Source organism: Gymnogyps californianus, chromosome 3 (genome assembly GCF_018139145.2).
Source record: "Gymnogyps californianus isolate 813 chromosome 3, ASM1813914v2, whole genome shotgun sequence".
In the NCBI taxonomy this organism is placed as follows: Eukaryota; Metazoa; Chordata; class Aves; order Accipitriformes; family Cathartidae; genus Gymnogyps; species Gymnogyps californianus.
The window spans coordinates 17,760,279-17,832,367 of NC_059473.1; the positions used below are offsets into that span (position 1 = coordinate 17,760,279).

The window sequence follows — 72,089 nt, forward strand, 5'->3', positions numbered from 1 at the left end:
TATGCTGCTGACAATATTTTAAGTTGTAGTGAAACTTGGAAAACCATGTATCCGGAAACAGCCCTTCCCTTTGAAAGGACATTTAAAACTGAGTAACACCATCTGGAGTTAATCACCTTCTGCCTCTAATAAACTATGCTAAAGAAAAAATGCTTGAAAATGAATGGGTTGTGACAACCGAGGCACAGTATCAGCTGTGCCTGATGTTTTGTGCTTGCATTCCCACATTGCCTTCACACCAGCAGAGGCAGGAGCTCTGAGCTACAACTCCTGCAGGCCCCCTCTCTGCCCAAAATCATGGTTAGGCGTGTGGTTCACCAAATCACTCTCAATTTAGTGGCAGGGCAGTTGGGAGTCTGGCAGTGACTTCAGTTTCTCTCTGCATACAGATGAGGTTTATTAGAATCTGGAAAACAAAGGCACTAACCGGGACTGCAACTAGCAGTTGGGCAGACTTCTACCCAAAATGGGATTGGTTTCTTCTCCCTTCCCCTTCCCTCCAGTGACACTGGTCCACCTGGCTTGGTCGCACGAATCTCCAGAGGTCCCACACCTCGCTCCTGCTTTTTTTGCTTTGCAGGGATGATGCGGGGCTGTCAAATCAGGCTCAGCTGCAGATGCCAAAACATGACTCTTGTCTGAGCCCCCTGAAGATGCAGTAAACAGGAATCAGTTGCAATAGCCATGGAGAAGACTTGGCACCGGGTAAAACTCTTGCTTTCTCTCTTCTTCTTGTAGTCTTCATTAAAACCACAAGACTTCAGAGGCTTTCAAGGTGTTCAATGGTTGAAGAACAAAGAGGCTGTGGTTCCTGCTATGGCACCAGGGCAGTGCCACTGCTGAGGCTGCTCCTGGCACGACAGCAGGGCAAGACCATGCTGCGGTGGGGCTGCCAGACCACCCCAGTGCTGACCCACTGGAAACAAGGCAGCAGGAGATGCCAAGGCCCCACTCAGGTTTTGGAGACTGTCCTTCCCTCAGCTCTTTGAGAGACATGGCTCGCACCTTGCAGCGCTGAGCTCTGTGGAGACGCTGATATGAAGCGCGCAGAGTGAAGAAGGATGGCTTGTGACCTCTCCCACCACATTTCATAGTCAGCTTGCACAGATGTAAATGGCTAAACAGCACCAAATTATTTTTCTCTCTAATGCTAGGGCTGGGTTTATTTCTGTCATGACATGCTGTTTGTAAAATGTACTGCACTACAACTGTATTTGTAGCAGATTGCCGGAGCTTTGAATGGCATAACATTTTATAAAAGACAGGCCAATAACATACAAATGGCAGAGCAATTTTCTTCTTGCTAAAAAGAAGGGTTGATTTTACTTGTCAGTGCAAAGAATATTGATGTTGTCACTTACAAATACGTCCCTGTCTTCATTTCAAATCTCTGGAAATGGCAAAGAGAGAAAAGCTGGAGATGCAAGATAGACCTGGTGATCAAAGTGGAAAAATATAGTCGTCCCTGATGCATGAGAACATGATGAGGATAGTCTGCATGCTACCAAGTATTTTGAATCCTGTGAGGCTTGGTGTTTTATCCATCGTGAAGAAGGACTGGCCACTGTTTTTCATGTTAAACAGCTGCTGTGCTGCACAGGGCGTATGAGAGATGGAGACAGAAACTAAAACTGAGACTTCCTCTCCTTTTAGCTATGCATGCCAGGTTCCACTGTAGGCAAAGGTAATGGTTATTTAATTATTAGTATTCACTATTAGTAACTAGAACTGTATATAACTTTTCTGTAGGCCAGTCTCACAGTCACCACTGCAGAGACCCGCTTAACGAAGGAGTGAAGACTGCAGAGACAGTAACACTCCTCCTAGTCCTCGTGTTTGCAACAGTGGTTAGACCTTAGATGGGTCCTCTGGACTCCAGTATGGATATGCAGTAAGGGACACCCTCCAAGGAGATTTTATATAAAAAAAACCCAAGCAAAGTACACGATATTATCACCTTGAACCTACAATCTACATAGCCTCACCAGCCAGGAAGGTGTGAACTGCCCTGGCCCGGCAGCTCGCTGCCAGCACCTCGCCTTCTCCTCCCCAACCCTTCCACCCAAGGACTATAAATGAATGTGATGCTTTATCCCTATTTAATGCCCAATTAGACAAGAACAAATGCATCTCCATTAAGAAGTGTTGACTGCTGTTTGATACAGCAGCGTACATCAGCATACACTAAGACTAGTCACTAGACTAAGCCAGGTCCATTTCTCCACCAGAACAAGCTTTACTATACTTCTAACCACAGAGCGTTAACGATGGTTAGTCTTTGGCTGGCTATCACAGAAGCAGCAAAGCTTAAAAACTGTACTAGAGGAGATCCACAAGGTGTGAAATACACTGTATTTTGGTTAATTAGTTAATGTTTGTAAAGCATTTACTGGTGAATAAAAGTGCCAAGTACGATCATTATTATCAACAGTCCTTTCTTAAGTCCTTGCCAATAATGCTTTCAGTTTTGTTTTCAGGGCTAAATTAAGCACTTCTGTAGTTCTGTTAGGCAAGTGTTAAGCACAGCCAAACAACCTTGCTTTTCAGCTCAATCCTTCCAGGTTTGGTTTGATTTTATCTGGGCTTTGTTTTACAGCTGGCTCCATTCTGTTTTAAAAGAGAAGTTGAAGCCTTCTTCGCAGCTAATGACCTTTCCCTGGATTACCCACATTTAAGGTACTGGAAAGAAGTGACTGAGAAAGACATTTAATTAATTGGACTTTAACAACATGCAAGATAGAGAACAAAGCTGGAATGCAAGAATAAGCACAAACCTAGACACAAAGGAAAGAGGGATGAAGTATAGAATAAAGTTACTAAAGATAAACGTGGTCTCTTCCCTAGAGAAGGGATTGGTTTGGGGTTTTTTTCTGAAACATGATGCACAACACCTTATCTTTGTGTGTTTGATGAAGACCTTAATGAAAAAATATTAGTTAAGGCAGAGAAGAGGAGGCTCGGCATGAGACTAGTTGTTAGAGAGGGGACCTACTTAAAGAGTAAATGTTAACAGACTGGGCTAAAGAGGAACTTTCGGGATGGAGAAAGGATCTGCTGAAGTTTCTTACGGCTCAGGCTTAGGAATATTTATTTCATATTTTGTTTTTATGCAATACTGTGGCTCAAAAAAAAAAATGCTGATAAGGAAGAACTTGCTTCAGTGCCTGACAAGAATCAGAATATGCTACAGGAAGAAACAGATAATTTTGAGAAATACGGTCTAAGAAATTAGTTTAATTGTACTGTGCAGCCCAAAGAGGAAGGTAATACACTTAAGAATGGCTAACAAAATTTTCTGCTTTAATTAAAGTTATCATCTGCTGGAACTGATGAAAAAGAGAGACACATGAACATTATGAAAGCATCAATGAGCAAGCATAAGCTACCTTTGTGAAGTTTCTTTTAAGTACATTTCTAGCCTTCAAATTGCTTAGAATGTATGAAAAAGTGACTCTCCAAGGCTTGTAAATCAGCATAACTTTTTTTATATATCTCATTATGTTTTTGGTGCTTCATTCATATGTCACAACCTTTATACGTTGGTTGGGTACTTAATACATCCTTCCCTTTGTGAACTTCAATTTGGAAATTGAGATAAATATACTATTAAGCAACTGAAGGGAGAGAATTAAGAAAAATGGGAAAAGGTGGAAGGAAAAAAAAAGAAAAGAGAGTAGCTAGCAGATCAGGTCTGCATTTTCACTCAGCCTATGTGAATCACATAAGAGTGATTCAAAAGAGTGAATGGCTCAAAAAAGTGCAGGGCACCGCATTGCAATATTATCTTCCTATGAGCTCTGAATGTAAAACTCTTTTGGTTGCTGTGAGCTTGGAGGGTTGAGTGCTCCTCCGAGTTTTGAATTTTGCTTACAGAAGGGATTTGAGTGTATTTATTACATTCCTCAGCAGCTACCTTGTTCTGAGTGTTGCAAAAAAGCAGTACTTGCTGTTCTGGTAAATAAAATGCACTGGAATTTATTTTTAAAGTTGCCCCCACAGCCAGTCAAGTGGCTGTCCAAGTCATAATAAATATGAAGTAATGGAATTGAAGTGCCTGGTATTCCTCTGCCAGATCAATTCTCCAGTATGATACGGGTCCTTCATCTGTTTTTACTGGGTTTGGCAGTTTACGTGAAAGGCAGGCTGGATGCTTTTGGCTGGCTGGGGTCAGTGATACCGGACTAGCAGCAGCCACAAGAGGTGGAAGCAGCACATTTCCCCAAAGCGCAGCTGATGATAGATGCTGGATGATTTTTTACACGTGTGACTCAGAAGAGTGGGAGTGAGAGGCAGACAAGACTCTTTTCGGAGCGGCATTTCATGACTCTGGGCTGAAGGACCCAGACTCAGTTCAGACACAGCAAACATAGCCCTCCTCCCATAAGAAGCTATGGTTAGCCTGCCATTTCTTGCAGGTCACTGCATATTCATCCTACGCTAATGGAGGATGCTGTGGTAGCAAATAAAAACAGCCAGAAAGCTAATCAATAGGAAGAAATTTTATCTGCATTTATTTTGAGGATTGTTTGGGCTCCCATAAAGCACAAGGTTTCTCTACATCTCTGACAGACAGTTATCAAACTGTCTTATGCACAGTCAACACCATCACAGAAGCAAACACACACTATTTAAGAGCCCGTTATATTTGGCTCATAACTTTATTTTTGGAACAAAATTAGAACTTTGTCAGCCTGAAGACAGCACAATAAAAACAAGATCATTACTCTTTCCCTGCTTGGTGAAAGTTTTATGGCTCAAACAGCGTTTCTAATCCTTTATGTCCTGTCTCTATGATGCTTCTAATGAGTAATCTCCCTCTCTCCTCTATAATTCACAACAGCAAAATAATGTCTTTTAAAAATCACCCAATTTTTTAAGCAGTATCTTATCTCCCTCATTCCCATCCTAATTTTGCAGTTAATGCCTCTTCTCCTTTTCTTTACCTTCTTTCCCCGCCAAATACGCCCTTGCCCCCCCAACACTGTCAATCAGCCATCTGTCTGTCTCCACAAAGCACTTTTGCTGGCAGCCTTGCTCCTTGCTCCAGCTTTTGCTCCTGGGGCAGAACATGCCTTCTCCAGAAACGCTGTCTGCAGACAGAGACCTGCAGCCTAATCACATTGAGAAAAAATCATATTCTCGGTCTTCTTCTGCAGCCCAGGTGTTCAGCAGAACTGAATACCTGCAGGGTATAGTGGCCAGGAGTGAAGAGTAGTGCTACAAGTTTAAAACTAGGATATTCAAGTCTTCTCAGAGAACTGACAGTTTTCTTCTAATAAAGGTACCGGAGTAACTAAGAAAAGGGGAATATGCTTGTGTTTTTATGGGCCAGAGAGAAAGATTTCCATGAAGATCGCTTTTAATCAGTCACTTGGCAAAGTGTCCCAAGGACAAGCAAGATTTATTACCTTCACCTTGAGGCTGATACATAGCTGGTATTAGTTACCTACAGCACGCAGATTTGTAACAGTGGAATTAAAAGGTTTATATGACCTACTTCCTATCATCTCCACTAATGAGCTAAAGATCAGCAAGAAAATTCCAAAAACGAGTAAAGACTGAAATATATTGGGGAGGTAGGGGTGTCCTAAATTCATTGAAATAGAGAGAGAAATTACAGAAAGCTGTACCAAAAGCTGCTTCAAGTATAGGGGAGAAGCAATCTTGCCCACAAATTGTCCACGCAAAACTGTACGCACATCAGCTTGGCAAGTTAACAGCAGTATAAGAGAGAACATGATAACTACTTATAAATAATTCTAAATTGTCTAAGATGTAAATTTAAAAAAAGCAGAATTATTCAGGGTAGCTTTTGGTGAGAAAGGAAAGAAGGTAAAAAATAGAGACAAATGGATCAAATTTAGAAAGGAAATCTTTGGCTATTGGGAAGATTTCTTGACATTGAAATATCCAGGTCTGAGGCCTTACTCAGTTTCATATGTATTGAAATGAGCTGATACAGAGCAATTTCAAGCCCTAGCATCCAATACCATTTGCAGATGGAGTAAGGTATCCACTGCGAGCAGAGCTGCAGAGGGTCACAGCTGTGGGACTGTGGATGGAGGGTTACAGCTGACCCCTACTGTCTGTGTAAGCATAGCTTTAGTTGCACTAAACAGTATGTTTATAATGTCTTAAATTAACTTTTTAAATTTTTATTTCCTCTCCAGCTGGAGAGGCAGTCTCTCACTACAACAAATTCAAATAATAGCTTTCTCACAGACTCCTGACAGCACCGAGGCTTTTCTCAAGTGTGTGCGACTTCCAAGGCAAGCATGGGTTCAGCTCTCCGCAAGGTCCTTGGCAAGAGCTTAATGGCCCATCAAACCCATCACGGCCACAAGAGACAGCACTGCCCTGAAGGGAAACGCACCTGAGAGACCCAACAATCCTTCATCCCTTCTAAATGTGATTCAGCAGCACCACCTCAAAAACATATTAGACTGGAGCTGAGGCGAAAGAAGAGAAGGAAAGGAAAATGTATTAGAAATTTACTGTAACACATCTACATTAATATTATTTGTAATATACAAATATATAGCACCCACTTTCACAATCATCAGGTCCATTTAATAAAGCTGTAGAAATTGTTTTTTCAGTTGATGCTCAAAGAGAGGAAGAAATTCATACCCAGCCATCTACAATCCCGGCATGCCATTGGGAGCCTGGGAAGCTTTTCCGCTGTCAGTACAACTGCTGACATGCAATTCCTCTGTCTTGGACTCCAGAACATACACCTGACTCTCCCTATCTTAGCCATAGGCTTGTTGAGCAGAAACAAGACTTTTCATCTTCATTTGTGCTGGAGGAAATCATGTGAGTAGGTTTTCACCATCAACTAATGGCAGCCAAGCTGCTTTGTCCTACTGTGTCATCTTTCCCTCTTTCTATCCATCTGTCTGTCATTCATCGAGCGAGGCTGGGAGAGGTGCGCTGTCAGTAACTGGGAGTGAAGTATAAAGAGTACTTCAACAAATCCTGGAGTTACATGAGTGCCATTGCAATGCTATGAGACCCTATGTCCTGCTATGTCCATTAGACACAGGTGTATGCCAGCAGGCCGAGAAGAAGACTTCCGTGAGCATGTTCAAAGCAAGTGTTACCGATGGCTCCTTACTCCTGAAGGACACATCCATTAAATAAAGATACATGTGCTCCCTTTTTCTTACACTATACCTAGAAGCTAAATCATACAGTTTTATCACAAATGTAGTGAGAGCTGATATTCCTCTTAAGGCCCTATTTTGTTTTCTAAGTACGTTTCAATTTTTTTGTGTCACGGAGAAACATCAGTAAAATGCAATCCCACAATGCTCAGAAAAAGAAGGCAGAGAAAGGAAAGCTTTTTATTCCCCTTAGTGAATCTGGGGGCGCTGACTTACGTTTCTTGAATGTCTGAAGATGGCAAAGATTAATAAGAAAGGGAAAACAAATCAATCATAAGTCTTGTATTTTATAAATAGATGGCAAAGTTTTGAAGAACTTTTCCATTCTTCATTTCAGCAACAAGATTAATTCCCAGCTCCTTCTGCAGGACTGTCCCTCTTGAGTTGCATGGTGATTTTTTTTCTGCAGGGAAGATGGGACAGAAGGAAGAAGGGGAGGAGAGGAGAAAGGAGGAGGGGCTGAAATAAATTGATTCCAGGTTTAATTTCCAAATGATTTTTTAACCTTGACAAAAAAGCTGCAGGATTGAGAAGGTGCTATCAGCAACTTTCTGTTCTGTCCCACTGCTTGAGATGTTTCCCTGAAGCACGAAAAGCCAGTCACTGCTCTGTGAACACATTATGTCCAACAAGGAGGCAGAAGTAGCTCCTACTAATAGCTCCTCAGAGTTGTGGACAAAGGGACATGCCTCCCCACCATGGACCGCACTGCAGAGGTGCCCCCCAAGCCCCAACCCAACCTACTACATCCACCCTGCACAGTGCAGCACCACAAGGTAGTACAGGCTGAGGCCCGGAGGACACATAGCCGTCTTGACCCAAAACAACGTGCCCGGGGGGAGCAGCTACGTGGAGCAGAGTTCCAGGCACCAGCTTGGAGATGGACACCCCAGAGCTGCCTCTGTGCTGCTGCACTGAGCACACCACCGCCTCGGTTTTGCATTGTAGGCAGAGAGCTGGGTCTAAGGTGGGGTTCAAAAAGCCCGTCACACTGAGCACCTAAGGAAACCAGCAAGAACAGCCTTACACCCCTCCATTTCACATCACTTCAGTTATTTCCAAGAATGACAGACCGGGAAAACCACTTTGTTTCCATTTTTAAATTTCAGAGGCTTTTCCTGAGGACAGGTCTCCTTTCCCCTACCGCAACACTCTGCAAGAGAAATATGGAACAGGTCACAGGATGGCACTGGTGAGAAAAGGTGCCTGCTGTGAACCTTGTGAAAACCAGGTTTAGTTAGGTTATTAGCATCCAAAATACTGCAGCCAACATACATTCAGTCTGAAGGTCCCTTCAACGTTCATGCACCCCCCTTGGAGCTGCAATCAGGCACTCTGCTTAAACAGAGCCACACAGAGCTCCCCCCTCTCAGCAAAACTTGACAGAGAGACAGAGTTTCCAAGTATACGAAGTTCCTGCAGGTCTGTGACCATCATCACATGCGCAATAGGAAGAGGGCAACCCACCATCCCCTCCGGGAAACCGCTGCAAGGGGAGCTCCACAACAACCTTTGCTGCTGCACCTCCCAACAAATGCGGTTTCTTTAACAACAATTTTCCTTTTCATTTCTGAATGGCTGCAGGTCACCATGTAAGCTGAGACCAGTTTGCCAGTCTGTGTCCTTTGGTTGGCTCTTGGCCTTCTCCCTCATTTTTCAGCATCTTTTATTCCCTCTTGCAGTTTAACTATCTTACATGTAGCTATTTACATATTGGACAGCGAGGCACGAAACAGTTTCCCTTCTTCTCCACTGTTTCCTTATTTATAAAACGGGCTTTTCTGTGGTTGCAATGTGATTTATACCTCTCTTTTTTTTTTTATTTCCAGTATTTGACACAGCCAGAATGCATTACTGTACCTGCCGCTGGTTTTTAACCAGGATGCAAATCACTGGCAAAACAGATGCTGTAATACTGAAATTCATCTTTCACTCCCTTTCTTGAAGAGGAGACAGGGGGAAAAACATAGGAATGATCTTGCATTTGGAAAACAGGGTCACCTAGAGGATTTTCTAAAGATTTTCTATGCCTCCCTTGTAATCCCTGGTGGCCCCTCTGCTTCCTTCTAAAAACTCTGCTCCAGTTCGAGGTGTGAAGCCAGGTCTGTGCCCCAGCCCTACCGTGGACAGCCTGGCAAGCGTCCGGACAGGGCGTCGGCCAGCACCAAGGATTTTGTGCTTCTGATGTCTCTCCCTGTGCACCTCGTTTCCTCTATTTCACCTCGTTTCCTCTCTTTATTGCTTAGACACAGGTTTAGACTGAACTTGGGAAGAGCTCCTCTCTGCAAATATAAGGCCATAGTATGGTGGACTCCAGCGTGAGATTTAGCTCAAGCAGGCTCAGAACTACTCTAAATACCACGGCAGATATGCTGTCACATTCAAAAGGAAAAAACAAGAAGTGTTTGGATAATAAATGCTTTCACAAAAAGCAAATAGTAAGTATTAAACAAGAAGTCAAATAGTAAGTATGAAACAAGAACTAATGTCTGGAAACTAGAGCCAGGCAAATCCAAATTAGAAACTAGATGCACATTTTTAAACTTCAAGCGTGATTAATCACTGCAACTTACTGAAGTATTGAAATCAAGACTAGACATCTTTCCAAAAGACATGCTTGAGTTAGACAAAATGTCTTGGGCTCCCCAGAAAAATAATGGGATGAAATTCTACTTTGACCTGATGGTCCCCTCTGGTCCTAAGAGACAATGTCTCCATTAATTAAAAGAGTCAGATAGAACAGAGCTTTCATCAAGACAACTTTCACGTTTCATTGTTATATTAAACCATCGGGGATTTTGCTTGCCTTTTCTGTGAGCTCCATGTTGACTTTTTTGGGACCTGGATTCCTATAGCAGGCACTATATCTTCTTTCACAAAGTTGTCCAAATTGTGTTTGAATATCAGTCTTCCTCAGGGCCATGAGTACTGCTCTAAATCAGAAAAAAGTTTTGACTGAGATTCTGAACTTTCAGTCCTTTGGGATGAGAGAAAATCACGTGACTTTTATATTGCATATTGATCATTAGGAAAGTGTTTCCAGTTCATTTTGCCAGCATTGTCTAGCAAAATTCTGTAGTTGCTCAAAACATTTTTGTGGAGCCACTGACATAGGCTTTTTCTTTGCATTTCATGACATTTTTATGGTCTTCTTAAATTGGGGCTTACTCCTCTTTACACTGCACAAAAGGGAGTTTTCACTCAGTAATGACAGTTTTCTTGGTCCCCTCTACAACTAAGTGGAATGAAATCCCCATAGTTTTATTTCCCATGTTCTGTACAAGCAGGTCAGTTTACAACTCAACTGAAGCCAATCTAGTTGCTTAGTTCCACTATCAATGTTTATTAAGAAATTCTTTCCTCTAAAGCAGAATGTGTTTATTCTGCTTCTGAAAGGTCAACACAAGTCTTTTGTCCTTAAAATATTCCCCAAACTAGGCAAGATTCTTAGATGACCAGATCTACAAGGCAGATAAGAACTTCTGTTATTCTTTCCCAAAAAATAATAGCGATGCAAGACTCCATGTTGTGTTCTCAGGTACTGAGAATTCTAGGGTTTTCTGTTAAGCATAAAAACCTGACCATATGTTAGGACTTGGTGCAACAGGCAGACACTCAGCAGCCATTAAAGTCTTCTGTTAACTACCAGATTATCTAAATGATGTCCAGGAAGTCAGATGTGCTCAGTAAAGATGGAGGAGAAAGCTCTGATCCTGCTTACTGTCACATCATTTCACTGATTTTGGTGGAGTTGCTTTTAGTTAATTAAGTGAAAGGAGGCCCTTTAAGGTTCCCACCATAAAGTCTCACTTGATTCCTCATAAGTAATGTCTCTAGAGCTCATTCATAGTAATAAAAATATATAGTGCACTGATTAAAACTGCTGTAATTTATACGCACTAAAACATCAATTTACAGATGTATTATGGGGCATGATTCCTTAACCATGACACTCTAGTTTGCATTTCATGACAAACTAAAAATTCAGGAGCTGAGATTGCAGTGTAGTGGCAAATAACAATAGAACTGAATTAGCTGCAAATTGTTGGGAGCAATCCAATCGTGAACAAATGGTAGTAATAATATTTTCCATAGATCTGGAAAGAAATTGTCAAGGCAAAGTTCAGGAGAGCAAATAATCAGCCTCAGTGTCCGTGATGATGATTCAGATGGCCACCACAGTTGTTTTGAAAATAAAGGGTCACTTTTCTGGTTCGTGTCAGAAGATGGAAGGAGAAGGAAATTGCGAACTCCACAACCAGTCCAATGCCTGGTCCTACATCCCATCAAGCTCCTCCTGTCCTTCTAATAATAATGAGCACAAGGATGCTCAACATCTTATGAGAGGGTACCTGATGTCTTAGAAGAACAAGCCTTTTGCAATGTATCTTTCGAAATGATCACTTTGAATTCATTTGAAGGAGTATTTCACAGTTTTTTGCCTGCTCTGACAGTTCACAAGTACCTCACAGCACGCAGAAACGAAAACCCTGCATTAAAAATATTTGAGCCAAAGGTGGTATTTCGGATGTTAGGGGCTGAAGTGGCCAACTTTCTGAATGGCAAAAGTAGCACAAAATTCTGGGTAAGGCTTTGTGGCTAATTCTCCCCTGGCATTATTTCATTTATCATACTAGTTTATTTAACTGACAGACCTTGACCTGTGGCTTTCATGCTTTCCACGCACACAGGTTAAGGGTATCTTTTCAGTCTGAATGACTCTGGGTTGGACCAAGCAATGCTGAGAAAGAACAGAAGTAAGTTTTCAAAGCAAGAGTTTGGACAAACACAGGACTCCTCTGTTACTCCCTGTAGCTGGGAGCAAAAGGACAGTTGTTTCTGTACACAAGCAGAATCCTCAGAGGCATAAAGGTGCTGCACGCAGAAACCCATTTTTAACGTGTTCAGTAGCTGTAAACACCATTATCTGTTAAGTTTAATCATTAACTATTTCCTTCCCATTTGTTTAAACCAAGACAAATGCAGAAACTGAAACTGCAGAAAGTCTGCTCCGTCAGAGAGCACTTCATACTGCCAGCACTGTAAATGCACTCCACACTAGCTGAAAGCTCACCTCTGGAAGGCCAGTAAAAGCAGCAGTAAGCTCTCATAAAACAAAACAAAACAAAACAAAACAAAACAAAACAAAACAAAACACCGTATTTTAGATTATTACCGAACATTCCTGGTGAGTCACATTCTGAGCTCCTGAACATTCAGGCTTTTACCTGCACAAGCTGATTTCCACCCTACAGTCCCTTATTGTATTCCTACAGCCAGAGGACATCTTTTGCATGCCACCATGTTCACTGGCCTGAAATAAGCTGTCCACCTACCCGCACACTGTCAGTCACCACTTTGTTTGCTGTAAGCAACATCTTGACCTGCCTTCAACTCATCTGAGTCAAGAGTCCTCTTCATGTTAGTAAAGATCAGATGAGTGTGTTCAGTATCTGTTTCACTATCCACAAAGCTATTGGCTTCATGTTTTATAGTGATATTGAAATGAAACTTTTTCCATGCCAGTAACAATTCCTGTCAACACAAGGACATACTATCCATTTATCTCCTGTGCACCTGCCCTCCTAAACTCTCCCTTTCTGCAGAAGAACTGATGCCTACAGGCGATGATCTACTAGGCTTTCTTCCCAAACAGGCATAGAAATGAAAGAAAACATTGCATGGCCAAAGCAGTAGAGAGGGGAAGTTACTAAAATCCAGTTATAATTCAGGACAGAAACATTTCTGTTCAAGAGGATTGATTTTCACTCCTGATGTCAGTCAAGAGCGATGCCATTTGAATGAAGCAAGCTCCATCAGATTAAAAGCACTCAGTGCAGCAGAGTGATGTCTGGGCCAGGTTTTAGTCTGTAGCAGAGGACCCTCCTTCACCGGCACCCACTTACACCTCTGAGGGCTGAGCAATGCTGTGCCATTCCATCCTCCACCTCCACAGTGTTTCACTCACCAGGCAGAGGTCTGCAGTGGACCCACCTCTCCCCTGAAATCAAGCAGAAACCCTCAAAGCCTGTGGGAGCCTGATGTTGTGTTTGGCCTGAACCCACTCCCAGACCAAGGTAACCTCCCAGCTAAGGAAACCAAATCTTTGGGATGAAGCAGAATAGAAATTTTAAGGCATGAAGACGATCCTCCTGTCCGTCCCAAATGCCATTGCCCGCTAGAGATGGTCTCCCCTCCCCTGCCCCACTCACCTCTATGGAACACCACGGTCAACAACTCCTCAGTTACCCTCTATTGACGAACATTTTTTTAAAGTGTTGTGCTCTGAACAACATACAAACAAATCACTCTGGTCCAGGAGGACGTGTGTGCTTAACCGAAGCTGTTGAAGATGACTTACTCTGCAGATGTCACTAGGAACTGTTCATGTGTTTCGAAATTAAGCCCGTGATGAAGGGCTTTGCTGCATAAGGGACTGAGTTCTCGATATTTTCAGGATGAAGCCTGAAATTTGGCAGACTTCTACTGTTGCAAATAAACAATGCCAATAGCAAGAGTAGCTTTTCAAACTCTTTTACTGGGAATTAACTTAAAATAGATTTATTCCTACATTCAGCAGGACTGAGAAAGCACTGCATCATTAGCCATTTGGTGCAATATTGCTTCATAAACACATGTAGGATGATATCAAAGTTCTAATTATTCCACCCTGAAATTTTAGTCCAAAAGGGGGTAAAGTACCATTTTGGGCTACGTTAGAATTTATTTTTTTTTTTAATTCAGCGTTAACTGCCATCATAAAACAGGAACAAGATTTTGCTTTAGAATTCCCCGGGGATCCTTGCCTTTAGCCAGCTGTGCTCAAAAAAGGAGAAGAGAGTACAGGAGTTTTCATTGCATGTGTGGAAACAGGCAGAAATGCATTGTGAAGCAGAAATACAACTCACAGCTGGACAATCCTTAGCCCCAGGTCCCCCAAAAGATGGATCAAAAACTGCTGTGAAAGCAACCCACTTGCCTTTGAGAAATGGCTGAACTGCTAGTGCGCTATGCAAATGCAAGCAGGCAGAATTTCTTCTGAAGGACCTATGGCACCATATATATCCCCTTTTCTTCCACTTTATTTATTTTCTTTCCTAATTATCTGCTTTCCTTTCAGGGTGAAGGGAAAACAATCATTACTTGGTGTCTTTTACATCTGAGATGTTTTCATGGATCCAGGATATTTGCTTCCTTTTGGGCCGCCAAGGGAAAAACCCTTTAACAATTAATGTAAAAGGTGAGGGTTGATTGAGTTTCCAATGTAACAGTATTGTTCTTAATAATATCAACAATGCTGAAGGCCATAATCCATTAGTACCAGTGAATTTAATATCAGAGACAAGGAGGTAGCTTATAGCTATCACACCTCTGTTGGGAAATGATAGTGAAAGGTGCTTTATTGCAGAGGATTTGAGACTTACAGAAGTGATGGAACAGGCTGAATGCAGCACGGTACTGCAAGTGCTGGAGGAAGGACTGAGACACCACAGGGTTATTCATCCTTTTTGCTTTTCTAGCAAAGCTTTGCTGCTACATAGAAGAAGATAGGTTTGTGCATAAATACTAGATAGGAACCTAGGAGATGTGGACGTAGTTTCATGTTACCGGATACGAAGCATAGCAGTAAACATTTCTGTGTCTGTATCTCCTAGCAGCAGCAATTCAAAGGGTAACTAATAAAGACTCAAACTTCTTCCTAGCAGAAATTAATCTTCTAATTACTAGTCATCTTCCCATCAAGAAGATACTGATTGAAGAGGCTGGGAAAAGAGCACAAAAGAGGAGATTGATCTGCAGCGATAAGAAACTAAAGGTCAATATGACTACGTGTAGAAACATCTCTCCTAAAAATGGCAATATGGTTGTTCGGCAAACAGTTATTGCATGTGACCATCATTCCCCCATTTCTGGACTTTCCCATCGTGTTTCACTGAACTAGGTGCAGCCCCATGGACTGAATTTGACAGCTTCCCTACTCGAGAATGTTAGCACTTACCTTCCAGACTTCCAAGCACAGAGGTGCCAGATCTGGCCTATTTTTTTTGCCTTTCTTGTTCAAGAAGGAGCTAGAGTGTTTCATTTAACAAAACCCTATCCAATATCCATTTTTTCTCCTTTGTGTTATTTCTTATGCTTCTTAATCAAGCAGGAAAAAACCCCCTAGTGGGTCTGGAAGACAAATCATCACTTTAAATGTACAGAGCAGCGTCTGCCTTGAAATGAACATTCAAGACAATTGCTGTGTTTTAAAAGATCCCCGGGTTGCAGGCTTAATATGAAGCAGTTCTCAGCAGAATGTATTTTACTGGCTTTCCAAATAACAGTCTAACCATGAGTATAGAACTCCTGAATATTCCCAGTGTAAAAGATCAATTAAAGAACAGGCAGCTTGATGTTTGCAATCTGTCTTTTAGTAAACATTTCTCTTTCTCCTCCTCAGTTGGAAAATTCCTGCTGGGTTCTGAATGGCAGAGACCTTGAGGAGCCTTCGTCTTGGTAAAATATAACAACAGATGCATTTCTTTTTTCTTTTTGTTTCCACTGATAAGGATCTTCTAGCAAAATCATGCTAAGCCTTTCTTCCTAAATGCATTCCCCAGCCAGCCTACAATAGTTATTTGACTTCCAAAAGTCAACATTTATTGCAGTGAAAAGAGCGTAGAAATGGGACATCCATTTTAGCAGTGACCAGGAAGAAATACCATATATGACTGAGGTCTGTATGTTATTCACCGTAAAATATCTGACGATATTTAGGAGCACTTTAGCCATTAAATTCAGTTTTCTGCTATTGCGGACATCACTTCATATAATACACTTCAGACTGTGCCTTACAGGCAGTCCAGCTTTTTGCTCTCATTCTTCCTACTGGAAGACTGTTTGGAAAGTTAATTACTTTAATAGCTAGGAACCTTTTCAAATATTCATTCTCAGTGTATTCATAGGCAATACATACTCATTTGCTCTTGGGCCAATGCTGTTCTTTAGCTTAAATGTACCTCTTCTTTCCCTGATCTTCATCCCTCTGATTCATGTATAGACACCGTCCTAAGGAATCCAGTCTCACCTACTTAAATATGATGCAGCCTAGAGGTAGCGTCCTAAGGTCAGGCAGTCCATGGGATTCATAACTCCCACAGCTGTCAAATAATGAACTCCTGAGCTACATCTCTATCAGCTATACACTTCCAGTGTGTGTGTGAGACCTGGGCGTCCACACTGGCAGCTCGTAATTATTCAATACTCAACTGATAAAATCCAGACACTTATCTCCTTGGTCATTTCCAGCTGATTACCTCTCTATTTATAGATTTGTTTTGTTGTTAGGCTGAAGCCCATGACACAAGTTTCCACATACTGCAGTTAAGGTGACGATTTCTGTTCTGTTTTATTGCATTGACCCCTTTAAGCTTCAGCACTTGATCAGAGATAGGAGAATTTGCTTCATAGGATTAATACACACAGTATCAATGACTGGTGTAGTGCACCATCTTCTTCATAACCAGAAATGCACAGGTTTGGAGACACTCTATACTTGCCAGATGGGAAGTACTCACTCATTTCAATTCAGAGCAAAACGAATGTTTTGTAATCCCGAACCAGGAAAAATTGTGACTGGGCCACCATGAGTCCAACCTCGTGAAGTGCCATCAGAATAACCTGCATTTTGTTTATCTGAATCATGAGTTGAATCAGGAAAGCCAAATCTTAGGAAGACTAAACTTTGACAAATGTAATGTTTCCTTACTTGAGGGTAAGCACAATACAGGTGTGATCCCACAGATATGCCCTACAAAGTGCACAGCGTGCTGCAGGTTCAGCCAGCTGGTTCATCCCGCAGCACAGACCCTGTTCTGGCAAGAGTTCTCACCAGGCTGAGCTCGAATAGCACATCTTGTTATGTCCAAGACCCACTGACAGTTCTCAGGTGATGTTGACAGGTCTTTCCTTCTGCTGGAAAATACTCAAAATCATCCAGGATCATCCCCAGATTGTTCCATTCTCCTGGATAGTGACAAGATGAATGAGTGTTTAAGAAGTGAATTTTGTCTTTTAGTAGTGGGAGGCACAGAGAGACAAATTTAATGGTTGAGATGAAAGTCAGAATAGATGGTTTGTAAGGACAATGAAAGAATAAAATTCACATCGTTTGCTTGGAAAATATGTCTTTTTTTCCCTATTGTCATTCTCAACAGTGGTTGGATCATTTTTATTCATATGTAAGGAAGCAAACCCAGAAAATTTCATCTAGAAAAGTGAACGTTCCTTTTCTAATAATATCTCACACTGGAGAAGTATCTCCCTAACTTAGTGCATACCAATTCTCTAAAGCAAAAAACTCTAAAGGCAGCACACTGAAATCACATAAAATAAATAATAATCTGTGATTTCTTGCCTGAGATTGTTCTGTTACTTTCCCCAACCCAGCCCACAAAAAAAGCAGCTATTTGATTTCTATGTTATACACTGCCTGTTGTTTGTCAGCAGACAAACAGAAGAATTCAGAGCACTAAAAATGCTTATTGCTTTGAAAGCAATAATAAAAAGTGTGCTTGCCTTCAGATTAGCTATCACTGTTTTTTCCTGCAGAGACTGAGAGAAATATAGAGAGGTGAAATTCCATGTTGTTATGTATAAAATAGTCTTTAAGGAAGTGCATGGGGAGTTAGCTGTATTGATATTAATGGGCCTCATGCAGATAGATCCCTGCTCACTACTTATAAAACATAAAAGATATGAAATCTAGAATCCTGATCGTAAAACACAAATTAAATCAACACAGTCTACTTCAGAGAGCATGAATATATTTCATTTCATTAGAAAATAATAAGTCACGCTGGCATTTGGACAGAAATGAAGCCTGCTTGCTAGAACACACATCTTTTTCATAGCAGAGTTTTCTACCCTTATATCATTATCAGCATGACAAGGTCTCCTCAGTACAATGGTTCTCACACCAGCAGGATGGTCTTTATTTCCTTCGTGGATGGTGGGAAGCTTGCCATAATCCCAGTCATGATTTCATTGCATCTTCAATGGAGCTATGATAATGCATTAAAATAAAAGAAAATCTATTCTGCAATATTTCTCAACCTAAGGAGAGAAAAAGGACCAAGGTCAGAAGGGTAAATAAGGCAAATGGAAGATAAATTGTTGGATCAAGGTGATGTAATGTATCAGCACAGAATTGGTGAGAATACCCGTGTTTTCTAAGCCTGAATCAGAGGATCTGGCTGTTAGATTGGGAGTAGGTAGCTGAGAGCATGGTGGCAGCGGATGGCACATGGGCTGAGCCTGACACAGAGGCACTGCAAAATGGGAACGGCTGCGTCTTGAGATGCAGCTGAGAGCCCAAGGGAAGCCAGCAGCCCCTGCCTGCTGGGGGGCACAACACTCAGCTGCCTAGCGGCAGCTTGCTTTCAGGAGGGACAAATCTTGTATCTCCAAAATGTTGTCTACTAACCCACTGAAACTCTGGTTTAGAAAAGGAAAATATAGTTTGGCAAGTGATGCTTGAAAACTTTCCAACCTCTGCACTAGACCATGCTGACTATCATCTCATTTAACTGGAAGCTAACCAACCCGAAGGGCGAGCATGGAGACTGTGCAGCTGGGAGGAAATCTTTCAAGAGGACTGTAAGACTGATGGAGCTTTCAGAAACCTTTTAAGGAAAGTGTGCTCCTTTCTAGTCTCCATCCCTGCCTCTCGCGATTCTCACAGACGCAGAGCTACAGAGGTGATCTCTCAGCCACAGCACGCCCTCACAGTTACCATTATTTACTCCACTTCTGAAGTGTCCACTTTTAGGCATCTTTGGTCCCGCTATTCTTTTACGTTCATCTCATTCCTTACCTAAGGTCTTTCTTACCTGAAGCACACCATGTAGCTAGGTTTCAATATTGTATGTTCTTCATTGTGCTTTTTTATTTTTATGTTTCCATTGATGCATTTTCACTAGATAAGTGCTTGTTAAAGGCTAAATCATACCCTAGTGCTCTAAAACCAAAGTGACAGCATTGGTCACAGTACACCTACAATGGATTAAATCCACTGTAAGAAGTTTAATCGCTTTCCCTTTCCACTGCTTTGACTGCTCATTTGTAAACCAACTGCAAAATGCTGCCAAACAGCTTCATTCAAGTTTCCCCTAGTGCCCAGGTGAATATGGGCAGTGGCCCACTCTAAAAATAGGAAAACTGGGGAGTCTGAAGTTCATTTCCGGGCTAAAGAAGACCAGAGATGAAAATGAATCTGGTCCTGAATGCAGCTTTGTCTGTTTTCCCCGACACATTTTTGCATGCTCAGTGGCACAGCAGTTGTCTTTCTTTCATTACATGCACAAAGAATATATTGGTATTACACATAAAACATCTTTTATGTGTCTATAAATAATGGAAAATCTTAATCTGGAAAGAAAGGTCCTTTAAAACCCTCTGCATAGCAAACTGGAAATCTTTTTTTTGAAAGCTTGATACATTCCCTCGTTTGCTCACCACATTTGAAGCAAGAATGGACAGCTGTAAAAGGGAGCCCTCCTCACCATCATGTTCTTTCTTCACCTTCTGCTTCCTAGCAGAAGTTTAACATTTGTTCAAAGGATGATATGTTGCTTTCCTTGTATGTTCCTCATCCCCCCAGATACAGAATATACCATAATGTCTCTTCACACGCAAATATTCCCAAAGAAAGAAATAATAACTAAGCAGCACAATGGTATGCGCCCTTTTACCATCATTTCTTCCCCTCTAACACAGTGGAACAGTCAAAACTCTCTCTGCTAGATGCAAGGTGAGCCAGTGAGGGGCTGGCCCCCGTTTGCTGCCTTGGGGACCTGCTTGCTAGATCTCAGAGCCTTCCCACACAGCCTGACACCAGGCTACTCATCTGCTGCATGTCAGATGGTGAACAGGAGCAGGGAAGCAACTCGGAAAATGATCCATGCTTCCACTTCTTAGCAATGTTTGACAAAAGCGAGAGGCAGGGATGAAAATGAGACCTTGTGCAAAGCTGGTCACTTAACACAACACTGCCATACATTGGCTGGATACACTGATGATCAACCAACTGTGGGCTCAGCTTTTTTCTTTCATTCAAGGGAAAGTATTACTTTGTTTTGTATCTACGTGCACACACATGCACATGCACACGCACACACACGTCTCAGGTGGGCTTGGTCCAGTGCCTGGGAAACCCGCCAGCCAGTCACTCCCAGGAGCCTTGGGTCAGGCACCATTGTGATAAACGCTAATGCTTCCAAAAACGATCACCAGCAAGCAGTCCTGATGATACCTGCATGGGAACCAGAGCATAGTCTTCAGCCATACGCTTTGACTCCACGTGTCCTCGAGAACAAACCAAATCGTATGAAGTTGCTTAGTCACAAGTGGAACCTGTTTATGAAAAGCTTAGCAGGGTAAATGGCCTCAGAGGACCATCACCCAGCACCTACCTGAATGAAACAAGCGGGACAAATGCAGAGTGGAAGGGACATTTTAACCTGTTTGTTGATAACTGACAGGTGTAATCAGCACAGGATTGCTCTCTGCAGCTTCTCACCCTAGAAAGCAAATCTGGCAGGCCAAAGGGGTTGCCAACATTTTCTTCAGTGCTGTGATCAAATGCTGCCTGTCCTGCAGTTCTGTAAAGCCGCAGCCTGATGGAGTGAGTGTCAGCTTAGCAGGTTTCATTTCAACTCTACCAGCTGGAGAGATTTGTGAGAGATGCAGCCGCAGGGTCTGTAAAATACATACAGTACATCTTCAGATGGCATGAAAAAGGTGTTTGTTTGCCATTTCGTAACTTTGCTTGATAAATTCCTCAAGCTGTCCTTGGCTTTTATGTCAACAGGATAAAGTAGGCTTTCCTGTCTCGAAACTTTGTCTGCCCAGCGGCCCCTTTTCCAGATACATGTGCCTGCTCCTTCCCTTGAGGACGGTGAACCCCTAGGGAGGGTGGGCAGAGTTACCTTTGCCGTGTCCATCAAGCTAGCTAGGTTAAAGCACTCACCTGCCAAATGCAGGATGGGACGTGAAATGGGAGAAGGACCCATTCCCATGAATTGTTTTCTCGGCGGCAGCGCGAGGTTCAGGGCTCCCAGCTCCCAGACAGACATCTCCCCTCCCCCCTCCACCACGCTCTGCTGCAGCAAGGCGAGTGCTTCTGGGAACATGCTGGGGACTGGATCCCAGCTGAAAGTAGCCCTTCAAAAATAGCAGTTTTTAAACTGAATCATTTTCCAAATCACACTCTAAAATTACTTCCCTTCCTGGCAAGCTCCCTGCAGCTCTTCGGTACACAGGCAAGCATGGATTTGGAGGATGCAGGTTTCTCAGGAGCTACACTAATCCCATTCTGCAGGTTCCTGCACCCATCCCTCTGTGCATCTGTCCATCTGTCCCTCCCCTCTGCAGCACTGTGAACCTCAATCCCTCTTTGAATACAGGGGCCACCTCTCTCACCTTAATAGAGAGATTTACAAAAGCTTTTCCTCTTTCCTCCAAATTATTGTCAAGAGAAATGGCAGGCTGCAGAACACTTTTGCTGCCTAATTGGCCATTCAGTCCTTTCAAAAATTCAGCCGTTCAATTGGAGAGCTGAAGGATGCTGATCTCATCTGAAAGGCCTGGTCCTGCTTGTGCTGAACAAGGTGAGATCCGAAAAAAAACCAAGAAGGTGACTGGTTTGTTGCCTAATAGTCTGCATGAACTCAACAGTGGGTTGTGTATTCAGAAATTATCCTTTGTAAGGTCTCAGAAATATTACAGAGCTGCTTCTCCCTGAGTTGTAGAATACTATCTTTCCATTATTAAAATGTATTAAAAATCCTTTGCATGCCGAGGCACTGACTGCGATTTCCCTGTGCGAAGCAATAATAGAAAACAAATTAGCAAAACTAGTGCAGGAAGAACATAACCCACCAGAGTGGAAGGTTTGCCCATAAAATGTGAAGTTTCATACCGCCAAAGACTGAGATGAAAATAAGTCATGTGAATACAGAACAAACTGCACAAGATGCTGGGTGCCTTCAGCTTCCATTGATGTTACCAGCAAGTGAGAACACATTAATGTGCTCAGGATGCTCAGAGCACTATACACAATCAGGCCTTTTGAAACTGGCTATTCATCACATTTAAATTGAATGTAATTGTCAGGGCTGAATAGCTAATTAGATTATTCTCTCTCTCTCAGTGAGAAAAGTGAAAGTGAGAAAGCGTAGTTAGATTATCACCGGGCCTCAGGAAAAATAAAAAAAAGGCCGTTGCATAACTATTCATAAATTAGCAGGAATAATGCAGGAATCTCTTGATTTAAACAGCAATTGTTTTCTGTTTCTCTGAAACCCATGGAAATAGTCTCCTAGTAAAAACCACCTCTTTAGTTAACAGTACTCTTGTTTCAATACAGCTTAGCATCCCCCAGCAGTTAGACCTAGCAAGTCAAAACTTGCACATGGCTGACTCCTACCTCTCACCCTGACTTGATTTTGAGTTTGGGAGTACAAACAAGGGTTCCCAAAGGATTCCCAAGCTTCTTAGCTGATATCATCAGCTTCTTCAGCTCTGCTCTCATGAAAGCCAGAGTGCTACTGACAGAGTAACCAGGGCTTGTACAGCTGTCCCGGTTTCGGCTGGGACAGAGTTAACTCTCTTTAGTAGCTGGTACAGTGCTGTGTTTTGGATTTAGTGTGAGAATGATGTTGATAACACACTGATGTTTTAGTTGTTGCTAAGTAGCGCTTATCTTAAGCCAAGGACTTTTCAGTTTCCCATGCTCTGCCAGCAAGCAGGTGTGCAAGGAGCTGGGAGGGAGCACGGCCAGGGCAGCTGACCTGAACTAGCCAAAGGGGTATTCCATACCATGGAACATCATGCCCAGTATATAAACAGGGGGGAGTTGGCCGGGAGGGGCGGATCGCGACTCGGGAACTAATTGGGCATTGGTCAGCGGGTGGTGAGCAATTGCATTGTGCATCACTGGTTTTTTTTCTTCCCTCCCCCTTCCTTTTTTTGTTATATTCCTTTTCATTACTATTATTATTATTATATTTCATTATTACTATTGTTAGTATTATATTTTACTTTAGTTCTTAAACTGTTCTTATCTCAACCCACGAGTTTTACTTTTTTTTTTCCCTTCCTCCTCCTCACCCCACTGGGAGGGGGGAGGGGGAAGCAGCTGCATGGTGCTGAGTTGCTGACTGGGGTTAAACCACAACAGCCCAGCTACCTGATAACAGTTTCAGCCCAAGACTCAAGATGCATCACCTGCTAGCCAACCCATAAAACAACTTGGTTTTCAACCCAGCTTGCTGCAGTAGGCAACTCGTGGCTTCAAGACCAGCTACAAGCCTGCCTGTTTTCTCTCTCCCCTCCCCAAAAGGTCACCCTGATACAGACAGGAGACAAGAGAGTATAAATGGTCATTTGGGTCACCGGGCTGGTCTTTTGCTTCAAAACCCACAAAAGTACTCTGTGAGGATGAGGAGACATTAGTAACATCTAAGGCTCCATGGAAACACATACTTTTCCCCTAATACTTTGTAGTTAGTATACTTTCCACTGTCTCAATGTGTCGTCGCGCTAAGTAGGGTACCGGGAAGAACTCACCCTCCATCCCAAAGTATCCAGACTTCTAACTTAGAAAACTGGCATATTCACTTATGCTATGCATTATGACCGAAGCTCTTGCTTACAATGCTACCAACGCTCTGATTGCACAGACTACCAATTACCTCATCCATTTCTTTTAATTACAAAGTAATACCAAAGCAGAGACTGTCCCCTTAAATCCAGTAGGAGGTACAAGTGAAGAAGAGGACCATCTCATTGCCTGTGCAGTTTGCTGAGCATCCAGACTAACCATAAGGCCATTCATTGAAAAGTAATTTCTTTGTCACACATTACAGATCAAAAACTAAACCATATTGGGCTGTATAAAGAGCAGCACAAAAACATCTGCACATTAATCCCAGCTGCAGTAACAGTTAGAAATCTATTTGTCTTTGGTCACTGTCAAGGTAGAAAATATGTCCAGCTACTCCAAACCAGCTGTACGTTTCAGGTCAGGGATTGTATGGCATGTTTACATTCAAACTGCGTGAGACATTTCCAAGTAATTACTTGAGACATTTGCATGCCAATATAGTGGTAAAAAGCTCCTAAATTACGTACTTGGGGGGGTTTCTCAGAAGATATTCGCTGCAAAGTCAGTGGAGACATGTACGAGTGAAGCTTGTATTGAAACGAAGAATCCAGCTGTGGAGGTCTTGGTATTCCTGAAGTCAAAAGAAGTGGTCTTGCTAACTTGCTTTTAAGTCACACGGTCAAACCATGGTTGAGAATTTAAGGATTTTACCCACAAAAGAAAAATAAGAACTGTTCCCTTGAAAGGAATAACAGTAACTGGGCTGTTTAAGTTTTAAAATACCATATTAAACTTTATTCTTTAATAATGAGACGTGATGTTCAGTGTTACGACCTATTTTCAGACAATGGTTTAATTAAACATTTAATGAATGCATCTCATTTCTTTGCACGAGCTTCACTCTAAACAACCAAGCTAATAATGTAAACATCACTGTTTGATTATTAAAATAATTGCTTTCACAAACATTGGCCTCCTGGCAAACAAAATGGCTGGTGCTGTGCATATAATGCGCCCACAGTGCAGGGGTCCAATTTTAGCATAAAACCCAATTTACAGTTGACCATCAGCTTTAAAAAAAAATCCTAGTCAAATGGTTTTAAAGACGGTGATATTTTCACCAAATACTTAGAGATTTGATTCAATTAATCAAGCAAATTTACAAAAACATCATTCATTTAACCGAATGACTGCCTTTAGGAGTTTTCCTCAAGCAGAGACGCAGCAGCAGCTTCAGGACGTTTCCTCAAACAAACTTTGGTATCTGGATCGGATTAACCAAAACCATGACCTTCCTTTAAGCCAAAGTCCTATAGCTGTGGAGGATTTGTATCCAGCTAAAGGAGTTTTTCCAGGAGTTAGTTACTTCGGAAAGGACCATACATTTTCAGCAAGACTTTAAGGAAAAAAAATAGATGGACACTTCCCCCCCCAGCTTTATAACCAAAAAAATGGAGTATTTTTGCAAAACGGTGACAAATTTTCAAGACTCTAAGTAAAAAAATCTTAGTGAAGTGAGTTGTCAAAACATTTTGAAAATCTGTCAACAGCTCTAATTCTTAGAAACCATGATTCGGTGATGCTTGAAATACTGTCTTGTCCATGCTTAAGCAGTTAAACCACCATTCCTTGCTGCTTCAGCTTAGCTTTTTTCCTTCGTGGAAAGTTACTGGTATGCTTTCACATCTATTATGTGATTCTTCAAGCTAATCGGCATCCCACCAGCGTCATCCTTTCATAGGCAGGACATCTCCAGAAAGGTCACTGCAGACTCAAGATTCAGTCAGCTTCTACTGCTTGGAAAAGATTCAGTCCTGTCACCCAAGGAAATAGCCAATTTTTCAGTCTCCACCTACAGCCCAGCCATCACCCAAGAGGGGACAATGCATGGCATGGTGAGAATATGAGTTATACAAACTTTTCTAACTGTCTTTGCACTAAAAACATCATTGGCCTTTCACAGTAGGTGAAATTGCTGAGCACTCCAGAAAACTGGACCCTCATTTTTTAATATTTTCAACAGAAAAAAAAAAAAAAGGAACAGTCTTATTTCCCCTGCAAACACAAAAATACCAGGAATCCAAATCCCAATATCCAGCTGCAGAAACATAATTCCCGTGTATTCAGGTAAATTAGCTTATATTTACAGCATCTGACACAGTGGATTGCATGTAATCATTCCTGGATTACCATAGTGGAAATTATTTCTAATTATAGCCATTGGCATTAAATGGTCCCAATCTGACCTATTATATTAGGCCCTTGACTATCCATGGGAGACTTCCCACTCGTTTCGATGGGCTTTTGATTAGGTCTGATATACTTCCCTATTTTTTTTTCTGCTTCTTTTGTCCTTGAGATCTGCTATGACTTGCCACAGCTATTGGGTTTGTGATTTATTGGTTTAATTATTTTATTTTTATTTGGTTTTAGTATTTATAATGGGACACAACTGACACTTTGAAATAGGAGCCACTCTTTTCTTAAGGGTTGCATGTGGTATTGGTTGCCTTGAGCACAACAGGAGATTGGAAATCTTTTATACTTCTGGACACTTTCCTTCCACCTCTACTGAACAAAATGCTTTAGCACAAAAGCAATAATGGCAAAAAGCAAAGTTTAAACGTGTTAGTGGCTATCAAAACATGATATTCGAGTGCTTCGTAAACTAAGTTGTTGTGTTTTATCTGTGGTCTTTTCCTAGGAAGTATAGGTGTAAACCCAAGCCATTTTCTTCACCTGGCGAGTATGAACAGTCTGTTAGAACAGGAGGAAATTGTCCCATTATGGATGTGGCCAGAAGATAACTGCCAGTAACATGAAATCTCAGGGCAGAGCAAAATCTCGCAGATCCAAAATAAGAAATAAATGTGTGAAGAACAGCTATGGAGAAGTCCTAGCGACGGTAAATATCCATTTGCTAAAAGGCATCAAGTAGCTACCTAGAGGCAGCAAGGATTTTCCTGTATAAAAAATATAAAACCTAGGTTAAAAAAACCCCAGCAACCAGGGAACAAACTCCCATCCAGGTGAGATTGACATTGGCAATTGCAAATTGTGGGGAGTATTTGCTCTTCCAAGCCCAGATCTTTCCTACACATGTTACTGTCCCCTGCACACGTTTGCAGGACTGGCATCACTCCCATCCGCTTTGCAATACTTTATCGGTGTGAATTCTCTTTTTTTTAAAAAGAATACGAATGTTATTATTTACTGCAAGTCTCTCAGGAAAGGACTGCAGTTCTTACTGCAGCCTAACAGATAATAAAGGCTATAGTGTTTGTTCCAAGCCAAACAGTGAAGAAAGAATCCACCGGCTTAGGAAAAAAAATCATCTTTCAGACGCTAGCTAAGATTGAATGGGCATTTGGCACCGAAACCAAAATTCATCATTTTCTTGGTCTAACTCGGTGCAGCCCAGAAACTGGAGTCAGATCAGAAACAACAATTCGTGCACCTAGAAAAGGCTGCAATTAATTAATTAGTGCTCCACCGACCACCACCAGCTCCCTCAAAGCCACCTCTCTCGGCACCGGGCAGAGAGAAAAGGTTTTAAAGCTAAAAAACCTCCGCAACGGCAAGACGCTTCGCACACACGACGAGGGGGCAGCCGCGTTTGCCGTGTCCACCCCTCCTCGGGCGTGCCCGGGGGGGGCGGCAGCCGTTCGGTGCCGCGGTGGGGAGCGGAGACCCGGGGAGCGGAGACCCCGGGAGCGGCGGGGAGCGGCAAGCAGCGGCGGGCAGGGCAGGGCAGGGCAGGGCCGCCCCGCCCCGTCCCTCCCCCGGGCCGGGCGCGGCGGCACCCCGGGGGCGCGGCACCGGCGGCGGCGCCCCGGCCCGGGCGGGCGGGCGGCGGCAGCGGGGCCGGGGGAGCCTTCCCGCCGGGGATGCGGCTCCCCGGGGGCCGCGCCGCACGCTCCCGCCCTCCGCCCGCCGTCGACCGGGCGCCGCGCGGAGCCTCCGCCTCCGCCTCCCCGCGGCGGTCTCCCCCGCGGCGGGGCCGCCGCCGCCGCCGCCCCGCATGGCCAGAGCGAGCCGGCCGGGGCGCGCCGGCGAGGCCGCGCCGCAGCAGCCCACGGCCCCGGGGACGCGGGGCGTCGGGCTGAGGGCGGGCGGGCGAGGCCGGCGGCCCCGGGGCGCCGCCGCCAGCCGGGCGGGCAGCCCCGCCGGGGGATGACTCAGAGCCGCGGCTCCTGCAGCGAAGCCGCCGCCGCCGCCGCCGTGCCGGGCTCCGCGCCGCGCCGCGCCGCATGCCCGCGCCCCCCGCCGGGGGCCGCCCGCCGCCCGCCGCGCCCGCCGCGCCGCGCACCGGATGATGCCCCCGCGGGGGGCGGCGGGCTCCTGCCGCCGGCGGCGCCTGGCGCCCCTCAACGAGGACAACGGGCGGTTCCTGCTGCTGGCCGCCCTCATCGCGGCGTACCTGAGCGCCGGCGCCACCGTCTTCTCGGCCCTCGAGAGCCCGTCGGAGGCGGCGGCGCAGCTCCGCTGGAACCGGACCCTCCACAACTTCAGCCGCATCTTCAACATCAGCCTGCCGGAGCTGCGCGCCTTCCTGCGGAGCTACGAGGCGGCCATGGCCGCGGGCATCCGCGTCGACGCCCTGCGGCCCCGCTGGGACTTCCCCGGCGCCTTCTACTTCGTGGGCACCGTCGTCTCCACCATAGGTGAGCGCTGCCCCGACGGCCCCGCAGCGGAGGCGCCCGCCCGGGGGATGCTGCGGCCCCGGCCCCGGCCCCGGGGCGGTCGTTATAGCGACCAAAGTTTGCGGAGAGGCGCCGCCGCGTTGCTGTGGCAACCGGGGGCCTTGCAGCCGGCGGGGGGGGGTGGTGGTGGTGGTGGTGTCCGGGTCCCTGTCCCCCCTCACCTCCCGCCCCGGTGCATGGAGCCGAGGACCGGCGCTGGGCTCCGCTCCGCAGCGCTCCGGCTCCCGCTGGGGTCCCCGGGACCGCTGACCGTCGCGGCAGCCGGTGCCCCGGGCCGGCCGCGGCGGGAGCCCCGTCCCTCCCCAGCAAACTTTTGCTGCCGGCTGTGCGGTTGCATGGTTGGGCTTCCACCGGCCCGACGGAGCGAGCGGGGCTGATCGCCCTCCGAGTAGCCCAGCCCTCCCCTGCCCGCTCCCCTGCCCGCGGCGGGATGCGCCTGGTGGTCGAATGGCTCGTTACCGGGAGAGGCGGCACGGGGGCTGATGGGCAGCGGGCTACCGAAGATGCTGAGCGATAGCCAAGCTTTTGCGGTGCCTGGCCGCTGAACTTGATGCTGTTTTTAACTGCTGGCAAAGTTAAGATGCGTATGTGAATAAAGACATAAGCTACACGAAGCCGTATGTCTTCTAGCTGTACCATAATGTACATTCTCAGTACATCACTGGCTACAGCTGACTGCAGTTATTCATATCTGATAGGTGTTTAGGAAGAGCAGCACTTCATGAGCAAATGGTGAGTTTTGGGGGGAGCAATTTTTTTTACTCTAAAATTACCATTTTTTACTCTAAAATTTTTTACTCTAAAAGCACCATTAAGAACTGTCATGTGGGAGATCTACTTGAAGTAAAGCTGTCGCTATCTGCTGCTCTCGGAGTGTTGCTTGAGAAATCCTGTCCCTGCGGACACAAGATCTTACCGATTTTCTCTCTCTGCCAGTTTTTAAGTTTTGTAACAAGCCAGTTGCCTTGGGGCTTCTGAGCATAAATGTCATGCTTTTCCTCTGTTAAAGAGGAAGAAATGCACAGCTCATTATTGCACTTGCATTCATTAGATTCGGAAAATGTTTTATCAATAGTGACTAATCTGTATAATAGAGTCGTGATGGTGACTACAGCAATGTTGTCAAGTATTGTTACTTTTTGCATTGAATAATTCAGTTAAGTTTTCAAGTACATTCAATAGTCATTAAAACACCGTTTTAATTAAGCGTTAGGCCTTCTTCATCACAAGAGCATATATTTTTAAGAGATCATCATGACTGACCCGAATGGACGGACGAAAAAAGTCAGTATATTAACAAACCCTCTCTTTCCTTACACCTGCTGTAGCAAACAGAGAAATCTTCAGGTGATGTGTAAATGCAGATCCATTCACTTCAACCCTGGCTTCTCCTCTCTGTGGTTATTGAAATGTAAAATGTTTCCTCTTCATTTGCAAGCATTTGTTTGCATCTCCACTTCATTGCCCTGTCTGCAGTCATTTGTACCTGGGTGGAGGGAATAAGAAACTCAGCAGGGTTTTTTGGCAATCTTGACAGGTGTAAATGGCTGAACCAAGAATTGTGTTTCTCATATTCCTGTAGTGCAACCTAGGGCACCGCTCTCTCTTTATAGCCAATAATGTCTACATCTCTCACATGCGAGATGGAGGCTGAAGATTATTTTTCCCGAGCTACCACAAAGGCCAGATTCTGCCAAGCGTTCCCCTGAGTAGTACCTTCTCTTGGCATACTACCTGCTAGTACTTACACTACTTAAAGTACTTTGCGTGAGTTCAGTGAGCCTGCTGTAGAGCAAGGTTTTGCTCTGAGTGAGGAGATGCAGCAGAAGGTAGTTCGAAGCGAAGCTGAGTTATGCCTTTGGGCGCAGCAAAGGCCATGGCAGAGCCGCTGTGCTGGGGGTGCTGAGCTGCACGGCCCTGGCAGGAGTAGTGTCTCCTGGAGTACCGGCGTCCCAAGGCTGTTGCACCCCATCCTGGCATAGCTTTTACCAGCTGTGTGTACAGCTCCTGCAGATGAAGAGGAACTGCTGCCCCCACGTCAGCACTTCTCCTCGCTTGCCTCTTCAAGCTGCTGCAGCTTGTAGAGAGGCAAAGCCCGCAGTGAGCTCAGCTGCTTCTCCATGGGCAAGGTTTCTTCCACCGCAAAGTTGTATTCAGTTATTATTGGAGGCTGTGTTTGCCTAGCAAAAGTAAAAAAACCCAGTGAATTAGTAGTCCTGCTAAAACCCAAAAGCTGTACTGTTAATGAAACGTGCACAAAGCTGTCTCGCTCACAGTCCCAGCATGGGAGAAACCAAATGGTAGGCGTCAAAATGTCACCTGGGGGAGCAGCTCCATAGCCGTTCTTTTGTGGTCCCTTTGTTCCCTCCCAGCCAGCTCATTTATGTACCTACCTACCTAGAGTACCTTTGATTCCACTGTCAGCTCACATACCATGTTATCCTGGTTCAGAGCAATTTCACTTGCCTTCATGTCACACTTAATTGACAAGGAGAATGCTGTCATTACGCAACCTCACCAAGGACTACCAGACATTCAGTCACAACAGCTTGCCTTCCTCAACAACTTAATCAGTTACATGTGTCAAAGCAACTTTGTTACTCCAGCTAAACACGCTCCTATCCTAGCGACGCATGGGAAAGCTTTCTTACTCACTGCTTAACAAACAACAAGTAGCTGCCATGTCTGTCAAGGGTAAATCACCCACAGGTTACTCAGCGTCTTATCTGTAGAGGATTCCAACTTACAGAAAACTTGCTGAGTCTTTTCAAGTCCTCACTCTGCCCTCACTGGTTTTAATAAAACTACAAAGTCCTTCATATGTAGGCATCGAAATACAGTCACCCAGGGACAGGGCTGCAAGTTTTCTTGGGGTTTGTGTAAGATGAACAGAGGGAGGGAGACTCCACTTCTTCATCCTCCTGTGAACACAAGGGCTAGGCACCATCGGGCTTGGAGAAGACTGCTGCAATCCACCCTCCTTGAGCAGGGCCTTTGCAGAGCTGAGCAGCTCCCCTTCGTTAGGAGCTTTGTCTCCTGTACTTCCCTGGCTGCAGTTCTGCATCTTCCCTAATTACACAGGGACGCAATCAAACCCTCTGGGTGAGAAACATGTTAGTGGGGTCTTTAAGAAATGGGAGAGAGAGTTAAAATGAAATGTTAAGTCTAATCTTAAAGCATTTTCCTGAATAGCCCACAAAGCATGTGGCTTACAGTCCATAAAACACCCTCTTGATAGCACTCTGGGCGTTCTTTTTCTATTATTGCCTTGTTTGTGGTTCAATAATGAAATGTTGAGTCTGTTTTTCATTAGCCACATGTCGATTTTCAGAGCTATGTAAGAAAATTCTTCAGTCTAATTTCTGATTGCTTGCTGTCAGTCTACACCATTTATTCAGTCATTATTTTGCACTCCAAAAGGTATTTTTTTGTAGGCAATTATTATTGTTCCAATTTCTTTAAGGAGCAGCTAGGTGAAATTTATTCTTGATTCATTGGTCTAACTGGCAGTAGACTTTGTTTTTCAGTTGAGTTTTTTCCTTCCTTCCCCAAATGCAAATCACAAATAGTTCCCAGCACTTTGCTAAAGACTGAAAGCAAAGCATAACTCAGACCAGTTTTCTCCCTGGTAAAATGTTGCAGAGTACAGCATAATCAGTCATAGCTTTCCCCATATTCTAGTAGCACAGATTCATTCTGCCTAGCGCATAAGGCAACTCCAGGATGCGTGAAGCTCTGGATTTCTGACTCAGTCCACGAGTCTAGACTCTGTACCCAGATTTTTTTCCTCTCTTAAATGTTAGAATAAACATTAGATGCCTATCTACTAAAACATATTGAGACATCAACTTACTAAATTTGGATTTTAAGCTTCTTACGTGTAAGTACACGTTTCAAAAATCAAGTGATACAATTGCTTTATAGAAATCTATACCAGGCATTAAAAAATGAGGTCAAAAGAAGTATTCTGATATGTAAAAGTGATTTTTCAACATAATATTTTTTAAAAGCACCCTTACTGCAAGTGGATTATTTTGGGATGGAACATGTCTGGGTTATAGGTGCTTGAGAAGGGCCCTGGGAAGAAAAGGTGCAAAGATCTTCCCTCTGTAGAGCTGTGTGAGGGTTACAGGTGTTTAGGGCACAGTGTATAGGTGTGAGCGGGACTGTTCATCCTTTCCTTATCCCTGAGGTATCCTGCTAAATGACTCAATATTCATGTGGACTGACAGTTCCACCCAAAGGGATGGGGCATGCTGTGCTCTTATCTCAAAGAGATAAGGCACAGCCCTGCAGTGAGATGGGAGATGGGAGATGGGGCTTTGAAACCACATGAAGAAAGGCCACGGAAAGAGAGACATAACGTTCAGTATTTTCTACCAGCTAACTAGCTCCCAGCACCTGCTCTGTCCTTGCTTAGGATGTCGGCTGGGTTGGACCCTCTTCTCTCTGGGTCCTCTGTAGGAACCCAGCATACCCAGCACATGATTTCTGCTTGTGCTCCACAACCTAGGCACCATAACCACTCAGCTCCAAAGTATCCTCTGGCTCTGTGTCGCAGTCCTTTGAGAAAATCTGGAGCTCCAGATATGCTGAAGATGATAATTCAATGGAAGTGATGTGCAAAAGACAGCTGGACAGCTCAGCAAGTGCATGGTCAGATGTTGGACTGCACTGCTAGGAGCCAGGGAGCAAGCCTGCCCGATTCAGGCACTTCACATGGTAATTTGGCAAGAAATTCCACAAATAGCCGAGACGGTCTGAAGGCTTTAAGGGGAAAATATATTTGTCCTGTCTTCTTCATTGTTGTATTTCAGGATATGAATTTGAGCTGCAGCTGGGGAAGGTTCTGGCTCTCTGCTCTCCATGAATGCAATTTCACTGTCTATACGGCCAACGCAAACCTAAAGGCAACAGTCAAACCAGAGTGTGCACCTGATCAGCATCAGTGTTATGCTTTCTCAGGGCTCTGCAATTCTCTGAGGCTTGTACAGGCAGCTTTTGCAGAGGGTTCAAATTAGGGGGCAGTTGCCTCCAGAGTTGACCTTCTTGAAGTTAAAAAATAACCAAACAAAAACCAAACGAGAAAGCAGTTGGAAGAGCAAGGAGTATTATTGTCATGGTTTCACCCCAGCCAGCAGCTAAGCACCATGCAGCCACTCGCTCCCTCCTCCCCTCCTCCCAATGGGATGGGGAGGAGAATCGAAAAAAGGTAACACTCCTGGCTTGAGATAAGAACAGTTTAATAAGTAAAATAAAATATAATACTAACAATAATAGTGATAAAAAATATTATAATAATAATAGTAATGAAAAGGAATATAACGAAAAAAAGAAGTAAAACCCAAGGAAAAAAAGACAGTGATGCACAATGCAATTGCTCACCACCCGCTGACCAATGCCTGAGCAGCAATCCGCGCCTCCCGGCCAACTCCCCACAGTTTATATACTGAGCATGACGTTCTATGGTATGGAATACCCCTTTGGCTAGTTCAGGTCAGCTGTCCTGGCCGTGCTCCCTCCCAGCTTCTTGCACACCTGCTTGCTGGCAGAGCATGGGAAACTGAAAATCCTTAACTTAGGATAAGAGCTACTTAGCAACAGCTAAAACATCAGTGTGTTATCAACATCATTCTAATGCTAAATCCAAAACACACTGTACCAGCTACTAAGAAGAAAATTAACTCTCTCTGAGCCAAAACCAGGACAATTATTAAGCTGCAGTGTCAGGTTATTTGTCTTTGCTGTCCTATATGCGGTCTGCAGCCAGCATGAGAGCGTGTTTCAGCTTGGTCTGCTGCAGCCAGATCTGATTCCTTAGGCGAGTGTGATGTTTTGATCAATGTGCTGGTGGATTTCCAAAAGTTATTTTCTCACTCGTGTAGTCTCGATGAGGAACAGAAAGCAAGAGGTTCAGAGGTCAGCAGGTCAATGGTCAGCATATTTCTGTGGAGAGAAGTGATCCTACAGTGATTTTCCTCAGATGAACACCTGGCACCATAGCAATGTTTTCTACTTGCCATAGCTGCATGGGAGTGTTAACTTCTTTGGGTACCACTGATAGGAATTTCCTAAATGTGTGGGCATAAGTTGGGTGCTCCGAGCAGAAAAGTAATCTAAATCACACCTTGCCTTCTTGTAGTTGAGAGGAACAACAGGAAGCTTTACTTGGATTTACTTGGAAGCTTTACATGTAATTACGTGAGTCACTTGAGGTGTCCATGCTGAAGGGTCACGATGAAATAATTTTGATCCTAAATTTATGGGGTTTTTATTCTAGAAGGCGGGAGGGAGGAACCCCAGTACTTTAAATAAAGCCCTTTTTAAAAGAAAAAAAGTTTTCTGAAAATACTATTTTAATCAGTCTCAGTACTGCTTAGGGTTTACCTGCCCCTGTAGGGTTATGCCAGACCCAGAAAATGAAGCTATTAATGTGCTTCGGTCATCTAAACTGAGTGATTTCTACGGAGCACATCAGCTCAGATTACTTAATCTAAGAGTTTCAGAGGTTTCTTAAATATTAAGCCCTAGCTATGAAACCAAATGTTTCAAAACACTAACATCAGTACAGTGGAGATCTAATTGTTGTTTTACAGCTGGAGAAGTTAAGTCGAGGACAACCAAATCGCACTTCTTTTTGCTGTGGCTGTGGAGTTTGGGGTGACCAGCTGGAGCACTGAAACCTGGGATCTCCAAACTGAATGTCAAGCACCACAGCATCTCAGAGCAGTCACCCAAAAAACAAAGCCCGTCTATAGCATCAGGGAATAAAGAATTTGCCCAGCATCACATGAGATATGTTCAGATTCGAAACAAAGACAAACCGGAGTTTGTAATCAAGGATTCTCCATTTTTGCAGCCTTCAGGGTCCCTCTAGCTCGGGTAATTGAAGGAGCAGTGTCTATTTAGTGGGTACGTACCTCCCGCTTAGCACGACATTCAGTTTGGTCTTCAGTGATAGTCCTGCTGGGCAGCAAATACCTGTATTTCGGTTCCCTATGCATTTACAAGAGCTTGGAGATGTGAGTGCAAACCAAATGTTGGTGGGACAAAATATCACTTTGACAGCTCTCCATCCGTGGAGGTGACACGCGTGGCTCCAGCCAGTCGGTCTGTATTACTAAGCAACCTCCCCGTAAACCAGTTATTGTGCCTGTAATAGCAGTGAGGGATCGTAATTACTGGGCTTATCAGCTGCCCTGTTTGCTGTGGGCTCATAAATCCAAATCCTGCCTGAAACACTATGGGCTGTGTTCCTATGGAGCCTGGCCAGTCCCTAGCCTCTGCCCTTCCCCTTTGCTCTCCTGGGAATATTCCCCCTTTCCTTCTCGTATAGCTTATCAAACGCTCCCCGGTCACCTGCCTTTTCCAGGCACTATTAATTTCTCCAGCTTCCACTGCCTCCCTCTCAGTTAGCATGCCATCCTCTACTGATGATTTGTTTGCCTGATTAAATTTTGAATATTTGTTTGATGTCTTTTCAGTCTTTCAAGTTAATAACTACCAAAGAAGTCAAAAGTAATGCTTTACAGTTTCGTTCTGTTCCTCATCACACCTGTCCCTCTCCCGTAGTGTTAATCCTGCTATTGACCCTCATTTCTTTTTTCAGTCTAACTTTCTTCCTTCTCCGATTGTCTTCAGTTTGACACAGATCATACACACTTCATAATTTTTTCTCACTTTTACTGATGGGTCATCTTTGCAAGCACACCACCTTGCTTTTATGTAAACTTTAATTGCTTTTCATCATGGAGAGAAGAGGAAAACAATTATAGGATAGATCTGTGGGCAATTAACTTGATGTAACAATATCCACTCCTGGTGTCGTGCTGGAAAATACAATGTCATTTCTTTATTTTAATGAGTGCAGTATTACCTTATCTTTGCAGCTATTGAAGTCAATGAGAATTTTACCTCTTGCCGTAGTAGCATCAGGGTTAGAGAAACAGAAAACAAATTTGGAACATTTCGTCTGCAATTTTTAGTATGAAGACAGCTTGATATTATTGGAAACATAGCCTGTACCCATGATCCATATGAGCCTTGCTTACTTTTATCAAAAGAAACAGTTTCATGCTGTGTCAGCATGAAGTGCATATCTGAGTGCATTTTGCAAGAAGATGGGTAAGGACAAAGATTAGGGTTCATGCTCGTGAACATTTGAAATGTGAAAGTCCTCCTGAGCGCAATAAATCTTAGAAATGATAATAAAACCTTTTGTGAATAAAAACACTTAAGTAACATACAGAATTATAATCTAAGGGGCAATTGCATAGCAATCCAGACAAATCAAATATGTTTAATTTTATAGCACCTCGGTAGCCTGCTTCTGCTGAAGTCAACAGTAGACCAGTCTACAGAGCTTTAGGAAATCCCACCTTACTCATTTTATTGGCACTCTAGGTTTATAAAACAAATGTAGATCCGATGTTGCCAGCACTTGTCATTACTGTAAGTAATACATCTCCCTCAGCTCAGTGGGTCTGTTGATGGCAGTGGGTGGTACACCTAGCTATAGACATCGGAAGGTTTCAATGCAATCTCTCTTAAATCAAATGACAAGTAGAATGAAAATTAAATCTAATTGCATTAGATGAGGCAAAGTATTAGCAGCCTTTTCAAGTAATTAAAGCTTTGGAGTGGAATAAGATAAGAAATTGAACAGTTTGATGTTAACATATGGGATTACTTATATGGGTGAGGCACTGCTATTGCTCGTGTTTAAAAATCCATAGTAAGTGCTCCTTACTCATTGATGAAAAAAGCAGTAATACCTTAATAACAGTTGTAGCCCCACAGTGATTCCTCAATGAATTTTAACCTTTCTGAGCTTGTACCACTGCAGCTTCTTCCCCTTTAGAAATGATGGGCCAAATGTTCACATTCATTCTCAAGTCTTACGCAGGCAAATTTAATCACAGCAGAGAGAGCAACTAGGGCAAATTTGCCCACGTGAAAACTGGGTGAGAAACTAATTCAGTAAATTTCAATTAAAAAGAAAACCAGATAAAATCCTTTTGATTATTCATTATTGAATATTCTGGCATCTCTTTGCTCAGACTGAGTATTCTGCAAGCCATATATTTATCTCCTGAGGATAAACAAAAAATACAGTGTCATTCGTGCTCAATGTGTACACAGTCAAGTCTACTTTAAGCCATTTGGGGCTGGAAATGACTGCAGTGTAAAGATCTTAAATCCAAATTGTGATTTTAATGAGAAGGCCGGAAAGAAACTGTTTGATAAAATGATTTGTCCATTTACAAAAACTGCTACTGGCAGAGCTGAGAGGACCAAGAAAATGTCAGATAAAATCAAAAGCTCAAAATTATCTTGATAAAGTAGTGAAGTTGTTCAGTATCATTAAATTTAAAAGTAGTCAAGGGAAATGCATACTAAGGAAGGAAGAGTTAAATGCAGAAATAGAAAATGAGAAATAACTGCTTAGTCAGCAGTCCTGTCACCCTGTATTTCTATTACAGTTACTTAAAATTAGGTCTTTGTGCCTTTGTGAATGAATTAGAAGAGCTGCCCAAGCAAAAAGATACTTGAGAATTTGCTTCTTTCCTTTCAGCTGGAACTTTCTGAAATAAGGGACTCATGAAGGCATATTTAAACCATTGAGAAGTCAAGGTAGATTTATCAGAGTTTTTTCATTAAATTGTAACTGTAGAAGTTTGTACACAGATTTGGAAAAAACCTGGCCAAACAGTGGAAAAGACGTTTGTATGTTTAGGGTCTTTTTATCCTACAGGTCCATCTTTATAGGCTAACTCTTTGTAAAGCAGAAGAGCTGAGACAGCTATCAAGAAATAGATGTTCTCTGAATACCTACCTACACAAACACCAGTGGCAGAAGAAAAATATGCTGCAAGTCTATGGTTTAATCCAGTCAAAAGATAAGCCAGTGATTTAACCATTTGACAGCCTTTCCCATCTGTAGGGCTTAGAAAGCCCAGGAGTGACATCTTGTTTTATCAGACTTCTCATGTGGGGAAATATGACATACGCCCAAGATCACTTGTGAAATTCAGATAATGCTATTTCTTAAGCTGAAAGGAGAAGTATTGTGAAATGTACTGGCACTGGAGTGGCAGTACACATGCAAGTGTTCTTTCAAAGCCCATAATGTCTCAAGAATATAACAAAATTTGGATGCCATTATTCTTTTTTCCTTGCAGTTCAGAAAAAAATTTTGCACAACCTTGGGTCTACTCAGGCATCTGAAATGTTACTGCAAGTTTCAACGAACAGCAAAAGCAGGTGTGAATGCTAATGTCTGAAACACTCCGTTTGAAATGACAGGGCATAAGCCTTTTGCTGTTAGAGTGTTGCTTGGATACACAATTATCCACACAAAAAACATTCTCAAAAACATAGGAAAATAAGAATGGAAGCAGCTTTAAAGCATGGAAAATTAAGATTGCAAGAGAAATCGACTTTTGAAACAATGTTCACCTGGAATCATATCATCAGCTACATGAAGACAGTAGGAAGGTCAGAGGAAGTGGCAATGTATGGCTTCAGATATTGGACACATCTCAAGAGAGGGAAGGAGTTGGCCACTCTTGGGGTCCATGAGCTATACCTTCATGTATATCCATGTTTACTGAGGTGGACTTTGTGTATTTCTTGGTTATCATGCTTTTGTTTTCTGCAGATTTTTGAAAATAGTTACTCTAAATTCAGGGATGTTTCCTCTGTCTGATAGCGTCTCAGAAACCTCTGTGTTTTAGCTGAGGTTCGGCAGTGCGGTAAGCCAAGGCAGATGCTTCTGCACACAACCTGGAATGTGAGCAGGGGTTTGATACGGCCTCAACAGCTGTTAATGCAAGATTTTGAAGACCCTTAGCCTCTAGTACAAGGAAGAGTTTTTCCACAGTAATATAACTTACTCAAACAACCGAGGAGCATGTGGGCTATATTTTTCCATTATTAACACCACCACCATTTCAGAAAAGATTATAGCAAAATGATTTTCCCCAGCTGTTAGGATAAAGAAAGAAAACAAACCAGAGATAGGACCCTGCGATCATCAGGTGTGGAGGCAGCCACAAGAAGCAGCTCTGGACTAGCTTAGGTCAATTCACAAGGAGACAGGCTGCAACCAAAAGAAAGAGCATCGTGCTTTCATCCCCTTTTTCTGGAAGTCTTCCTTTGTGAGGTGGTTTAGCACTAATTTAGCCAACACTAACCCATATTCCTTCTGTTTTAACAAGCCATTAGAGCACCCCAGCTGTGCCAAGGGGCAGAGTAACTGACAAAACAAGAGGGGGTTTAGTATCATCTTGCTTAAGATTTGCCCAAGAAAGGCAGCATAAAATGAAGAAAATAGTTTCAGTCTTGATTTTTATGACTGTAAACCAGAGTCTGGCCCCAAGAGTTTAGCAGAGAAGATTATATTATTTATAAGAGCAATAAAACCTGAAGCATTGGAAGAAAGTTTATTTATGAACAATATGTTAATAGAGAGGGAAGACTGTCAGGCCACAGGACACCTCCGTCCATTTACAGTCAAGAGTCAGCAAGAATAATGCCAGCTTGTAGGTCCTGACTGTCTTGGTACAGTTTGAATTCATACTCTTCTGATTTTCATCCTTCTCTGAGCTTCATTCTCCATCGTCTCCTTTTAGGAGAGGGCCCCTGTCCCTCATTAGAAACTGTGTTCTATTGCAACGGGATTAACCAGAAAACCCAAATACAAGCTTGCCAAAGATTTCGAGCCTCAAGCCCGTGACCCTCCTCATGTGTTCCTTCTTCAGGGGGCTGCTTAGCGAGACCTCGGGCCAGAGCTTCTGCTCAGCTGGCGACGCTGGTGGCTTGGCACAAGTCAGTCCCCATTTGCTTCTACAAGGTGCATAGAGGAACAGCCAGCCTCAGCCAGGGAACTATAAAACTGATTTAGAGACACTTCTGCTTCTTCCTTCGCTTGGTTCTGCGCCAAAGCAGCTTGGCCAGACCAGATGATCAGCCGCCTCCTGTATTTATTGGGCTATGTCTTTATAATAGTGGCATTTAGTAGTGAGCAAGGGTGGGCTTGTTTGGTTAGTCTTTGGTATGCACTTTCTTCTCATGCTGTACACACAAAGGGGAACAGGCAGTACAACTCTGAAAAAAGCTTCCTACTTCTGGTAAATGAATAGAGCAAGAGTACTGCTGCTGCTGGTGAAGATGAAGCCCCGGTGCTTCTCTCTTTTTAAGGGTCATTTATCACTCAAATTTACAAAAGTTAGGCCACTTGAGCTGATAAATGTGCCTGCTGAGTACTCGCTAGAAATTGAAGATCTTTCTTGGAAATCTCAACTAGAAGGTGTCAGCGTAGAAAAACACACTTGGGAAACCTGCTGCGGGGAGGAGAGGAGGAGAAGGTAAATATACACGAGCAGCCAGGTTTTGAGGTTATTCCTCTCCCCTTTCCTGGGGGATCTTAGCAGGTACTCCTAATGCCTTATACCCCTGTCAAGGCAATAACACGTGAGGTTTCTTCTCAGAAACCTCACCCTTACTCCTCTCAGGTCCAGGATATCCTTCACCCTAAAAACATTGTTCCAGCTCTGTCATGCAGGATGCCTTCTCTGTAGGGCATGGGGTCCCCTCCTCACCTGCCTGCTGACGTGGCCAGGTATCAGCCGCACAGGGCAGCACCTCCACGTGCAAGTACCCTGCATCCAGGGTCAGGCTTCATATTCCCATCTTTAGGGGATTTCACAAGACAGAGGTTTTCTTGCAGCTTCTTAGCCCCTGACTGTCTGACCTGTCCCCTTCCTAGCAGAGGAGATCCTTCACCACCTTCTCCCCTCCAAAATTTCCTCTCCAGAGCACCCGAGTCCCCTCTTCAATCCCAGGATCACAGCCACCAGCGCCTCTGCTTACCTCCACAGTCCTCTCTATCACACCACTCACTGCTGCAGGTGCCTCCTGCCCCGTTCCCACAGGGCAGCTCCTCACATCATCCTACTGCTCTCCAGGGATGCCCGTGGGAGTGCAAACCCCTTGCCCACGAGCAGAAATCACAGATTGCCAGAGGGGCTGGGAAGTCCCAGCATCCCAGCCCTGATGGAGCTGCCGCACTGCCTCCCAGCCCTGGGCACAAGGCACTGCTGCCCAGCCCTCTCTCTCGTCCTCACCTGAGTCACTGTTGGGCATAATTTTAGGTTCATCTCTGTCATTTACCTCTACGGAAAAATATTGTTACCTCTCAGTCTCTTTTTATACCCTTCACAGGCACCTGGTAACTAACAGTTATTTATTAGCTTTACCTTTTAGTTACTTAATGTCATGGTTGCCAATTCAATCACTTTTTCAAGGAAGCTTAGGTTATTTTAGGCTGACAATTCTATTAACTCTTTTAAAAACCGATGTACTTTAAAGAAAGAGGAATGAAAATGTGCCCGTGACCTTTTGTGCTGTGGTTTAAATCACAGCCAGGAGAGAAATGCTGAGGGTGATCGATTCTGGTGTTCGCTGATGTTATGCATAGCAGCGCTTTGGATAACGAATAACCTGATGACAGTTGTGTGTAAACAGAATAAAATTGGTACTGTGGAAAGCCTTTAATAATTGCCTGCAGCTCCTTGAAACTCCTTAATGTTCAATTAATCATCTCCTGGCTCTGTTCTGCCAGCATGGCTCCTTTTGAGTAGCAGTTGTCTCAAACACCTGACTAATATTTCACCGGTGGAGATGTAACAAGGAGCAACAGCGGTGACCTGGATGGTTTTTAACTATGTTCATCAAGTTTATCATGGTGCTCTTTCAGGTCACAGAATAGACTCGACATCTTTTCCCACAGTCTCTGGTGGATTGGGTGCATGTATGCACATTTTTGTGTACTGAACAGTCATAAGAGTTAGGGAAAAAAAAGACCTGGTTTAGCCCACCCTGGTTCACAAAGCAAATTTACAGGACTTCTGACCATCTGTTTACTGTAGGCTTTGGGGAGAACAAGTTCATGTTAAAAGAATGTTATTAAAATTACAAAAAAGTTAGGAAATGCCAGAAACAGCCTGCTTATTCAACTTGAAGTGGTATATATATTACTAAGGATGGATGGATGGATGGATGGATGGATGTATTTTGGGAGTCAGTCCTTAGTTGCATAGTCACTCAGTATTTTCTCCATGGGGTATCTGCTCCAGTACGTGGGTCACCAAGGACTGCAAGCTTGTGTATGATATAGGTTAGGCCAGCCCTAAAAACTGCAGTGGTATCTCCTGTCTTCAGCATGGGTCTAACTTAAAGTGTCTTAATGCACACAGTGCTGGACAGACTGCTACTGTTCAGGAGCTCTGTTTCCAGATAGTAATCTAAATAAGATCACATGTGATTGTACAGCAGCTTTGATATTAAAGGCTCTGGTAATGGAAAAGCTCTAAAAAAATTTACTGTTTGAGACCAAAGGGGGGTATTTTAATAAAGCAGGCTTACAAAGATGTTAAAGGGAAAGTAAGTTTTTCATTTGTAGTCTGAAAATGCAAAGCCAGGTGGAAGAACTGCCTCGTAGTATTCTCACTCCTTGGGTAAAAGCACTGGATGCAGTAGAAGATTTCCATCTGCGGCGGTTTTGTCGGCTCTGAGCTGTGACCCTGTATCCAAGGCAACTGTTTCTGGATGTTAGGTGGTAAGGAGCTATAGAATAAATGAGAGGTAGCTGTGAAATATACAGGTATGACTCTATCAGGGGCGATAATGATGAAATGCTAACAGGTGGAAAAGGGGTTGAAGGGAGCACCAGAACTCAAATACGGAATTCAGAATATGATGATTTGTTCCTTGATACGATATACATGTTAGTCAATAAAGACCAACCAAGACTATTGGAAAGCCATGAAGTAAAGCACGTGTGGAACAGACATGAAAAAAATTGGTTGCTCTTAGTCTATCTGTGTTCTGTAAATCCTATCTCTTGGGGGCCAGTCCTGTAAGAGCTTAGTCTTTATGTTGCAAGAACTTCTTTCCCTCTGGAGGCAGCATTCTGGTTATAGTTTATTTTGATTATTTCTGTGAAATCATTTGTTTAAAAAGGTATATTCAACAATTTTAGTTTCTTCTGATTCCTTTAAATATAACTGCGTTATAGTTACATAATGGTATAGAGGTGATGCTACTCTCATGATCTAAGTGCTGTTACACTCTGGGATTTAAAATGATTGCTCAGTTGTGCTGGCCTGCTGTGTGAGCCAAGTCCCATGGCCGGACACCTGCATAAGAAGAGCTGAGGGGCTGGCTGAAAGAGGCAGGGACACACAATGCCATGGTAAAGGCTGGAAGACTTTCTTGTGTTCAGTTTTCGAGCTGACCAAAACTTTCCTCCATCTATGGGTAAATACATCTTTACTGGAAAACTGTCAGCCCCTTTAATTTTAAAATATAGTAAGAAAAGGTAATTGCCAAACCAATCGGCCTGAGAGAAGAGCTCACAGGTACTAAAGCTGCTATTCCTTTTTGTCTTCTGGCATCAACCATCTCTTTTACCCATAAGAAAATGGGTAAAAGAAAAGAAAGCAAGAGCCACAGGAAGCATATCACAAGTTTGTGCAGTTGCACTGCCTCTTGAATCCATCACCAGCTTAAGTAAATTAAAAATCCAGATGAGCAGAATAGTAACCACAAAACCTATTATGCAAGTCAGGATGAGGGACTCATTAATTGCTGGCACTTACCCATGAGAGGCTGCTGAAGGATAAGTGTTATCTGAGAGTCTTTATCAACTGATCTCTACTAATTCTGTTTGTTTGGGGAGAAGAAGTATCGAACAGCTGAAATTAATGCTGCCATAGAGCTTGTATCTGAAGTGGTGGGTCAGGGTGGGGCAGAATTATCATGAGGGAGGTTGAAATACTGTGTCTGAGCCACACAGAATCAACCCCCAGGTACCCGTACAATATGTGTCAGGGCCATGAAAAATGCAAAGCACCGTTGTGCTTCTTTCTTTGTACTGTCTCAGAAGCACAGGCAGTTCTGGACGAATTTGTTTCATCCAGGCATCATGATGTACTTTTAGCCTTGAGCAGGGGCTGAGCTCAGAGGTGTTGTACAGAACATACCAGGACTAACCCCCTCGTGGTCCAGGTGGTTCCGAAGGGACCAACACGGCTAATGAAGGGAGACCCTGTACGAAGAGTACATGAGTGCACTTCTATCTGCTAGCTGTTGACCTGAAGTTACTATGTTTGCCTGGTCTTACTTTTTGCCTGTTTTATGTATTTCTTAGCACTCTCATTGCTGTGATGGGTCCTTTCACCTTGCATAGCTACATACTGAATTTTGGTAACATTATGCTTCAGAAAATCTTGCTTAAACAAAAAAATCAAAAATATAAAACTTCACCACCTCTCTTGAATGATCACCAGAAAATACTAAAAAGCTTCAGCGCATTTACAACTTGATCCAAACTGTCACTATCTCTCTTTTTTTTTTTAATTAATAAATGTGTCTAGCCATATGTGTGACAATAAACCCATTTATTTTGATGGTGATCTTCACACGCTTGCTGTGAAGCACATGTTTAAATGCTTTGCTGACAAGGCATGGGCGAACAGATGCTTTCTCCATAATGAGCTGGCCGTGTATCCCTAGCTGGCAACCACAGCAGGCTCCCCGGCTTCTTCTGAGGACCAGGCACTAGTGGATATTCATCATCAAACGAGAAGGCTCCCCTGAGCAGCCAGCCCAACCCAGGTAACAACTTCACCCCACAGAGGAGGAGGAACTGAGAAAAGCTTCCCATTCACCCGTGTTAAGCCTAGGACCCCAAGGCAGGCTTTGTGAGATCTGCCCAAAGGTGGTCTTTTAGCATGACAAAATGGAGAGACCATGGGTCCAGAAAACAAAATCTAATGACCTCTTTGGTAATTTTTTATTTTCTGATAATACTCTGCAAGTTTTTCACTGTCTTTTACAGAAAAGACTGTTTCTACTGTGAAGATACTGATGATGCAGTATAGTCCGAATTGCTGGCACACAGATGTTTCCAAGCATGCCAAATTGTTGTGAAAGTAGACCACCTCTTTCCTCATGCACCTTCATGTTACTGAAAAGATATTTCCAAGTTTACTTGTCAGAAGCATTTGCATTCTTTTATCAACAAATGCGAAATGCCGTATCAATGAAGTACGAAGGTAACACAAATAAATTACCCAGAAAAATATAGCCATTACAAAAATAAATCAATAGATTTCAAGCAGCAATCTCAACTCATTATACGTAGAAAATATTTTGCTGTTGCTGTTTAAAGGTGCATCCTGATAATAAACTGAATTTAATGATTTCATTATGCTCTGCTAAAAGTAGCTCCTTTTTCTTCGCAACTTTTCACTGATGTGGTCTGATGTTGATATTTACCTCCCTGAATAAGTTACTTGCTCAGCATTTTCGTGGAACAGTAAGGTAAAGAAACTTCAGCATGTGGATTTTTGACAAACCATTCATTTAAATTATATGTGGTTATTTATTCATGGGACATGAGCAGTCACCTCGATCCCATCAGTATGCTTTTTGACTGAACCATTGAGCATTTTTACAGGGAGGAATAGCAGAACAAGGGCAGTACCTACTGAATTGAGTTTCAGAAGAATCTTCCTGAGATAATATGTGAAATACATGTAATTCTTTTTCATAAAATAACTAGTATCAGCAAATAATGTGGAGCAAACTTAGTGTATTTATTTGCATGCAAATTTAAGATCACTTTTGCTGTTATTTAAGCATCTGTAGCTACAAGGCATTACTGCTTATATGTAAAGTTATGTGTATGAGTAATGTCAAAATACAATTCTTGTAAAGAAGAGGTGAATTAATGTTGCTGCTGGATCTTTCCAGAGTTTGTGTACTCTGATTCTTCTATTTAACTGTGCAGCAGTGTTTTTCCCTGCTGTCATTATCAGTCAGCAAGATCCTAGTGCTCCCAGTCTGCCAGGCGGCTCTGCAGTGTGGGTATCTTGCCGATGGCTTTTCCTTCCTTCTGTGATGATATCAGGTGGGCTAGTTGCAGTGGGGATTTGGTTAAGACTTTAAAATGCTGCTATTTTAAAAACAATATTCAATATTTGGGAGGGGTTTTTTTCCTGTTACACAACCTGAAAACTTCCGTCTTCTCAGCAGGAATGGTATAATCAGACCTCGATAACACAAGTGTTACGCTGGGTTACAGCCTGTGAACAGAGAGCTTAAACTTTCCATCAGGCCATGCTGGCTCACACACGTGGGAGCAGGGAAATGGCCTCTTCACCTCGTCCCACCTCAAAGAGGTTTGGGCTCAGGAATGCTTCCACCTGCATTTACAGAGTGGTGTTGCTCTGTTAATACACTGCCTTTCATCTCTGTGAGGATTTGTTGCTTGCTCTTGAGTTTTAGTCATCTCGCTGAGCTTCTTGATGCCTTATTCATTCTTTACAAAACTTGGGTTTGTGTTGGCCTAAGCTGACTTAGAGATAGCACTCCTCTTGTCCAGTGAGATGGGACCTTTGTTAAGTTACGTATGTCCTGAATTACACATGAAAAACTATGATGTCATTAATGTTACCCATTTATCTCCACACCTTAGGTTTTGGAATGACCACACCAGCAACCGTGGCTGGAAAAGTATTCCTCATCGTTTATGGCCTTTTTGGGTGTGCCGGGACTATCCTTTTCTTCAACCTCTTCTTGGAGCGCATTATCTCTCTCCTGGCATTTATCATGAAGGCATGCCATGAGAGACAGCTGCGAAGAAGTGGTCTCCTACCTCCCAGCTTCCGAAGGGGGCCAGCTATGTCTGAGGTGGGCAGCCTCATGGGGTGGAAGCCGTCCGTCTACCACGTGCTGCTGATTCTGGGAATTTTTGCTATTACACTTTCCTGCTGCGCCTCCGCAATGTACACGGCGGTGGAAGGATGGAACTACGTTGACTCTTTGTACTATTGCTTTGTCACGTTCAGCACCATCGGCTTTGGAGATTTGGTAAGCAGCCAAAACGCTGCGTACCAAAATCAGGGATTATACAGATTCGGAAACTTCATATTTATATTAATGGGGGTATGTTGCATATACTCTCTTTTTAATGTCATCTCAATCGTAATCAAGCAAGTTTTGAACTGGGTGTTGAAAAAATTGGAATGCAGATGTTGCCCAAAGTGCCATAAATCAAGTGCCCGCCTCGGACGTCGCAACGCCATCACCCCAGGAGCCCGCCTACGTCGACATAACATCTCAATGGATGCTGATGGACAGTATGACAGCGACACCGAGGGGAGGAGGCTCTCTGGAGAGATGATCTCCATGAGGGAGCTCACAGCATCAAATAAAGTCTCCCTGGCCATTTTGCAAAAACAGTTGTCCGAGACGGCCAACGGCTACCCGAGGAACGTTTGTATCAATACGAGACAAAACGGTTTCTCTGCAGGGGTGGGTGCTCTAGCCATCATGAACAACCGCTTGGCAGAAACAAGTGATTCTAGGTAGAGTTTTTGAAATTCCTTTTGTTTCTTTAATAAAATAAAATGGTGATTAGGGTGGAATTATCACTGTAAGCTACTGGAAAGTTTTAAATTCAGAGACAGCCTTGGTATTCATTGGGCGTTCAGCATTTTAGTTTCTGGGAGTTTTGTAAGTCTTCTCTAATATGCAGTAATATCTTTACTGTAATGTTACAATTTTCCCCAAAGGGGTTTTTGGAAGAGACTTGAATGTCTTTGATGCAGAATCTGATGTAATTATAGAAGGATGGTGTGCATGGTTAGGATGGTGTCAAAACCAGTATGTCCTTCAGAACACAGCCTGAACCCAAACTCTGTATTAAAATGCATAAAATGGGCAAGTTCAGCTCCAGATTCAGATTTGGCGTTGATAAGGTTTGCCTAAACCAGTATCTCACAGTCTGTTGAAGTCTGGATCTGGCCCTGAACTTCGTACTTGATGCTCTTCAGCAATTCCTTATAGCAGGCCTGTATATAACATACACATTGGTGACTGCAGTTACACCAGCTTTAGGGTGATTGTATTTCACTTGAATAATCCTACTGACTGCAATGGTAGAGGATCGAATGGGCTGAATTCCCCTGACTACAAATGATGTTTTTTAGCCAGTCTTGTCTGAAGCACTACCTGCTACCTAACTCTTAAAAGTCAGGGGATTATCAAGAACAGTGTTAAAATGTGCAAAACTATTCCTACATACTGAATAACTGAAAACAGGCAATTGTCAACTTCGGTACTGACTTCATTTAATGCAAGAGAAGCCAGTATGCACCTCTGGTGTCAAATGTTTGCGTCACCACTGAAATGCTTACTTCATTACTTTTACATGAAAATAAGTAGCTAAAATGAATGTAGGCTCTCTGTTGTCCTAAATTTGCATCTTTTACTTCTGCAATATTGTGGCAGAGATTCATGCAAATGATTTCCTTGCAGTTCTTTGGGGGCCCCAACCCTCTACTTGTTTCGCACAAATCTCATTGTGTAGGTTATACAGAAGAACATTGCTTTGGAGCTCCCTCAGAAGCTGGATTCCCCTAAAACGTTGGTACTGTTGCTACTGTCTTAAGTCATATTTAACCTGTGCTAGCCCAAACCGCTGAAGAACCAGAAGCAAACCTGGTCTAAATGTCTTGTTTAGCATGACAAATGGGTGCAGAGGAATTGCTGCATATTTCTTTCAGAAAGATATGCACAGCTCTGGATCATTTATCTAAATTCTCTATACTATGCCACTCCTTTAATACTGTGAAGGTAATAAAAAGGCTTCTGCTGATTCCAGCAAGAAATAAAACTTAAGCTTAAAGTCTGAGAAGCCACAATGGCCTGCTCTTGAAAACTGCTTGGGAAATTATAGGCAAGACCATGAGTACTAGGTTGATTGCTGAATAAATTGAAAAAGCTGATGAAAACAAGCAAGGAGTATTAGAAATGTTGAAAATATTTCCATGAAGTTTCATATAGTTATTTTACTCTGTTGTTTACTTACTTTACTTCGTTTTGCATGGGTTTGGGGTATCCATCATTTTTGCTTTCCTTTATATTTTTAGTAGTGCAAAACATTTTGGAATTTAACCTTGGAAAACTAACTTTTAACTTGAGGTTTTGCACACTTGAGCCTGCCAGCTGAAGTATAGCAGTGATTGTATCTTTTGCCTAAAGGATAAGGAATCAGAGCAGCAGATAAACCATCACACGTGGATCTGTATCATTCTATAAACGTAGTCACAGCTTTTACCAAGATGCATTTGGCTAGAAACATGCAATGATGTTTGTGTTCTGTTTCTAGCTGATACAGACTCATACTTAAGAGTACATGGTATGGCAGAGACCGCATTCAAGAGGCGTTTATCTGGCAGGAGCTTCCTTGGTGCCAGAGAGACCCCCTAAGGTCCATGTGTCCGTGTGCCTGTCTGTCTGTGCACTCCATCTCAGATGCTACTTTTGAGCAGCCCTTTGAAGAAGCAGGGAGAGGTCAAAGTGTTTGGTGATCCTGATTTGAAGCCCACTGAAGGATAAATTTAAGCAGGATGTGTAGGGGCAGGTCATGGTCTGGGAAAGACTCAAAGACTGACTGCAAAGACCCAGTTCAGGAAGGCACCTTCCAGAGACGCAGGGGACATCTTTGGAAACAGCAGAGGCAGGGAACCAAAGAATGAAAATTTGTTCTTTTCCCTCAGGATTACCCCCAGGGGTAAATCTCTTTAACTATGATGATTTATGTATTTGTTTATTAAGAGTGTGAATGGGGTGCTAATCTCTTTTTGCAGCTAGACCTCTCTTAGGGTTGTATCTTGGTATACTTGCCATCGCAGGGACTATTACTCATTAGAATGGACCCCGCTGTGTGAAGTGCTGCATAAATCGAGGCAGACAGGCTCTGTCCCGAAGGACTTAGGAGTTTGGATAGGACCCCAAGCTACAGCAGAATTACTTAGGTTTATTATTTTACTCATAAACACATGTTCAAATGCATTAACATTCTGTGAGCTCAAGAACTATATTTTTTTGATAACAAATTTGCAAATTAAGGTGTTTTATTTTTTCAGTAAGTTGTTTTTAAAGGATAAATATTATAAGTATGATTAGGGACCTGATTAAATGTTTGTGAATTGTTTTCAAACTACCTATTCCTGCCTGGGAAAAACAGTGAAGTAATATGAAATAGTACATACCTCCTCTGCTATTTCTGTACTTTTTCTGAGTCCAGTCAAAGGCAGACACGCAGTCTGTTGTAATATGATTTAAATGTTTCCGAGTCTTTTTGGTACCATTGGTCACAGTGGTGCCATTGCAGGACCCTTTGCAGTTCCTATTGACTCCAGGGGGAGCTGGATTAGCTCCTAGAGCTGGGTTCCCCAGGGCATTTGGGTATCTGATTGCTACTCTGTGCACTTAGGTCTAATGTTTCTTTATTCCCAAGATCTTTGATAAACTCCATTCTGCTTCTCCTTAGCCTCGGAGGCATATAAAGTGCATGCCCCGTTGTCTACCAGTGCCCCTCTTGTAGCGACATATCCCCAGAAGCTGACACAACTCAACCGCAGGGACCCCCAGCTCGTATCTAGGCCCTGTAAAAATCCCCAAACCCATCTGGCTCAGCAAGGCCAGTTTATGAGAGGGTTCAGAGCATGGTTACTGAGCTGGGTCTTACTGGGGAGCGTCTGACAAGGGGGGGCCTTACAGTTCCCTCATTCAGTAGCCGAAGTATTTTTCAAGGATGCATGAAAACCAAGCTCCAAATCTCTACTCTTCTGCCTGCTAGTGCTACCTGGGCACCCATCACCCCTGTGCATGAGTACATGAGACAAGAGGACATAGGAGATTTGAGATCAGTCTTTCCTAGTCCTTCCTGCTCTTTCTTTAGCTTTTTAATGACAACTTCTCTTTAAACTTGCCGGACTTGGGCACGTAACTCCACTCTTCTGTTGTGCATGGCCCAACTCAGGATTCCCCAGGGCAGCCTGCTCCTTTTGTGAATTAAACCCTAAACATGCACCAGTTGCACAAAGTGCGATTCCTCCTGGTATTTCATTTTCACAGACAAAGCAGATACCTGCAATACACGGGGCACAGGCTGAAGCACAAGTAATCAGAAGGAAACTGAAGGAACAGAATGGGACAGTGAAAGCACACTGCACTGGATTGCACTTTCTTTTCAGGTAACTTGGGAGTTGTATTACATTCTTGAAATGGTTTTTTTCCCCAGGTTTTATTTTTGGACAGCCTTGAAAGAATGCAATTAACTTAGGATTTAAAAGTTCGTCTTCCCTCATACAACCCCCTCTGCACCACCCTGCAAAACAGCAGCGGTGACTCCTGGCTGGCACAGACCCAGACATCCCGGTTGCCTGCTGAGCAACTGTACGGGCAGCACAGACAGGCGCTCAGACCTCGTGCCCCAAATTGGTCTTTTGCTGTCTGAGCCTGAGAAGAGCATTCAGGAGCAGCAGAAAGCTACAGGACTTAGGACTTCTCTGTGAGCCAGCCCCTAGTGAGAGCAATGATTGCACAGGCATGAGCTGCTCAGACCTCCAGCAAGAAGGGAGGTGATACCGTGTTCACCTGGCCTGTGTGCAGGTGAATACCTTGCAGATGAGAATTAAAATTTAAGTGAAAATTAATAAGGTACAATGACAAAATTCAAGCAACATCTTCTCTTTCCCCTGGAGCTCAGGGCAGAACAGTTACAAGGAACAGTTTCTTATGAAACCTGTAGTGTTTGCAAGTCACTACATTTACTTCTCAGGGTTTGTCTTCCCTGTGTGTGTCTTGGACAAAGTTCAGAGTCACACTGAGATGTCATCCAATTCTCTTTGGTTTCTTCCCATCTGCAAACACACTTCTCATTTTGTGCAAAAAATTCAGATCACTTTTTATTTCCTTGCAATGCGAAGGATGTCCTTCAGATGATACAGATGTTCAGAGAAGTAATATCTCATTGACCTCAGTCGCAAATGGAAGTTTCTGAAGGATGAGGCTGTAGTTTGCCTGTCTCCCTGCGGAAGAAGTATTGCACAAGTAACTCCCGTTACCACTAGCAAGACGTACAAAAGTACTTTAGGCAGTGGTTGGGGCCATGCAGCAGTAAGCACAACTGAAAACGGGAAGAAGCAGCTCTGTTATAAAGGGTATTTGTGCCTCTTTAACATGTACATGCTAATTGATAACTCTGTTACCAGCTCTCATTGCAGTAAATATTACTGGTGGAAGACAGGAGAGGTATAAGAATCACACTGAAGCTCTCGGTGACCACCCCATGCCATGCTCGGGTTACCCAGAGATGCACTGTGATGCTGCCTGTCGGTGTAGCGCTGGTGTCCCAGCATGGCTTCAGCCCTGGCCCTTAGTCTCTTCTCCTCCCCAGCCTTCTGCAGGTGAAAATTTGGGTATACTACGGCCATTTACCTGTATTTCAGTCATGTCTTGACTTGCTACTGAAAGGAGGACTTCAGCAGCAGTGAAGGCCATATAGCCAGGCATGCGGCCTCGGTATAAATGTGATATTGCCTATGTGGGATGAATTTATAATATGGAAATTAGCTGTAGCAATGAGACCATTCTCACTTTTTTGTGTTTTTCTAACCTTTAACTTGAAAAATATTTAGTGACTAATTATTACAATGAATGTTCAGAGCTAATCTAAACAAAATCACACTTTGCTGATTGCTAGCAAATCTATGGATACGGCTTCTGGTCTAATTGGATTACTAATATGCCTTTCCAAACCAACACACGTTTTCAATGCTCTATTTAAATAATATAATAAATGTTATGTTACATAATAAATTCAATTAGGGCATATTAATACTTGACACACAAAATAACTAATGAAGTGTGCATTGCACATTGTACAATCAATATGCAATTTCTTTTTTGTGAATACGTCCGTATTTGAGCTCATATTCTGCTTTTGTGAATGCTCATGCTAGGAAAACAGAAGCGTTACATTGTGGAAAATGCAGGAAGGTATGGCCAGTTCCACTGAGAACTGGCGCATAGGATATGCATATTAGTGTATGGACAGTAAGTGGTTCATTGTGCATTATAAATATGTTGTGTAGCAATGGCACAGAGGAAGGACTACTTCAGTTTACATGGCCACAGTCCAAACGCAGCTACCAAGAAAGACACATGCCTTTTTTCTTACTCTTTTTATTAAATGGGTAACATTCACTCTTTAATTAGAATATACCTTTAAACCACAAAAAAGAAAAAAAAAAAAAAGAAAGATGCAATTGCCCTAAATATTGCATAGCCAAAAAGAGGTCTAGGATCAAATCCAAACTTTCAACTCTCAGGAACCAAAGTGCTGTGGTTTTGCTTTGAAGTGGGGCTGCAAACCTGCAGCCTTCCTATCTATTGTGTTTAGTCCTTCCTTGGGAAAGGAAAGAGACAATAAATATGGATACAGTTTATAGCAGAGTACCCAATAGTCTGGCAATTTAGCATGAGAAAAAAAATACAAGCTTTTGTCAAGGTACAGCAAGTGTATTGTTATCAAGGAATGAAAAGTGTGGGGAAAGGGAGAGGCTCCGAAGTGTTTTCCAGCAAATCCAGCAGAAAACCGTAAGACTTGCTTTGCTCTCCATACTCACATGCATTATGCCCCGTCACAAAACGGTGAGACACTGCCACAGCCCCAAGTAGCTCTCGTTGCATCACAGGCTCAGCTACCTCATCTGGAACATGGAGAGAAGCATTTTGTGAGACAGGGGGAAGAGAGAGGGACTGCACGCTTACACTCACCATCTGCACTTCATTCAGGAGGTGAACACTGTCAAGGGCTGGTTTTGGGAAGACGATCACCCAGCCTACTACTGGAAAAGCAGCCATGCTGATCCCTTACAGTGATGAACAATATTTTGGGTCTATCGTAGGTGCAGATTCCCATGCCTCCAGTCCCCCCAGTCCCAGGGCCATGTTATGCCCAGGTGTGTCCCAGCCAGCTCCCAAGCCTGGACTCGGCACAAGGATGTAGGTGGATTTGAAATTGTGTAACATCATCGTCCCAAGTGTTTTCAGGATTAGGCCCTCCAGCAGGTGATGCTTTATCAGACTGTCTAAGAAATACAAAGATGTTTCCATAATCCCTTTGTACTTCACAGTCTCTAAGAGTACTTTTTAAAGCCAGTGAGTCAATGCAAAATTAATGCTTTTACAATAATATACAATAAACATGAAAAAAATTACTGATATTTCTGACAATGTGCAATTCAAACACCAAGTATTTTCTCAATCGCTATAATTTCCTAATTTTTGTATTAGTGAATCAGTTTTATTCCCTGCAAGTAAAATTACGTCCAGAAAATTTTTGCTCATAGTAACATCTATGGGCTGTACAGACAGTGCAAGAATTCAGTTCCAATTTTGTTGTAAAACCTCAGTATCTGAAAGCACAACATCCAAAAAGTTTTTGGGTTTGGTTTGTGTGTGTGTGTGTGTGTGTAGACATTGTTTATTTACAAAAATAAAAAATGATGTCATTCTACATACACAAACACACACATTTTTAGCTCACTAGGATACTACTTTGTTGTACTCTCTGCAAAAATATTAGCTCCAAACTTCAAGCCAATTTAAAATACTTGAATTACAATATATCTGCTCAAAAGTATTCCTGTTTATTTTATTTCTTTGTAAAGGGGCACAGCTTGGTAGATATCTGTAACTGGGCTGGCATTGTTATCTCCTATTACAAACATCAAGGATTTTACTTCTGCAGTTAATTCCACTGGTTTTGGTATTTACTTACTTCTGTGTTTCACTAAGTGTAAATTATAAAAGGAATGACCAGTTCTGTGCTGGTTTCTGGTTGGTATCGCTTTCCCATTTGCATTGATTGCAAATGGCTGAAATACTAACACCAGCAAATTATTCAGCAAATGTTCACAGACACACCAAAATTAGACACTTTTCTGAATATTTTTCTTTAAAAAATTGTTTTGTAAAATCTAAATTATGGCTATAAATTACGTGTCATGGTTGGAATTAGCAGACTTAATATTTTTCCTGCCAACAGAAATCCTTGACATGAACTCAGTGAAAGATGCTAAAGATCCAGTTTTATGTAAAAAGACCTTTCTATTTTATTTGCCCATTTTATCTAATTTGTTTAAAATTTTTAAAAGAAAGATGTAAATCTCATTTGGAAATGCCCTACGCTGTACATTCACTCCTATGAATAGAGTAAAGGGATTAAAACCAAGACTACCTGATAGCTGCAAACACAATTGCATGTACAAATCTTCAAAACTTGAATATTTTTACCTATTTGGCAATTGCAAACTAAGGGCATGCTAATGTAATTCTAATTCAGGCAAAGAAACATAAATAATAGTGCCCCACTCACTACTAACCACTTTTATCAAAAAGACTCTTGATGCACAAAGATGTTATTTTGTAGGCTGGTTCTGTGGCTGGGAGTTTACACCGGGGCGGTTAAAGCAGCTTGGCTGGGTGATACTGGGCAATTCCCTTCGCTGTGCCTCAGGACACTGTTTGCTATCGACCCAGCCCGCTGTGGCTCCTAAGGACGGTCCTTGTCTTTAGGTGTCGTACACGCCTGCCCCTGCCCTTGAATCAGGGCTAGCAACTGTGCTATTTGAGTTGTCAAGATATAAAAAAACAGAGAAAGGCAAAAGAAAAAGAGAAAAAGAAGACTGACATTATATTGAGCCGCTCTTGAGAAGCACAGCAAAGTGCTGTAGCCTGCACTAGACTGTTTCTGGCCACCTTTGAACCCCGGTTTGTTCCCGAAACTGGAGCGTTTGGGACCCAGGTGCAGTTACTGACTCAATTTACGTTCAGCCTCTGCACCAGCAAAGCAGTAACGCTGTGATCCTACTTTCCTCATAAAATGGATAGAGAGATTTGTTTAGGCTTTCTGTATGATGACAGCGTATATAAATATTACAACATGAATCAATTACCAAGTCTGGTTATATTTGCTAAGAGATCTTTATCATTAAAAAAGGGAAAAATTTTCTTACCATCCTACAAGTACAGTGAAGCAACAAAAGAAGTGGTGCTCTGAACAGAAAGTAAGGTGCTAAAATATACAGTTGGGCCCCAAAGCTCAGGCATGCAACACAAAATTACCGTAGCATTCCTTTCGAATGCTCAATGCATCTGCAACTCGACAGAAAGCCTTCGTTTCTGACAGCACTGGAGTAGTCAAGGCTTGTATTTTCTTCATCTGTATGAAAGCAAAATATATTTGAGGACATGCCTTGGTCTGAATAGCACTTGGGGATGGAGTTGCCTCCATCCTCAAATTTAAGTGCGCCCATGGTCCAGAGACCATGAATACTGGTCCAGTCCCCAGCAGAAAATGAACATGCCTCGGGGTGTCTGTGGTTTTTGGAGAGGAGTTGAATGTCATGGCAACCTGCAGCTGCCTCCTCCAGCCAAGCCTCCCCTGGTGTGGGATCCATCCCACTGCCAGCCCCTGTTCTGCAGCAGCGAATGTACTGCCAGGAAAGCGGTGCAAATCATCAGCAATGTGGTCATATCCCTGCCTTCTTAATGGGCTAAAAACATCAGAAAATATAGAGATAATTTTCTATTTTAATGATCAAAAGAGTGTTGCCCATTATTCACAGCCTACACACAAGATGTCATGATTTTAAATTTTCCTGCTCTGGTCATTCAATCCATTTGACAACTGACCTTCAAGTGGTCATGGTTTTTCAAAAAAAAAAAGAGGAAAAAAAAAAAACCCAAACAAAAAAACCACCCAATATCAGCATATCAGAGAAGCAAAATAATCCTAAATGAGACAGTAATGATCTCACATACGAAAGCTGTGAGCAGAGCTGCCTCTGTCCATAGCAGCCAGCTGCTTCCTTGGCAGTGGGAGAAGTTTGGGTCCAGGAGAGCATCAGCTGGATGTTTGGGGTGCTGGACATTGCCCTGCAGACAGCTGCAGCACCAAAAATGGCAGTTCCTGAACAAGTTTCTGCAGCTGTTTCTACACTGTTAGGGACACTTCTTATCACCGGTACTGAAATCAGAAGATGGCAGCAAGTCTTACACAAGCTTTTTACTGTCATCAGTGAATATGGGTATTAGCAAGGGACTATTGTAATAACCGAGAGGAATTTCAGCTGAGCATTGGTCAGAAAAAAATTATATTTCTCTGGCCAGAAACAGCTGTGGCAGGTCCCAGTGCCTAGCATCACTCAATGTACTCCCAAAGAGTTGAACAATACAGAAATTATCTAAATAAGCCAAAAGAGCCCGTAGGTTCTAGGAAGGAAATGCTGCTCTTGCCTGAATCTGGAGTAACTTAGTTGAATTGCAGGTAGTAAATAGCCTAATTAAATAGACGTAATGACTTTTAAATGCCTGCTAGAAGTCTAAAGGAGGTGCATGTATTTTTTCCAACATAATTTTGGTTGTGTTTACCGAGTCAAGAGATGAAATGAAGAAGCATAAGTTCCTGTAAATCGTTGATTAGAAAACATAGATTTTTATTCTCTTTCAGATGATGCTTCCTAGAAAAACATTACACTGGAATAAATTTCAAGATTGAAATCTATTTAAATAAGTGGCATTTTTTAAAATACTTTAATTCTGGGTTGACAGGAACTTTGCCTCCAACACATACCATAATTGTGAGTGCTTTTAACAAATCGGTCCTGTTTTTGATGTCAGCTCAGGATTTTTCCAGTATAAGATCTTTGAATGAAGAGGACTAAAAGCCATATACAAAGCCGATTAAATACAGATCACATTTCTACTGGTACATTATATACGGTTTGCAAACAAAAATGGATATTTTGGGCTTGGCACCCCTTCATTCACAGGAGCATGGTTATGGACCTAGAAGGCAGAGACGGCTGATGCGTAGCCGCATTGCAAAGCAGTGCGGAAGTGTTGGCAGAGGATGTGTAGAGCTGGTAGTTAATGAGACCGTGGAAGAACCCACTGATGGTGTTCGGGGAACATTCCTGTGTGTTTTTAATGCTGTGATACGCGACCAAGTATGAATTCTGTACATCTGGGAGGATGTCAAATTCCAGGTGACGTTTGGATTGTTGCAATTAAGCTATTACAAAGACTTTTGAAATAAACAGGAGAAAAAATGTTGCCTGGGAAGTGTATGCAAGTACTCTTCTTTTCTGAGCATGAGGAGCAGGAGGCGAGGCAGAAGCACCTCCCGGCTGAGAGATCCTCTCTGAAACATATGGCTTGGAGACCACGGAGCCATAAAGGGAGACCCCCACAACCCCCCAGATGCTGTCTAAACTGTGTGTAGTCAAGCAGAGCGGGGGACGATAATAACTAGTGTGACATGCTTCTAATGTACATGATGGTCATCTATTAAAGTTTGCAGCTGACTGATCCTTTGCTTTACAGTAAAATAGAGAGCAGATGGAAACTGTTTGCTCTGTAAACAGTTATAAGGAACTCCCTATATATCCCTTCTCCCCACCTTCCATTCAAATCAATAGGATCCATCTGTCCAAGGTATTAAGATAAATCCTGGAAATTTTGGTATTGACTACAAAGGTGCTTAAAAAATCAATCACACTGCAAACAGAGAAATGTCACTGCACCAAACATGGAGGCTTGCTAATCTTGCTAGATACCATGGACCCAAAGTGCAAACCTTTCTGGTTTATAAACCCAGCCAAAACCCATATTGCTGTCCCCACCTCCTTAGCTAATTAAAACAAGCCCCTGCGAGAGCTGGTGCTGGGCACACGCTCTGAACAGCACCTGCTACTGCAGTGTCCCAGCCAGACACACAACCTGCGAGGGCTGGTTTGACAGCCCCTGCTTGCCAAAACGCACACAAATTATTTTCCCAGCAGAAAGGGTAAGGGCTGAAGAGTTGCAGCCACCAAAAGTTATGCTGGGCCAGGCAGCAAAGGCGAGAGGGAAGCTGTTGACTGTTTATCACTGATTCCACTGATGCTAGGTGCCCTCAAAGATGCTGACACAGGGAGTACCAATTCCCTTGGGATTTATTCGGGGTCTCCCATGCTTCAAAGAAGTTAAGGTTTTCAGAATATTTCAATTTCTTCAGAATTCCAATCATAAATTTCTCCATCACAGAGTATGGGGGGAAAACCCTGCTAATCTGATAGATATTCATATTTATAGAAAATAACTTCTTTTTTTTTTTAAATAACAATTACACTTTCTACACCACTCCATTTTGATGTTACTGTTCTGGTACCTTCCTGGTTTGCAAATATATCCCTTCCTGGGGAAGCACCAGCTACCTCAGCTCATTTCCTAATGGGAAAAAAACGGTACTGAGCTCTGCTCCCCAAGAAGGCAGCAAAGCAAATGAGGGGAAGAGAAAACTCACCTGGACAGGCAGCACCGGCAGCTCCCACAACTTCTCCCGAGATCTCTCAAGTGGCTCATCCTGGTGTAGGCGAAAGGCCACTGTGAAAGCATCTGTCCTTGGTGCGTATCAGGAGGTGGAAGAAGACAACCGGCTCGCTGGGAGTCAACTTCCCTTGTTTCTGCTGCTGGTGGAAAGCTCATCCATGCTGCCCTCTGGTAAGCCTGGGCTGGCTCGCTCAGACCCTTGGTGACCCCTCTAGGAGCGGACATGGGGCTGCCAGTACCCAGCCAGGGCATGCATCTGCCTCCCGCCCCCCAAAACCCTTTCCAGAGGCAGGAGTGTAAAAACAGCCCTTAATCCAATTTATTGCAGCAGGATCCACCCCTCACATAAGGGCTGCATTTATATTTACATTTACATTATGCTACGCTACAAGGCATTTACATTACAGGGATGATGGGGCCGCCTCAAGCTCCCAAATGTGTCACTGGGATCTGATCACATACACATACTGGTACCGGCTCGGCGTTCGGGCTGTCCGCTGGCATGTCACTGCTGTGCTGCGCTGGCTTCCCTCCTTTCCAGCATCCCCCGCAATGGGCACACGTGCATTTTTGACACTCTCGTCCTGCTCCCAGCTCACTGAGACATGGCAGAAGAAGTGGCCTTAATTTCAAGAGAAGCGAGCATGCTGGATAAAACCCTGCACAAGGGCTGATACGTATATGATCAGGCAGTTACAGATGATTCATTAGACCTTGTGCAGTGTGATTTGGGGTTTAATAATATATTACATTTTTCAGTGGTTCCATCCACTGAGCTGCAAACTTCATTGGATTAAGATGGCTGCTGTTGCATTTTCCTGGGTCTGAGTTTCATTCTCCTTCCACCTCCGGTGGGCATCTGATCACACACTGAGAAACACGCCATCACCTCCTTCGCAAGTCTATACCCTATCCGGAAAGTGCATTTTGTGCAACTATTGCATTTATATAGGAAGATTACATAAAGCTTAAAATCCAGCTCACCCAGTCATGTAACCAGTTATTTTGGTAGAAATGAGGCTATTTAAATGAGTGAGTCAAAAAAGGTTTCACCTGAAATACCCTAGAAATGTGCTGTAGAAGCCATTAAAGCCCTCACCATGCTCCCTGTTTGTCTCTTTGCTTTTATCCAGTTTAATTGGTCTCTTACCCCATTTATTCCTCTGCCTGCTTCCAGATCTCCCACTTCCTTCCCACTGCTTTATTCCCCCAAACTAATTCAAAAGCAGTATGTGAACTTGTGACCTGCTGAAATTGGTGACAAAACCTCCATGGCTGAGCTGATCACCACACCGGCTCTAAAAATAAGTCACACCCTTGCATTTGCACTAAAACTTCCTGTTCCCCTCCACTCCCCAAGCGATTCCTTCAAAGGATGAAATACCATCACTGGGAGTAATTAAACAGTCCATATCCTGTTAGGATTACAGGTTTAAAAATCTGAGTGCCAGGGAAACAAGGCGTTTACAGTTTTCGTAGGAAACGAACTCCCACAAGAAACATATAACTTAATTTTGCTGTCAGATGTTCCCACAGACTCCTCTTGAAAGTCAGCCGAAGCTGTACATATGTGCCTGAAATCAGTTTTTAAAAAAAAGTTAGATTTTATATTTAGATTGTCACCATCCAGTCATTCAAAATTGTTCATGTGGGAAGTTTTTAGTACTGTGATGAAACCCTTTATTTTGGAATTTATTGACATTTGAGTGTCTATAATCACAGCTATACTGCTGCATTGACTTGGAGGCTGCCAGTCCTCCTGCAACCCATGAGATCTTGCACAGACATCAGGTCCCTTTCCAAGAGAGCCATCGTCTGCTGCATCCCCAAATGGCCCGTGAACGTGTGAGAGAGACCCTATAAAAAAGATGTTAGGTGCCATCAAAATCAAGAAGAGTTGGCCACAAGTCTCACCTCCCCAGAGTTACAAGCTGCTTTCCTTCATAGTGTTCTTCTGTTTTAATTGTAAACTAGGCAAGCAGAACCTGAAGCAACACATTTGCGTGCCCCAGGAGAGATGTGCTTGCGGGAAAATCTTATTTCCTATGCAATCTTCCGCACGAAAACTTCTGATTGCCTCTAACACAACACATCATGTTGACACCAAGAGAGATGGCTTCCCGAGTGATTCAGCCCTGGAGCAATGGCAAATGACTGGGGACACTTTCTTTTGGGGCGTGTTTGCAGAAATAGGAGAGGCAGCCCCCTTCCCTAAGCACAGTAGCTGCAGGTACTGCAGGTGGATACGTGTTGTGCAAAGTTTTATGTCCATATGTCTATCACCACCTAAATGTCAATCAGTTGGCAAAATACTGCATGTACAGCTCTCTTGGCCAAGGAAATTATTCTGACCTTCTTATGCTCCTGGTAAACTAGAGAAAGGAATAACAAAAATACCTGGTGGAGTGGATCTAATGCATCTGTAACCGATGTGCTTGGATTTGCTTTGATAAGAGTAGCCATCTAATTGCATCTCTTTGCTTTCAGTATGGTTTGATCTCCTATCACGTATTAGATTGAGGGCAGGCATGTGCACTAGAGGCACTTGGATACTGATAGACCAGCAAAAGTGTGCCAGTCCCTCCGGCACACAAGTTCTGTGCTGTTCCTCAGATCTTCTGTCTGCTGCCAGAGATAAACCCTGCATCCTTGCTGAGCCACAGACCGGTGGCCACCCCTACCCCTTCCTGGGGAAACTGTATGGGACAAGTGACTCCAAGTCTCTGCTCTTTCAGTAGGAAATATGTGGGAATTTGGTAGTAAGCGTCTTTCAAATGAGGGATTTCCGTTAACCTGTGATGTCCAGGAAAGGAAAACTGTTTAGCCTAACACACTACAACAGCTTAATGACATGACAAAATAAGTGATGAAATTAAAGGAGGGACCAAACCCAGGAGGACTCCTCTGGAGTAACATGAAGGGGTCACTTTGCTCTATCCACGTGGTTTGGGCTTTCCTCAGCTCACTCCCACCCTGGTCAGGCAGGGTCTGAAGTCTTCTCCTGCACTCCCGGCCAGAGACGTGTCTGTGCCAGGAGCTGCAACAGTTCATGTCTCATTACATCAACTGGATTGGCAATGCAAAATCAAACCAATTCATCTGAATTATACAGGGAGAGAAACACTCACTCCTGAAATCTTGCAAATCAAGTAAAACCCATCAGCAATTAGAAAGGAACAAGCCAATATTGGACAAGATTGTTCATACCCATATAATGATGCTGAATCTTTGCTCTCAGCTCTTCATGACTGCGACTAAAATCTTGATTTGTACCAATATTTATTTTTATCTTTCATCTTCCAAAATGTAGGTATAATTAAGCAACCTCTCATGAGCATCAGCTGTGCTATTACAGAAGAAATGAAATATTCCTATGTAGATCTAATAGATGATGGTGAATGTTAGCAAATCCTTGAGATCTGCAAGCTCGTTTAAGCAGAAATTACCTTATATTAAAAATGGGTTATAGGCAGTTACAGGCTGTATCCATAGCCCTTTAGAGCAAAAAATGAACCATCAAGAATAATTTTTTAGTGACTGTTTCCATCTGAAGTGCAATCACCTTTTTTCTGACTCCTCAGAGCATTATCAATAACGAGGAGCCTGTGGATGAATTAGATACTCTGTCTTTGCTCCCTTCTGTCGCTGGTACTTCTACTGCCCATGATTTCCAAGCATCTCATGACCAGCCATAAGCTTATCCTCAAGCCTCTGAATGAGAAGCTTTTGGCATCCTCATTTCATATACATTACTCGACGATCTTAAGGGTCTTTTCCAACCTAAATGACTCTATTATTCTATACGCAGAAACTCAGACACTGGACAGTCAAGGACTTGTTCATCGTAACACGGGAGATCTGCGCAGGAATTAACAGCAGATCCTTGAGCCTCAGACTGATGTCATAGGCAGCACATTTTTCTACGTGGTTTCTCCTGAAGATGATGAGGATGAAAGTCCCAACCCTACAAATCCAACAGAAACGGAGAGTATTTGGCATTTTCCAGATTTTTTGCCAAACTGGCTCCCTTGTGAACGCAAAGCTGGTAAAAGCGGACATCAGGCCACAGCACTCAAAACGTGAGAGTATTATTAAAGGCAAATGAAAGAGCTCAAAGCAGATGTTGCCGTGTCTAAAGCCGATGAGGACGAATCCTCCCATCATGCAGGTATCAGAATTAGGAAGCAGCAGTCAGAAAGCAGCTCAGCTCAGTGGGATTTTAACAAAACATCCATTTATCAAAGTAGTCTAAAAAAAGCATAGCTCTAGGTTTTGAAACTGCCAGTGAAAAGACAGCTGCATCTCTCAGGAATTTTAAAAGCTATCCTAAGAATTACTTTATTTTTGCTTTGTACCTAAGCATTGAAAAGTTGATGAGTTAACTTTTTAGAAGTTTTTTTATAGTATCACCTCCCAACCTGAATGCATTTTGATCTACACTGCTTTGCTGTAAAAATATTACTTCAAAAGTGCACGTGAAAACAACTGTGAGGGATTGTTCACTCTTTTTTGGCTGGTTTCACCCACAAAAGAGCAGAGACGACAGAGAAATCTGAGGCCACGGACAGACACTGCTGGAAGTCCCCAGAAATATCATAACCATTTTCCAAAGCAAGTGGAAAAATCACCAGTGCAAAATTCTGCCTCATATCACAGGTGCTTTTGCTTGCTTTTCTGCAGAGATGCTGAAGAGCGGTACAGCCAGCAGATACTGTCAGAGAGGGCTCATACACACTCCATGCACCTCCACAGCAGAAAATATAGCTTAACACAGGCAGAGGTAACAGCTAATGCAGCTGTGGGATAACACACGCTCACTGCGCATTGCAATGTGCGGGGGTCAGATGCCCAAGGCATCCCTGGGCATCATACACATGCCAGTGCGGCTCCTGATATTTAGAACCCCTTAAGCCAAATGTGGGGAGAGCCAGGTGCCTCTGGGGGAATTTGGGCTGGATTTAGGGGCTCTCTGGGGTCCCTCTCAGCAGCCCCTTCTCCCAGGGCTGCTCCCGCGCAGACCCAGCAGAGAGGAACAGGAGCGCCGCAGGGGTCTGAGCGCATCGGCTAGGGTGTTTTAGCCATCTCTCCCCTTCCTGCCCCTCACTTTGATCAGACCTGCAGGCCACCTCGGGACCCAAACCCTGAGCAGGGTAACAGGTACCACCGTGATGCCCAGGTCTCCCTCACAAGCTGGCTCCTGAGCACCTGCATCACCTGCAGCGCCGCAAGACCCTGAGCGTGGCTCTTGGGGCTGAGAAGCCCAAGTGCTTTGCAGAGCGGCCGCAGCATCGCTCAGCTCCATCGCCAGCCCTGGGGCAGCAGTCAGAGCACCACCAACATCCATCCCATTTGCAAGCAGAAGATGGTTTGGCACTGGTGCCCAAAGGAGTGCTCCTGGATGCCCTTCAAGGAAATAAATACGTAACAACTCCGGCAGAGGAGACTCGGGAACCATTTTTTTAAGAACTTAATTTGATTAAAGGATTTTAAAGAAATTGTCTTTGCCTGACAAGAGGCAAGGAGGGCTGGTGCGTTGGCAGGACCCTGGCGTTCAGGGTGACACTGCTGCTCGCAGCAGCTCTTTGCCTGTCAGCCCTTCGGCTCAGCAGCAGGCACCGTCCCCACATCTCCCACTGTTGATGAAAATCTGGTGCCATGACATAGAGGGTCTCCACGACCTGCCAGGAGGGAAACAACCTCCACAAAGCAAATCATTCCAAGCCACTGCTGGTACCCACAGATGCCCAGGGCCAAGGGGAAGGTTGCCCAGTGCCAGAGCTGATTTTGATATGCCCAAGGCAGCACCGGTAGCACCCCACATAGGAGAGGATGTGTCCACTGCATCGTTTAGCATTGTCAGTCATCTTTGCTCTAAAGTCTTCTGAAACTCCAGAAACTGCAGCTGGATGTTGTTAGCATCAGCCCTATACCCTCTAGTATCTTTCTAGTACCCCATTAATGTTTAATACGCCACGTCTGCAGCTCTGGGAGTCTGGGAGCTACCAGGCAGCATCATCCCTCAGAGAGCTTGTCCCCGTCTGGTTCAGTGCTTTCTCGTGTGGGCAGGAAATTTGTTGTGAACATTATTAAAGCGCCTGCAAGGTGGATGCTGAGGACATTAGGAGAGACTCTGAGTACGCAATATTTGCCTTTTGAGTGGTGCGGTGTTTCATTCAAACCAGAAAGGTTTTCTCCACTGCAGTTAAACAGCATGGTCTGCGGAACTGCCCCAGGGAGAGTGAAGTGACAGGTCGCCACAGGGATTTTCTTCCCCTGCTGCTCAACAAATTCAGTCATTCACATTCCAATATATTATTGATGGGCACTTCTATCTGGAGAGTGCATAGAGCTGGAAGCTACTAAAAATACAGGTTAGAATAACTGCTGCTCTCCCCAGAGAGGGGCTGAGTACGGGGGTGAGTGTGACACCCAAGTGTTTTTATTTAAAGGTGCTGTCACCCACAGCAGTGACTGGTCCTGCTTCAGGGGGAAGGGAAGAGCCTGTCTCCTTTCAGGACATCAACAAGGATGCCTGTTCAGATTCATATACTTTTCTGCTATGAACTGGATAAAGACCAACATCTTCCTAAATAGTTTTTCCAGCAACCATTTTTGGCTGTGCCGTGGTTTAACCCCAGCCAGCAACTAAGCACCACACAGCTGCTCTATCACTCCTCCCCCCTCCCAGTGGGATGGGGAGGAGAATCGGGAGAAAAGGTAAAACTCATGGGTTGAGATAAGAACAGTTTAATAATTAAAGTAAAATTTAATACTAACAATAATAATAATGAAATATAATATCAATAATAATTGTAATGAAAAGGAATATAACAAAAAAAAGGGAGAAGAAAAAAAAGAAAAAAAAAGAAATAAAAGTCAAGGAAAAAAACCAGTGATACACAATGCAATTGCTCACCACCCGCTGACCGATGCCTAAGCAGCGATCCACCCCTCCCGGCCAACTCCCCACAGTTTATATACTGAGCTTGACATTCTATGGAATGGAATACCCCTTTGGCTAGTTCGGGTCAGCTGTCCTGGCCGTGCTCCCTCCCAGCTTCTTGCACACCTGCTTGCTGGCAGAGCATGGGAAACTGGAAAGTCCTTAAATTAGGATAAGCGCTACTTAGCAACAACTAAAACATCAGAGTGTTATCAACAGTATTCTCACACTAAATCCAAAACACAGCACTGTACCAGCTACTGAGAAGAAAATTAACTCTATCCCAGCTGAAACCAGGACAGGCTGCTCAGTCCATTTTAAAATGGGACCTGCTGACTTTTGGGGTACACTGAAGTGGAGAATTGTTATTTCTGTTAGGCTGTTTTCTGGCTGGTCTCTCTAAAACTGCTACAAGCAGAGCCGGGTTTACCCCAGCCGAGCTCACGCTTTGCCATAGGGGCTCACACCCTTATTCATCACAGCTTGTCCACTCCCATGTACGTTTTTAACATGGCCTGACAGGAGGGCGCAGAATGGTGGGAAAAAAAGATTATTTTCAGAAAGCTGCCCCTAGAAACATTAATTTAATACATTTTTTTCTATATATTAATTTTTATATATATATTAATTTTTCCAATTGTTTCCTAACTCTTGGTCAAGAGCGTCAACATAAGCTAAATATGAGGAGGCATTTATACTAAGCTTACATAAGCACCCAACATACTACCATGGTTATATTACTATTACATCTTAACAGGTGATTTGAAGTTATTTTAACAGGCCACGCAAGTCTCCTAAAATACCAAAGGTTTCCTGCTGGCTTTCCTTTCTAATCCAGCCACTGAGGGAATGCAAAGGCGTCTGGGGAACAGGCTAACCTCTGTGTATCAACACAGCCTTCAGGTCGCCTATTCCAAACATTATCTCAAGCCTAAAATTTCCCTGATTGCATTTCTACAAAGATGAATTTTTCAGGAGGCACAACACAACCTGATTGTATCAAGCTTTCTGCCATCCAAGTCCCGAAGGTGTTCTGCCTGCACACATTCAGCAGCATTGATCTTTGCAGCCACTTTCCTTGTTAGCTGGAATTGAAAGACTTTGCTAGGGTAGACATTTTTTTAAAAGCAGAAATTGGACTATTTCTGACTGCAAACAGCCTTTTTGTTTGTTTGGTTGGTTGGCCTTTTTAGAGCAGCATGTGAAGGACATCCAAAAATCACAGCCTGTCCCTCTCCCACCTCCCCACAGAGGATTCGCTCCCTGCTCAGCCACGGCATGCGCTTCCCTCGTCACCGGCCTCCGTTCCCGACCAACATCTACGCTATCGCCACACAGGGGAAGGGAAGATAACGAGAGACAGGTAACGATGAGATGGAGAAGACAGGCGATAGCCACAAAGTCAGGGAGAAACAGGGAGATGAGAGCGCAGTGGATATAAAGGGGTCTGGTATACAGCAGCTCTCCTGGTGCCTAATTAAAGACTGATGTCTAATTAAGATGCTTTCAGTGGCGGTCTCTGCGCTGACCATCCACCGGTCCCCTGCAGCAAGAGCCCGGGCAGGGATGCTGCAGCCCCACACCTCAACCTTCGGGCTTAGGACCCCACTCAGCCTCAAAGGCTTCAGGGCTTGTTTTTTCAGCACATGAGGAAGTGAGAATTAAAACATCACACGGGCACGCAGTGACCTCATCCTGCTCTATTCAAATCAATGCAAGTTTTGTCACTAACTCCAATAGCAGCAAAATTGAGCAGACTGTGGTATATGGAGTGAAAACCCTGTGGTTCTCCATTTGTACCATCGCAGTTTAAGCACGTGCTCCTCTCGGATGAGCTCATCCTCTTCGCCCTGTTTCTCTATCCAATTCCACGGTGCTAAAAACAGGGGAATTTAGGTTGTCCATTTGCACACGTACTTGATACAGTGCAAAGCAGCACACTGTGTTTGGGGATACATTTAACTGCAGGAGAAGCAGAGATGAGCATCCCTTGCTTCAGCAACCAAAGGTGTCAAGTACCATCTCAAAGGCAGACAAGGCACTTGACCCCTACAGCCACGGGAAGGTTTCAGAAAACCACCCTGACTGATGGTTATGGAGATTTCTTTTAGCTCCCTGTCAAATGCATTAATGGTCACCCTGTAGACCAGATGTGTTGCAATCCATTTTCCAGACTAAATTTCCCCATTTGGATACAGATCATACTTAGGCAGACCTCATAATGGGATATCACTGTCTTTTAGGAGAGGTGGGGGATAATGAACTGCAGATAGAGCCAACCCAACTGACAAACTGAACATCAAGCAGAAACATACAAGCCCTGAAGACCAGTAAATAATTTTCACAACTCTTTTAAAAGATTAGCAGCCATCTCCTGCACTAACAAGTGTGTTTCACTCTGCAGTCAAAGCCCCAAGCAGCTGATTTCTATTTATACCGTCTCAGCAGAGTGAGCCCCAGCTGTTTGCTGTCGGCCATCCCGAAGTCATGCAGGTGAACAGCTGTGCTAGAGCCCAGCTCCCCTTTGCAGAGGACAAAAGCTATTTTTAGCACTATTTCTCTATTTTTGCAGTCCTCTAGGCCCTCATCAGCAGCGGAGCAATTGGAAACAGGGATTGCTGATATCCTTGTTTTGGTGGTAGGGAGATGGATGTTCGGAGGTAAGAAAATACACCTTTCTGAGAGCATCCACGGCTGGTTTGAAGGGGTGCGAAGAGGTGCCTTCCCAGGCTCGGGACCTGGCTGCACTGAGCCTAGGGACCTGAGCTGGACTGGCAGCTAAGACTTCACTTTCTTCCAGGCAGCTCAGGCCCAGCACAGCAACCCTGTGCCAGCAGACAAAGAAAAGCTGGAAAGCAGTGAAACTGGTCAGCAGAAAACATGGCCAGCGCTGGCGAATCCCTTGGCCGCTGAGCTCTGCTGCAGCGGGGTCTCCTGGGTGCAGAGGGAGGAGCAGAGCCTGGGCAGAAGAAAACCATGCCCATCGTCCCCCACCAGCAATGCAGCCCATCACAGGTAGTAGATGGGTGAAAACCAGCTCCCACAAGCCTGGGGAAACAAATGCAAAAGGAGAGGATTTCTTCGCATTGTGCAGCATGTGTAGCTGGTCTGTTCCACTTGCACGACACATCTAAATGAAGTACCACAGCCCTAGGACACAAGAGGTTATTCATTTCTGCGTAATCAGGCACTCAGTTATGTGACTGCTACAACATGCCACCTCCTCTGACTCTTGGAAGAGCAGCAAGGGACGGGCAACGAATCATCCATATGTTTGTTAGAGCCACTGCTGTGGTGTTCACTTCCGACTTACAGCTCTGAAGCAATGGAATTTGTTATATTCCAATAGGAGATCAATATGTAATTTAATTAAGATAGATGGTTTCAGGTTCTCTGTGCCAGCATTGCCTCTGTCAGGAGCTGCTGAGAGACCTGCTCTCCATGCACATCCGCTTGCGAGTGCCATACCAGGAGCTTCTTCCTGCTCTCCACCCCATTTGGTCATATTGCCGCATTTACAGTATATCACAATGACGATTTTTTAAGAAGCCAAGAGGCCCATGGCTGTGCATGCTTCATATGTTCACTGATTTACTGCTTTCCTTCTTTCTTCTCAATTAACCAAGAAGGTCTTGTCTAATGGACTGAGCAAGAATGAGGCAAGAGCAAATAGCAGTTCCCATTAAGTGTCCTCCAAACTGCAGCCAGGAGCTAGGAGTAACTCCTGTGTGTTCACAGCAACTTAACATCGTGGGGTGATGACTTCGAAGGCTGAAATTAAGCTACTTCCACACCACCCCCAGAGCATCCCACTTTGTTTGCACACATGGTACAGGCTGAAGCTTCAGAGCCACCCTGATGCAGACGTGTTGTGTTCTCCCACACCTACGGCCCCCCCATTACACCTGATCCAAAAGGCATGCCCAAATCTCTGTTGGGTTGAAGATCAGCTCTGTGCCAAGTCGATAGCAGGCTGGCTCCAAGGACAGTACTACACACTGCCTTCAGGCTCTGAATTTAAAAGAATAAAAGCAAGAGACCCTACTGTTCCCTAAAGCAGCAGCTGCACCAGTTCCTCCTGGTTCCCTTTGGTTGACCGGGTGGGTGGGTTTGCTCCATCCCTGTGATGCACTGAGTGCCTGCAGTCCCTACTGCAGCTCACCCTCCCTGCCAGCAGGCCAGCTGCAGGCAGCCCAGTGGCCACTACACCATATATTGGTGGCCAAAATCCTCCCTGGAGGGAGACTGGACAGGTGCAGTGCCCACAGCTCCCGGGGCAGGTGCAGCAGCTCTGGGGTTCGTACCAGGCACCCCTCACATGCCACCTTGTCCTCCTGGAAGGGCCAAAGAGCAAGTTTTTAAGGCGTTATCTGCAAATGTCAGATTACTGCACTGGTTACTGTACTCTCCCCCAAAATCCTCTTGTTCACATAAAACACCTTCAAGCAGCCTGACGCCTTACCTGATTTCCTTTGACAGGGGAAACAGGAAAAGAAAGATCCCAAGAAGTGCATTCCTCAGGATGTGCAGGAGGTACAGCGAAGTCTTGGATGGTTTTATTTTCCTTCATAGGCACAGAATAAATGAGCATCTAGTCACTGACAAAGGCCAGTTCTCACTGCATGACTGGAATCCCATTAAAAAAATCAGTAAAACTGAACTTTGCAATACTAATGGGTAAGATGTTCATCAGCTTCCAAAGTTTTCCTGTAAGAAAATTACACTTTTATCTACAGACAAACTACACTTGAGAGAGAAAGATTAAACCATGGAGAACTACTAAGAGCACAATAGCATTAGCATGGATCCATGGGCCAAATCAACAGCCAGTCTAATCTCGGGGAAAAAAAATATTTACTTGATGCAGTTCCTCTGATTCACACCAGATGAGCACATCTCTTACAAGAGAGATTACAGAGAGCTAATCCTGCGTCTCTTTACAGCAGAAAGATAAACAGCACTGCGGTTTTTTCATAACCACTGTTGCACCATAATATATTGTGCTTGAAATCCAGCCCCTGCAGCACAGAAAGAGGGGCTTCTGCGAGATATCCCTTTTGCAAATATTGATTTCCTTCGGGGGGGGGGGCGGAAGCCATTAAAATGCTACTATAGGTGAAAATGTACGTCAGATGACTAGGAATAAGACTTAGGTCTGCTGGAGCCAGTTCAGCTCTGCTCTAGCTGCTGCTTTGTTGAACTGCGAGTTGGCTTCACTGTACCAGGGCAGGCAGGTCCGAGCTGGGGTCCCGCGGGAGCCGCAGAGCACTGTCCGCCCAGTGCCTTCAGCATCGGCAGTGTTTTGGGGAGGTCACACTTCCCCCTCG

General features: G+C 43.7%; 1 protein-coding gene across 1 annotated transcript; it reads left to right on the top strand.

The window, feature by feature from the left end:
• Positions 1–28,126: 28,126 nt before the first annotated feature.
• On the top strand, positions 28,127–47,957 carry KCNK12 (potassium two pore domain channel subfamily K member 12). The gene is made up of 2 exons (XM_050894956.1): positions 28,127–28,478; positions 47,062–47,957. The coding sequence occupies exons 1-2, from the start codon at positions 28,127–28,129 to the stop codon at positions 47,955–47,957; spliced, it is 1,248 nt and encodes a 415-aa protein (XP_050750913.1).
• Positions 47,958–72,089: the final 24,132 nt, after the last annotated feature.

Bases quoted from the DNA above. Each gene is read 5' to 3' on its own strand.
- KCNK12 (XM_050894956.1), top strand. From the start codon at position 28,127: ATGATGCCCCCGCGGGGGGCGGCGGGCTCCTGCCGCCGGCGGCGCCTG. The intron at 28,479-47,061 runs GTGAGCGCTGCC...TCCACACCTTAG, and splicing joins CACCGTCGTCTCCACCATAG to GTTTTGGAATGACCACACCA.